This window comes from Nicotiana sylvestris, chromosome 11, assembly GCF_000393655.2.
Source record: "Nicotiana sylvestris chromosome 11, ASM39365v2, whole genome shotgun sequence".
Lineage (NCBI taxonomy): Eukaryota > Viridiplantae > Streptophyta > Magnoliopsida > Solanales > Solanaceae > Nicotiana > Nicotiana sylvestris.
The window spans coordinates 96,500,146-96,572,234 of record NC_091067.1 but is presented as its reverse complement, the minus strand read 5'-3'; the positions used below and the strand labels follow the sequence as shown (position 1 = coordinate 96,572,234).

Here is a 72,089-nt window from a genome sequence, read left to right as displayed (position 1 = left end):
CACCTCCACAGTGTTATGTTAAATTGCCGCTTACAATGTAGCACGATAAATTGGTATCGTTATTACGTAAAAAAATGAGTGTGAGGAAGGGTTCGATTAACCTTAAAGTAACCGATAGATTTTCGTATTTAGTGACTCCGCAGGGGTTTGCTTATTATTCTGAGTTTAACATCGAAGATGATGAAACTCTTAGAGATTTTTTGCGGATTCCGGATGAATACAGGGAATTAATTGTAATAAAATTGTTGGAAATATACGTCAAGGTTGAAGACGTTCCCAATAATGGGGGCGTGCATAGTAGGAATAACCCCCAGTCATCGGGTGGTTATTTTGGAGAAGTTTTTGCCAGACAGATGTAAGCACGTGATTTTTGCCCTATATGAGAATTACTCCCAAAAAATTCAAAAATAAAATAATTTTTCTTGGTGTGCCATTTTTGTGATATTTTGTGACATTTTGAATAATTATTTGTATTTGTTTATGCATGTTTATTTGCTAAATTAATAAAAAATACAAAAATATGTCACATTTGCATGTAGGATTTAATTCTATAATTGTTACTAATTAAATTTGTTTACAAAAAATTAAAAATTACAAAAATAAGCATCGTTTGCATTTTTAGCATTTAATGTCCAAATATACAATTTTATGCTAAACTATTACTTAATTGTGCGTTAATTGTTATTAGGAGTTAATTTGCGCTTTTTATAACTTAATTTAGTTCTTAATAATAGTTTAAGTATTTTTATAATTTAGTTTTAGAGAAATAAAAGAAGAAAAGAGAGCGAAAATATAAAGAAAGTCGGAATTGGGCCTCTTCTTCGATTTCAAGCCATAGGCCCAAAAAATGGCCCAATCTTCCCTACGACCCAGTCCATTTCGAACTGGGTCGACCCAGTCCATAACCCAAAAGACCCAATACCCCTATCTTGCATTTCAAAGACACAAAACAAAACAAAAAAAAAAAAAAACCCAAAAACCCTAAAAATGACCTAAGTCATCCGCCCCCCCCATTCTTCTTCTTCTTCTTTTCTTCTTCTTCTCCTTCTCCAAATAGTGAGCTGCCATGGCTACCCAGCAGCCACCCCCCTTCGTCGAACACCACCCAAGCACCGTCCAAACACCACCAAATGACACAACCTCCTTCGCGTTCAAACGACCCCAACCCTATCCGCCATTGATGAAGCTCGGCGAGCTCAAGCTCGTTGAGCTCGACGTCTATGTCGTTGTTGTTTCTGTCTCAACCAAACAACCAAACGAACACAGCCTCGATGAGTCAGCTGCTGTTCGAAGCTCCCATCGCCGCTGCTCGTCACGACCAAGCTCGCGCGCTGCCATCGGAAGCAATCCATTCCGCCATGGACGTCGTCGACAGTTGCTGCTGCTCGCTGCTTTGGACTGTTGCTGCTTCACGTCGTCTCCTTCACTGCTGTGTACTGCCATCGACGACCCCAGGAGTCTTCCGTTTGGTTGCTCACCATTGCACTGTTGTTGACGACGCAAGGCAGTCCGGTTAAAGTCCGGCAAAAGTTCGAGGGTTTTTCGTCAAGTGAAGATCCTATACGTCGTGAGTTCATCGTCAAGTTCGTTGTTTGTTTGGTCGTTGTTCGTCTTTCGATCCGGTTAGTAGTTTTTGAGTTTTATTTTGTCCGTATTTTGTTTTGATATTTTTCGAATTTAAAATCGGCAAATGTTTGTTTTATTCATGTCTATGGTTAGATATTTGATTTTTGGTTTTGTTCATGTTCATGTTGTTTGTTAAATTAATTTTCAGATTTCAAAATAGAAGTTTAATTAGTTGTTTTCATGTTTATTTCATGTTTGTATTATTGTTTAAGTATGTATTTGTTAGTTTGATGTTTGTTAGATTCAAATTGAAATTTAATCAACTATTTCTTCAATTTGTTTCATGTGTTTATGTATTGTTAGAAATTGTTAATATTGATAAGTTCAAGTTTAAGTTCATAATTGTTTCTTCGTCGATCTTGTTATTTGTTTAAAGAATTTAGTTGTATTAAAGGAATATATTGTTTTAATCGTTTAATCCGTCATGTTTGTTGTCTTAAAATAGATTCATTCATGTTCATACTTTGTTTGGATGATCTTGAATCCGAATTTTGTATAGTTTGATTTCTTGTTTACCATTTATGATTATTGCTTGAATTGTTCTCATAATCTTGTTTAAAGTTTAATATAAGAATTGTTTGTTGTAATGTTGTTAGAGTTGATGTTAAGTTCAATATTATTGAATTTAAGAATCTAAATATACTTGTTTGATTGTTGTTGTTGTTTAAATCCGAAAAATAGGTTTGTTGTTGCCAAAAATATTGTTCAATCAAATTTTGGTTTGTTCTTGGTTGTTCAATTTGTGTTCATGTGATTTGTTGTTGAAATGTTGTTAAAATCATGTTCATATGATATTGTTGTTATGATGTTCATCCGTGTTCATGTTGTTGTTTGAACATTGTTAGAAATTGATCATATTGTCTATATTTTGGTTAAGTTTGATTAATTAATGTGTTATAGCTGATGGTTAGTTTGGTAAATTTGTAATACGTTCAGGGGTAGTTTGGTAATTTCAGTAAGGTCGGAAGGGGTAGTTTAGGAATTGTACATTTTTGTAATTATTTATTTGAAGCATGGGGGACAAAATGAAATGGGGTGGGTTGTGATATGATTATTTAATATAAAGGGGGGACAAGATTTAAATTAAAGGGGAATCTTGCATTATTTTAAATAAAGCATGGGAGACAAAATATAATGGGGTGGTGTGATATATTTATTTAATGTAATGGGGATGAGTGGGAAGATAATGGGTTTGGTAGAGAAAGGGATTGATTTTAATTGATTTATGGGATGGGATATATATATGTGAAGTCTTGAACATAATAGAAGAGATAGAGACAGAAAAAAAGAGATTGAAAAAAAAAGCTGAACATTTATTCCGAAAAAAAAACATTGAAACTCTCAAGAAAAGAAAAAAACATACAAAGAAAAAAAAATTTGAAAATTAGAAGAGAAAGTAGTACACACCTGAGAAATATTCTGGTATACAGGTGTAGAAATTAAGGGTTGAAGATTAACTAGCCTTTCAGAAATCTGAAAATTTCCTTTGGTTTCTGTCCATTATTTTCGGCATTCCTGGATTTTATTTTGAATTTTTCAAAGCTGTCACTGGGATTTTCGTTGACTGGTTATTGCTGGTTATTGTTGCTGTTGCTGTGTTACGTATTACGTTGCTGACTTTCTTCTTCTTATATTGACAATATCAGGTACACAACTGTAATTTTGGCATTTTGTAAGCTGAAATGAAGAATGGAGTGTTAAATTTTTAATTTAGTTTAATTTAATTTTTGTATTGTATTTAGGTTATTCATGTATTATTATTCTGTAAATCACTGTCATCGGCATAACTAGGCATATTATAGCGACATATTAAATAACGCCTTTACCAGATTATTAGGAAATATATTTAAGCCTGATTATTAATTAAAACTGTTTAATAAAAAAAAATAGAAGAAATAACGTAAAAATGGCGTTATTGAATCAGTTTGGCAAAAATTAACTAAGTTCCTTATTCAGAAGGTTTTTCGTCAACGATAAGTTAATCCGAATCATGTAGTCAATTTCAGTTATAACATGAATTAGTTTGCAAACAAGTATTAGGACATGATGAATTAAAACAAAGTTAGTTAATGTTAAATTGTTTAAATTTTCAGAAATATGATTTAGTACTCAAGTTTTTATTTTTATTTCTTTCAATTTTCAGTATTTGTAAATAATTAGTTTCAATAAGCTTAAGTCTTACTAATAATTTGAATTTTAATCCAACTATGGGATAATTATTTTTTTTATTTTTTTTACTTTTCGATAATTCCATGTTGTATTTATGATTATAATTTTATTACTTTCTGTTAATATTTGTTTTTCTCTTCTATTTAATATGTCATTTTCAAGAATGTTGATATTGATTTTATATGTATAAAAACTTAGTAATAATAAAAATGTAGTCATTAAAGGATATTATTAAAGGATATCGCTAAAATAAATAGATGTAAATAATACAAATTTTATAGGATTCTCCAATCTCATTTATTTATTTAATTATTAAAAAAAATTTACTTAGAATTTGGGATGGATTGTTTAGTGAATTTCACTTCCTTCCCCAAAGATAATGACGCGTTAGACTCTTTAGGCGCGATTTAATTAATTTTACCTTCTTAAACTCGGATGCGCATTTCATGCGACCCAAATCTAAATCCTAAAACATCAAATAAAATATGTTTCGTATTGTGGGTGCATTTCATGTGACACAATCCAAAGATATGTTTTAAGCGATGTTCACATTCCTAAAAAAATAATAATTATAATAATAAAGCGGTAAAAGATAAAAATTGCACATGGTTCATAATTGTATTTAAAATCAGATAATCAAGCCGAATATAACAGTTGAGCGACCGTGCTAGAACCACGGAATTCGGGAATGCCTAACACCTTCTCCCGGGTTAACAGAATTCCTTATCCGGATTTCTGGTACGCAGACTGTAATATAGAGTCATTCTTTTCCTCGATTCGGGATTAAAATTGGTGACTTGGGACACCCTAAATCTCTCAAGTGGCGACTCTGAAATAATTAAACCAATCCCGTTTCGACTGTCCTTTAATTGGAAAAAACTCCCTTGTACCCTCGCGGGGGCGGAAAAAGGAGGTGTGACAGCTCTGGCGACTCTGCTGGGGACTTAACCCAGAACCAGTGGTTCAGGGTTAGAAATTCGAGCTCATATAAATTGTTATATTTGGTTTTATCTGATTTTTACATGATTGAGCCTAATGTGCTAAATGCTGCTTTTACCGCTTTGATATTACGTGAACTGTGTATAAACTGTGCCGAAACCCATCTCCTCTCTGAGTCTTCTAAATCATGAAGAAGGGTGTACTTCGTACGACTTCTTTTCTGTATAGTGTCAAATCCCAATTTAGAACGAGGTTCGGACAAGTTGCTAAGCCGGTGAAGCTTCTGTATTCCCGGTACGCTACCCCCCCTCGGCTCGAGCTGTCCGCTCGGGTAAGCCAGGTCTAGAACAAACACCCAGGTTCTGAACCTAGTATAACAAAACCACATGTCGGATCCCTAGTAGGAACGTTTGTTTGCATCACGTGCATCTGACTTTGGAGGCTCAACACAGGGGTTGGGTCTGTCTAGGACAGGTGCACCAAAAATGAAAATGACCATCCTGATGCATCTTATTTGTTTTATGTGCATTTATTTGCTCGGTCTTGCATGTTGACCGGCTTCTGAGTCTCGGGAGTGTAAAAAATAAAATAAAATAAAAATAGCAAGTGAAAAGTTATTTGATTAATTTAGAAAAAATCAGTGTCCAAATACTGTCGAAGTGCTGCCGAATTTTTTTTTTTTTTTTTTTTAAAAAAAAAACATATATATATTTTTACTTTTAGAATTGTTGGTTTGCCTAGAAAGCAGAAAGTGTGTAGGAATAAGTCTTTTATTTTAATTTGCTTTATTTAAAAAAAAATGAAAAATGAAAATAGTTTTTTTTATATAAAAGGAAGTGGAAAAATTTGTTTGTTTTCAAAAAAAAAAAAAAAAAAAAAATTAGTTAGTTTATAGCCTGAACTACGCGGGTATGATTCTCACCGGATGTGAGATCAGAGGCAAACCTCTTTGGTTTCGGCTCACCATATTCAAAAAAAAAATCCAAAAATATTTAACATTACTCACTTCTTTAGAAAGTTTTTCTTTTAGACCTCAATTTTTTTTTTAAAAAAAAAATATATTTCCTTTTAATCTCAAAATCCCAATTATTTGTTTAAAAGATATTCAAAATAAAATTCAAAAATATTTTTTCTGTAGTATTTCTTTCATAAATTCAGAATATTGGTTCAAAAATATTTCCTTTCTCCTTAAAAGTTTTTTTTCAAGAAAAAAAATTATTAAAATCCAAAAAATATTTCTTTAGAATATAGATAGTTTTTAAGTCAAATAAAAGTTTTTCCTTCTTTAATCACTATAATAAATGTGCAGGATGAGCACAAGTCAAAATGAACCATTCTCAGTGTGTAGCGAGGTCCCTTCACAACTCCACATGTGGTGGAATGATATGGGAAAGGATAGTATAAAGATAGTGGAAAGAGTTTTGGGAGGTTTTGTCGATCTGTTGAATATCAAGCCAAGGACAGATATCATCGAGGCTCTAATACCGTTCTGGGACCCAACCCGCAACGTGTTTCGTTTTGCTGACTTTGAACTTTCACCTACACTAGAGGAAGTCGCCGGATATGCGGGGTTGAATGGGAAACTAAGAGGGCAGTATTTACTTTCACCAAGACCAGTATCTCCGCACGCGTTCTTGGATTTGCTAAGCATTAGTCGGAAGGTACAGAATGATGATTTGTCGAAGGGATGTTGTACTCTCCAATTCTTGTATCAACGGTACGGAATTCCTCAGGGTTTGGAAGAACCAAACCTCGGATTAATTCACACTGGGAACAGAATCAAGTGGGAAGCAAGACGTACTTTGGCATTTATCACAGCATTTCTGGGAGTTGTGGTCTGTCCCCGCAAAGATAAAAAAATAGAGATAGGCCTTGTAGGGATGGCCGATGTTGCAATCAAAAGAACCGACAGTACTGTGGTTCCTTTGATTTTGTCTGAAATCTACCGAGCTTTAACTATATGCCGAGAAGGAGGCAAGTTCTTTCAGGGATGCAATCTGTTACTCCAGCTGTGGATGCAAGAACACCTCCATCACCGAGTGGGATACATGAACCACGGGTTGACTGAGAAAAACTGCATTAGCGGCTTTGAGAAACGAATGACAGGCGTCATATTTCCCGAAGGCGTCGAAGCATGGCTTGCACAATTGAGGTCAACAACAGCCGACCAAGTTGAATGGGCATTTGGGTGGTTGAATGATACTGAGGTAATATACATGGCGGCCGAGGAATGTCATGTTCTTTTAATGGGACTTCGTAGCATCCAACCATATGCTCCTCATCGGGTACTGCGCCAACTAGGAAGATTTCAGGTAATTCCCACTGATGAGGATCTAAGCAAGCACGCCATTGAGTTGAGTCCAGGAGTCGTGTTCCCCGAAGGAAAAATTAGAAAGTTGTGGCACGAATGTAGATTCCTTGAACCCAAGACTATGGTTCGAGAGCTGGCTAAGGGTGAGGTAGACCCAAAATACGATGTTTGGTTCGGGAAAAGGTTCCAGATTCGTCAGAGGCCTGCCAAAAGAGCTCACGTCCAACAATTTACGGATGATTCGCAGGAACAGTGGGGCTGGTTAGTGAGAGAGGAAGGCTACCGGGTTGAAATCGGGCAGCTGAAGCGACAAATTGAAAGGCTTATGTTTGAAAACAACGTTCAAGTAGCCTCAGAGCAGGGTGAGAAGAACAAATTAGCCAAAGAAAACCAGGCACTGAAAGCCCGAATTCGCCAAGTCAGTAAGAGTGATAGCGACCGACAGAAACGTCGCTCTGATGAAAGGTTGATAGCGGAATTGAGAAATCAAGTCAGCCAAAGCCGAGAAGACTTGGAGAGATCCCAGGCTTGTATAACAAGAATGCGGGTCAGGTGGGCTACAGTTACAACATCACGGAGAGAGCACCTATGGAAAGTAAAAAGGGACTATGAAATGAGTGTCGCGACATTGAGAGAGATAAACTCCATTCTCAATAATCGGGTCCTCAAACAAGCCCAGGATGCTAGAACATATAGAGAACACTACCATGAGTCGATAGCCCGGATGGAAGAACAAATGGAGAGGTTCCAAGAGCAGCTCATTGACAATACTCGAATATTGGGACTAAAGAATCAACGGATAGAACAGCTGTGCATAGAGAGGGATAGAATCAGGGGTAGGATCAATGATATAGGGCGCTATATCACCACAAAGTGCCTAACATGTGAAGAGATGCCTCGTGATGTCCTATTTGCCTCAATCATGGGTTATGTCCATCAGATCATGGAGGAACTAAAAAGCTTGCAAAGAAGCCTGGCCCCCAAGCCCGCGGAAAGGCCGAATGATGCCTCGCGGGCACCAAAATTCAAAGCTTTAATGTATCCCTAGTTCAATCTTGCACTTGTTTGTTTTTCGAGTCTGTTGTCTACCCATATGTTTTTTCCTTTTCTTCAAACATTCTCAAAAAAAAAAAAAAAAAAAAAAAAAAAAATATATATATATATATATATATATATATATATAAAGTCTGTATTTTTTGTTTTTTCTGTGATGGCTTGTAATAGCATTATTTTTGAGTAATATAAAAAAAAAAATATTTGGTCTTATGGCACGAACTACGCTTGGTCTGATTCGTGCGGGGTCACGATACGTAGGCAATCTCTATAGGATTCGACCGTAATTAAAAAGAAAAAAAAAAAGGAAGAATATATATTTGTCAGAGCAAAAATAAGTCGGGATGATGCATACGGTCGGAGCAAAAGCATGTTAGAAATGATTAACTGCCTAGGAGCATTGCATCCCCCTAACGTGCAATTACAATATCTGTTAAGACTCTAACACTGACAAGTTTGTTGTTTTTCCAATCAATATCAGTTAGTTGTTAGAGCATACTGGCAGCGTACCATTATCAGACAAGATCAAAAGGTCCTATACCAGAAAGCATGACTGGGTCAGACAACAGCGTTGAGTCAGAAAAAACGGCCAATCAGATGCTGAAGGAAGCCCTGGAGAAAATGGAAAAAATGAGGCTAGAAATGAATGAAATGCAGATAGCCTTAGCTAGAGCCCAGAAGGGGCAAGAACTACCCGTTACTCCTACCCTCCAACCAACACACACGCCGGAATACCCTTCTCCCGGTCCTTCAACAAGTTTCCCAAGCCATCACTATTATCAGGGAAGAGAGGCTTATGATTCCCAAGCTCCACCACCCACTCAAAACCCTCCTCCACCAAATGTTCCCGTCTTTGTGGCACCTCCCCCAGCCCCATTGCACAGATCATCTAGTGAGCCACTGTTTCAGGCTCACGATACACAATACTACCCCCCTGAACTCACATTCAAAGCACCCGAGCCACATACCTATAATCCCCACTTTGAGGTCCCGGCGGAGATTGAAAAGCCGGCTAAGAGCCCAGAGCAGGACGAGGTGATGCGGAAATTTAAAAGCCTGGAGCAATCCTTCAGGAACATACACGGGTTAGGTAACCAAGTCAGCGTGGCATACAAGGATCTATGCCCTTTCCCTGACGTTCAATTACCAGCAGGGTTCAAAATGCCCAAGTTCGATTTATACGAAGGGCATGGTGATCCTATGGCACATCTACGAGGTTTTTGTAGCAAAATGAGGGGAGCAGGGGGCAAAGATGAGCTATTAATAGCTTACTTTGGCCAGAGTTTGAGCGGGTCGGCGTTAGAGTGGTATACAAGACAAGATCCGAGCAGGTGGTACACCTGGGATGACTTAGCACAGGCTTTCGCAGGACATTTCCAATACAACCTTGAGATAGTCCCAGACCGTCTCACATTGCTAAAGCTCGAGAAGAAACCCGGAGAGAGCTTCCGGGAATTTGGGTTCCGATGGAGAGAACAGGCAGCCAGAGTTGATCCCCCAATGAGAGAAGGAGAAATGGTGGATTACTTCTTACAAACTCTCGAGCCAACTTACTTTGGTCACTTGGTGACGTCAGTTGGCAAATCATTTAATGAAGTTGTGAAAATGGGAGGTATGATAGAAGAGGGACTTAAGTCTAATAAGATCCTGAGTTATTCGGCAATTAAGGCAACAACTCAGGCCATTCAGAGCGGCACGGGAGGTGCGCTAGGGAAGAAAAGGAGAGAGGAGGTCACGACATTAGAGGCCGACAATTGGTCCAGATCTAGAGGTCCTTCCCCTCATTACCAACCCAGACCCCATCGTCTAAACTACCCACACATTCCAAATTACCCTCCACAACCCTACTACCAACCACAAGAACAACATTTCACCGTCCATCAAGCCCAGACATACACCCAACCTCCGGTTCGCCCACAATGGCGCACGCCGGTTCCCCACAATACATACCCACCTCCACATAACACATACCCACCACCACAAAACACCTATCCACCACCAAGAGCCTACAGGAACCCTCCAGGGATGGGTTTCAGGGGAAATCCGGCCGCCAGAAATGAAAGATTGCAGAGGCAAAGAACTTTTACTGAGTTGGGGGAAACTTATATTGCCTTGTTCCACAAATTGAGGCAGTTGGGTTTATTAAATCCTGTTGAGCCTAGATTACCAAATCCCTTACCCCAAAATATGGATCACTCGGTAAGATGTGAATATTGTTCGGGAGCTCCCGGACATGATACCGAGAAATGTTGGAGGCTGAAACATGCAATACAAGATCTTATTGATACCAACAAGATCGAGGTACAGGCACCGGAGGCACCTAACATTAACCAGAACCCATTGCCAAAGCACCCTGAAGCCCACATGATCGAGCTTGTGCACGAAGTAGGGGAGCCGAAGAAACCCCCACAGACAGTGATGATGATCCGTGCCACTCCAAAAGAAAAATCGATCAATGAGGAAGCAGGGGTACAAGTTGAAGGGGGAAGATGTCAAGCCAGTGGTGATATTGGGGAAGAATCCATCTGCCGCTACAAGGAAACCAGAACCAGCCAAGTTGGTAATAACGGGAGCATCATCTACACCCGTGGTTGTTGTGAAAGGGGTCTGCAGGGAACTGGTCATCATAAAACCAGTAGTCCAAACACCAATGATTGATAGCAAGGCTGTGCCTTGGAAGTATGAAAAGGCAGTGGTGATGTACAAGGGACAACAAGTGGAGGAGAATAGTTGTGAGGCGCAGGGACTGACTCGATCAGGACGGTGTTTTGCTCCGGCGGAGTTGAGAAGACCCAATCCAGCTGCAATAAAGAAACCTGTGTCAGAAGAAGAAGCTGAGGATTTCTTAAAGAAGATGAAAGTGCAGGATTACTCCGTGGTCGAACAGTTGAAGAAAACACCGGCCCAGATCTCACTGCTATCATTATTAATCCATTCGGATGAACATCGTCGGGCCCTGATGAAGATACTGAATGAAGCTCATGTGCCCAATGAAATTTCTGTAAATCACCTGGAAACGATTGCCAACAAAATTTTCGAGGTGAACAGGGTAACATTTTCAGATGATGATCTGCCAGTGGAGGGCACGGAGCATAATAAAGCTCTCTACCTAACTGTCAAATGTGAAGATTCGGCAGTTACTCGGGCATTAGTGGATAACGGCTCAAGTGCCAATATTTGTCCATTATCCACCCTGAACCAATTGAAGATCGACCACGGAAGAATCCAAAAGAATAGCATTTGCGTCCGAGGATTTGACGGAAATGGAACAGCCACCATGGGGGATATTATACTTGAGTTGACCATCGGTCCAGTCCAGTTTACCATGGAATTCCAGGTATTAGATGCTACGGTATCTTATAACTTTCTGTTGGGACGTCCGTGGATCCATGCAGCCAAAGCAGTGCCATCCACCTTGCATCAGATGGTCAAGTTCGAGTGGGATAGACAAGAGGTCGTATTGCACGGCGAGGACACTGCGTGCACCGTAGGAGGCGCCATTGTACCCTTCATAGAGACTAATGATGACAAAGGTCCCTGGGTCTACCAGATTTTTGATGCAGTGTCGGCAAACAAGATCCCCGAGGGTGAAATCATTCAGCATCCTAGGATAGCTTCCGCAACGGTTATGATGGTTTCAGAAATGCTAGGTAATGGGTTTATGCCAGGAAAAGGCTTGGGAGCTGAACTTCAGGGAATTGTTCAACCTGTTTCCTTGCCCAAGAATTTGGAGACCTTTGGGTTGGGGTTCAAACCGACTGCGGCAGATGTAAAACGAGCTCGGAAAATGAAGAAGAAAGTTTGGTTTCTTCCCAAACCTGTGCCACGTCTCTCAAGATCTTTTGTTAGAGCAAGCGCCAAGGGGTCACCAGTCCCGAAAGTTCTCGGGCGATTGATTGGGATTGACGGGGATCTGAATCAGAGTTTCGAAAGATTGTTCACTAATGTCAATATGGTAGAAGTCGGAGAGGGTTCCAGTGGAACAGACATACAGTTTATGGGGCCTGAAGCCAAAACCAACAATTGGACGGTTACTCCTCTTCCTACTCGGGGAGAGTCCTGGTAGTAGGCTTTGATTTTTGCTTTTTTATTTTTCGGATTATTCAGGGTGTAATCCAAATCTCATTTTATCTTGTAAAAGTGTGAACCCTGTTATCCCGCATTTTAATAAAATTCTTTTCTTGTCTCATTTTAATTTTGTTTTATTCTTTTCTCTTTCTGAACAGTTCTCTTTTTACTGGTTCTAATGACATGGCATGCACGACGGATCTTCGACCTAGTCTAATAAATCAATCTGACTTTGATTTAATGATACAAGAGATCGATTATGAGTCTGAATATGATGAGGATAAAGCCTTCGAGGAAATAAACCGAGAACTATGCCAATTTGAAGAGAAACCCAAGCCTAATCTGAATGACACCGAGGCTGTAAATCTAGGGGATGCGGATAATGTCCGAGAAACCAAAATCAGCATCCACATTGAGCCTGGCATCAGGGAAGAATTAATCAAAGCACTCATTGAGTTTAAAGATATTTTTGCATGGTCATATGACGACATGCCGGGTTTAAGCACCAAGCTAGTGGTTCACAAATTGCCCATTGACCCGGCCTGTCTTCCTGTCAAGCAGAAACTGAGGAAGTTCAAGACAGATATGAGTGTGAAGATTAAAGAAGAAGTAACCAAGCAGCTGCAAGCAAAGGTTATTCGGGTCTCTCGATATCCTGATTGGTTGGCTAATGTAGTGCCAGTACCAAAGAAAGATGGGAAGATCAGGGTATGCGTCGACTACCGTAATCTGAACAGGGCAAGCCCAAAGGATAACTTTCCATTGCCCAATATCCATATCTTGATCGACAATTGCGCCGGGAAAGAAATCGGCTCCTTTGTGGATTGCTACGCTGGGTATCATCAGATTTTGATGGATGAAGAAGATGCAGAGAAAACAGCTTTCATTACGCCATGGGGGACTTATTGTTATCGGGTAATGCCATTCGGTTTGAAGAACGCTGGGGCAACGTACATGAGAGCAATGACTACTGTGTTCCATGATATGATACATAAAGAGATCGAAGTGTACGTAGATGATGTGATCATCAAATCCAAGCGTCAGGAAGACCACGTAGCAGACCTTAGGAAGTTTTTCCAAAGACTTCGAAGGTACGACATTAAGCTCAACCCAGCCAAATGTGCATTTGGTGTTCCATCTGGAAAGCTGTTAGGATTTATCGTCAGTCGGCGAGGCATTGAGTTGGATCCGTCAAAGATCAAATCCATCCAGGAATTGCCGCCACCGAGGAACAAAACAGAAGTAATGAGTCTGTTGGGAAGGTTGAACTATATCAGCAGATTCATCGCTCAGCTCACAACAACTTGTGAACCCATCTTTCGATTGTTGAGGAAAGATGCCGCGATAGAATGGACGGCAGAATGTCAGGAGGCATTTGACCAGATCAAAGGTTATTTATCTAATCCACCTGTATTGGTTCCACCTGAGTCGGGGAGGCCATTAATCCTTTATCTAACGGTCCTGGATCATTCGTTTGGTTGCGTGTTGGGTCAACACGACATCACAGGAAGAAAAGAGCAAGCCATCTATTATCTCAGCAAGAAGTTTACAGTCTATGAGAATAAGTACACTCAACTTGAGAAAACATGTTGTGCTCTAACTTGGGTAGCACAGAAGTTTAAGCATTATCTGTCGTCACATACTACTTACCTTATTTCACGTCTGGATCCATTAAAGTATATTTTCCAGAAGCCTATGCCCACAGGAAGATTGGCAAAATGGCAGATATTACTCACAGAGTTCGACATTGTCTATGTGACGAGGACGGCCATGAAAGCTCAAGCATTGGCCGATCACTTGGCTGAGAATCCTATTGATGAAGAATACGAGCCTTTGAGGACGTATTTTCCAGATGAAGAAGTGATACATATAGAGGAGTTAGAACTGAATGAGAAACCAGGGTGGAAGCTTTTCTTTGACGGGGCTGCTAATGCAAAAGGAGTTGGAGTAGGAGCAGTACTTATTTCAGAAACAGGACATCACTATCCTGTTACAGCTCAGCTACGTTTCTATTGTACCAACAACATGGCTGAATATGAGGCATGTATTTTGGGCCTACGATTGGCTGCAGACATGGATGTTCAGGACGTCTTGGTCTTGGGAGACTCGGACCTCCTAGTACATCAGATCCAGGGTGAATGGGAAACACGGGATTTGAAGCTTATACCATACCGACAATGTTTGCACGATTTGAGCAAGCGATTTCGATCAGTGGAGTTCAGACACATCCCGAGAGTTCACAATGAGGTTGCCGATGCTTTGGCCACTTTAGCATCGATGTTGCACCATCCAGACAAAATCCATGTTGACCCATTGTATATTCAGGTTCGTGATCAGCATGCCTACTGCAACATAATAGAAGAAGAAATGGATGGCGAGCCATGGTTTTATGATATCAAGGAATACCTCAGGATGGGGATATACCCGGAGCAGGCAACCGGAGATCAAAAGAGAGCCATTCGACGACTGGCAAATGGATTTTTCCTCAGTGGAGGAATGTTGTACAAAAGAACCCCAGATCTGGGATTGCTGAGATGTATTGATGCAGGTCAAGCCACGATAGTGATGACAGAGGTACATGCTGGAGTCTGTGGGCCCCATATGAGCGGATATGTGTTGGCAAAGAAGATTCTGCGAGCGGGATATTATTGGCTCACTATGGAGCATGATTGTATCAGTTTCGTACGAAAATGCCATCAGTGTCAGATACACGGAGATCTGATTCATTCTCCACCAATGGAATTGCACACAATGTCCGCACCATGGCCATTTGTAGCATGGGGCATGGATGTCATTGGGCCTATCGAGCCGGCAGCTTCGAACGGTCACAGGTTCATTCTGGTAGCCATCGATTATTTCACTAAGTGGGTTGAAGCCAAAACTTTTAAGTCTGTAACCAAGAAGGCAGTGGTGGATTTCGTCCATTCCCATATCATTTGTAGATTTGGGATCCCAAATATAATAATCACGGACAATGGTGCTAATCTTAACAGCAACTTGATGAGAGAAGTATGTGAACAGTTTAAGATTACACACCGTAATTCCACTCCGTATCGGCCCAAGGCGAATGGAGCAGTTGAGGCAGCCAACAAAAATATAAAGAAGATATTGAGGAAAATGATTGAAGGATCCAGACAATGGCATGAAAAGCTACCATTTGCGTTGTTAGGATACCGCACTACTGTTCGTACTTCAATAGGTGCGACTCCTTATTTGTTGGTATACGGAACCGAAGCAGTAATACCAGCAGAAGTTGAAATTCCTTCCCTTCGAATTATCGCTGAGGCCGGGATTGACGATGATGAATGGGTCAAAACCCGACTAGAGCAGCTGAGTTTAATGGATGAAAAAAGATTGGCAGCAGTATGTCATGGCCAGTTGTATCAAAAGAGAATGGCAAGAGCATACAATAAGAAGGTGCGCCCCAGAAAATTTGAAGTAGGGCAACAAGTATTGAAACGGATCCTCCCACATCAGATTGAGGCAAAAGGCAAGTTCGCCCCGAATTGGCAAGGGCCGTATATTGTGACCAGAGTATTATCCAATGGCGCTTTACGTCTGACGGATGTTGAAGGAAGATGCGTCGACATGGCTATCAATTCTGATGCAGTCAAAAGATATTATGTGTAATTTCTTTTGTTGTTTATTTGTTTGTTTATACTTAGTGCTTATCGGATAATGAAATGACGGAGGCAATTCTTTCTTCTATCCAAACACTTTTAACCTTTGCTTTACCCCTTTGAGCCATACTTATCTTTTTATACCCCTCTCTTGGAATCATTAATGAAAAAATGTATGAAAAAAAAAACTTTTTGAAGGTCGCAAGAAAACAAAGGAGTCAGTGAACTACGTTCGACCTGATTCCTCAAAGAGGATACGTAGGCGCCTCACGGCTCGGTCATAAGGTAATAAAATAAAAAAAAAAAAAAAAAAAAGAAAAATCCCCAAGTAAGAAAACTGGGGCAGAAATTATGTTTCTAAATTTTGAAAAAAAAAAGAAAGAAAAAAAAAAGAATTTGATTCCAAGAGTTGTAATACTTTACCCATCAAAGTTATTTTGAATTTTATATCCTTTTCTTCTAAAAAACCTATATTGATATCCAAAAAAGACCTCCCGATCAGTATCCGAGAGGTGTTAAGATAGGCAAATGAAAACCAAGAATAAAACATCGGTCCCTGACTGAATGAGGATCATGAATTGAAAGAATTTATAGCCAAAAGAATTCCCGGCAGAGATAAATCTTATCGGCAACACTCCAATCCCAAGCTGAGAAAATAAGATGAGAGAGTCTTATCGGCGAAAACCTTCACAGGCGCCATAAGGCGACGTAAGCTGAGAAATACAAAATGAGAGAGTCTTATCGGTGAAAACCTTCACAGGCACCATAAGGCGACGGGAGTTGTGAGAAATGAGAGAGCCTTGTTAGTGAAAACCCCGCGAAGGGCACTATAAGGCGACAAGATAGATTGACGGAAAAGATCCGTATTTTGCGAAGAATTGGGCACCTATTTATCCCCAGCAAGTGAAGACATCAGAAAGTTTGATCGACACAAATAGACTGGGTTGATTAATCCGGAATGCACAACATGATCATTGGAATCGGTTGTATCACCCAGATAAGTTCATTTTTTTTGTTCAGAAAGATTTTCTCATTTTTCTATCTTTTCATTTCGTTGTTTAAAAGAATTTTTCTAGAAATTTATGTTTTAAGGAAGGTCTTTCAGAGCTTACTACCAGTTGCCAAAATGGTACAACATAAGAAGTGAAAAGGGCAGGCAAGAGACAAGGCAATAAGGCAAAAGACGTTGGTTGCTAGGCCGAATAATACTGTCCTAAAATGACAAGGGAAGTACGGAGAAGAGCCGAATATCGACTTTTGAGGAAATTGTAAATTTCCTCATGTAAGCCAATTGTAAGCCAAGTTCCAAGACGATCCCCAAAGTACTCCGACCGAATATCGACCAAGCTACGAGGTGGTCGGACAACACAGAAGGGGAAGAGAAGAAAGGAAAATTCATCTTCGGCAAAATAACCTCCAGAAATTTTTGAGATACAAAATGGGGAAGGGATAAATGGAAAAACCATCCCCAGCAGAATGTAATCCCCAGCAAATAACATCATCCCCAACAAGTTTTGAGAACGTCGAACAAGAATAAGGGAAAGGGAACAATCATCCCCATCAGGAGTGACATGACCATTCGCCATATTTCAAAAAAAAAAAAAAAAAAAACTAACTAAATTTTCTTTGATTTGAACAGGAAAATAAAGTGTTGATGATGGCCTAAAGATACGCCATAAGAAAGATCGCCAGAATTGGGGCATAAAATTTTCTACCACAAGTGGAAATTTTCTCGGAGAATCGAGGAAACAAATTCAAATTATTCTTTGCCAATTAGGCGCCCACCAGTATAATGCGGGCATACATTTCTGTCTTTTCATTTTTCCATTTCTAGGTCACCCACCAGTATAATGCGGGTATACATTTATGTTTTCATTTCATGTTCTAGGTCGCCCACAAGTATAATACGGGTATGCATTTATCTTTTCATTTCATGTTCTAGGTCGCCCACCAGTATAATGCGGGAATACATTTCAGTTCTAGGTCGCCCACCAGTATAATGCGGGAATACATTTCAGTTCTAGGTCGCCCACCAGTATAATGCGGGAATACATTTAGGTTCTAGGTCGCCCACCAGTATAATGCGGGAATACTTTTAAGTTCTAGGTCACCCACCAGTATAATGCGGGAATACTTTTCTGTTCTAGGTCGCCCACCAGTAAAATGCGGGAATACATTTCAGTTCTAGGTCGCCCACTAGTATAATGAGGGAATACATTTTGTCTGTTCATTCCATATTCTAGGTCGCCCACCAGTATAATGCGGGCATACATTTCAGTTTTCCATTTCTAGGTCACCCACCAGTATAATGCGGGTATACATTTATGTTTTCATTTCATGTTCTAGGTCACCCACCAGTATAATGCGGGAATACTTTTCTGTTCTAGGTCGCCCACCAGTAAAATGCGGGAATACATTTCAGTTCTAGGTCGTCCACCAGTATAATGCGGGCATACATTTCATAATTTTGCATTGAAGCAACTTTTTAGTCTTGTATTACAGAGTTTGGAATCAGTAACCCCACCAGAAGGCGGAAGGTTACAACAGGAATCCCCAGCAGTAAACAATAAAATCCCCAGCACCGGGAAGCAGAAGGTTGCAACAAGAGGTCCCAGCATAAACTCAAGTCCATGTGTCAAAAGGAAGAAAAGCATCGGAAGAAAAGCACCGAAAGAAATGCAAGCAGACAAGGAAGCAAGGCAACAAAAATAAATTGTACTCTAGCCTAGCTTCTTGTTTTTTTAAGCACGGTGTAACAAGGAGATCGGTAAGCAATAATAATAGCATGCAACAACAGTAACATTGCAGTCCAACGGTAGTCCCAGCTACCAAAATTTCTCGAACTACATTGACCTGATTCCTGTTTAGCCCAGGATATGTAGGAAACCTTTGAAGCAAAGGTTCGGTCAAATCTTTTTCAAAAAATGCTTCAACGGAGTACTCGGATGGGCAAAAATCGCTCGCTTTATCTTTGCACGAAAACCCTTCGTGTCTTCGGGCAAAGAGGGGCAGCTGTAAGCACGTGATTTTTGCCCTATATGAGAATTACTCCCAAAAAATTCAAAAATAAAATAATTTTTCTTGGTGTGCCATTTTTGTGATATTTTGTGACATTTTGAATAATTATTTGTATTTGTTTATGCATGTTTATTTGCTAAATTAATAAAAAATACAAAAATATGTCACATTTGCATGTAGGATTTAATTCTATAATTGTTACTAATTAAATTTGTTTACAAAAAATTAAAAATTACAAAAATAAGCATCGTTTGCATTTTTAGCATTTAATGTCCAAATATACAATTTTATGCTAAACTATTACTTAATTGTGCGTTAATTGTTATTAGGAGTTAATTTGCGCTTTTTATAACTTAATTTAGTTCTTAATAATAGTTTAAGTATTTTTATAATTTAGTTTTAGAGAAATAAAAGAAGAAAAGAGAGCGAAAATATAAAGAAAGTCGGAATTGGGCCTCTTCTTCGATTTCAAGCCATAGGCCCAAAAAATGGCCCAATCTTCCCTACGACCCAGTCCATTTCGAACTGGGTCGACCCAGTCCATAACCCAAAAGACCCAATACCCCTATCTTGCATTTCAAAGACACAAAACAAAACAAAAAAAAAAAAAAAACCAAAAACCCTAAAAATGACCTAAGTCATCCGCCCCCCCCCCCCCATTCTTCTTCTTCTTCTTTTCTTCTTCTTCTCCTTCTCCAAATAGTGAGCTGCCATGGCTACCCAGCAGCCACCCCCCTTCGTCGAACACCACCCAAGCACCGTCCAAACACCACCAAATGACACAACCTCCTTCGCGTTCAAACGACCCCAACCCTATCCGCCATTGATGAAGCTCGGCGAGCTCAAGCTCGTTGAGCTCGACGTCTATGTCGTTGTTGTTTCTGTCTCAACCAAACAACCAAACGAACACAGCCTCGATGAGTCAGCTGCTGTTCGAAGCTCCCATCGCCGCTGCTCGTCACGACCAAGCTCGCGCGCTGCCATCGGAAGCAATCCATTCCGCCATGGACGTCGTCGACAGTTGCTGCTGCTCGCTGCTTTGGACTGTTGCTGCTTCACGTCGTCTCCTTCACTGCTGTGTACTGCCATCGACGACCCCAGGAGTCTTCCGTTTGGTTGCTCACCATTGCACTATTGTTGACGACGCAAGGCAGTCCGGTTAAAGTCCGGCAAAAGTTCGAGGGTTTTTCGTCAAGTGAAGATCCTATACGTCGTGAGTTCATCGTCAAGTTCGTTGTTTGTTTGGTCGTTGTTCGTCTTTCGATCCGGTTAGTAGTTTTTGAGTTTTATTTTGTCCGTATTTTGTTTTGATATTTTTCGAATTTAAAATCGGCAAATGTTTGTTTTATTCATGTCTATGGTTAGATATTTGATTTTTGGTTTTGTTCATGTTCATGTTGTTTGTTAAATTAATTTTCAGATTTCAAAATAGAAGTTTAATTAGTTGTTTTCATGTTTATTTCATGTTTGTATTATTGTTTAAGTATGTATTTGTTAGTTTGATGTTTGTTAGATTCAAATTGAAATTTAATCAACTATTTCTTCAATTTGTTTCATGTGTTTATGTATTGTTAGAAATTGTTAATATTGATAAGTTCAAGTTTAAGTTCATAATTGTTTCTTCGTCGATCTTGTTATTTGTTTAAAGAATTTAGTTGTATTAAAGGAATATATTGTTTTAATCGTTTAATCCGTCATGTTTGTTGTCTTAAAATAGATTCATTCATGTTCATACTTTGTTTGGATGATCTTGAATCCGAATTTTGTATAGTTTGATTTCTTGTTTACCATTTATGATTATTGCTTGAATTGTTCTCATAATCTTGTTTAAAGTTTAATATAAGAATTGTTTGTTGTAATGTTGTTAGAGTTGATGTTAAGTTCAATATTATTGAATTTAAGAATCTAAATATACTTGTTTGATTGTTGTTGTTGTTTAAATCCGAAAAATAGGTTTGTTGTTGCCAAAAATATTGTTCAATCAAATTTTGGTTTGTTCTTGGTTGTTCAATTTGTGTTCATGTGATTTGTTGTTGAAATGTTGTTAAAATCATGTTCATATGATATTGTTGTTATGATGTTCATCCGTGTTCATGTTGTTGTTTGAACATTGTTAGAAATTGATCATATTGTCTATATTTTGGTTAAGTTTGATTAATTAATGTGTTATAGCTGATGGTTAGTTTGGTAAATTTGTAATACGTTCAGGGGTAGTTTGGTAATTTCAGTAAGGTCGGAAGGGGTAGTTTAGGAATTGTACATTTTTGTAATTATTTATTTGAAGCATGGGGGACAAAATGAAATGGGGTGGGTTGTGATATGATTATTTAATATAAAGGGGGGACAAGATTTAAATTAAAGGGGAATCTTGCATTATTTTAAATAAAGCATGGGAGACAAAATATAATGGGGTGGTGTGATATATTTATTTAATGTAATGGGGATGAGTGGGAAGATAATGGGTTTGGTAGAGAAAGGGATTGATTTTAATTGATTTATGGGATGGGATATATATATGTGAAGTCTTGAACATAATAGAAGAGATAGAGACAGAAAAAAAGAGATTGAAAAAAAAAGCTGAACATTTATTCCGAAAAAAAAAAAACATTGAAACTCTCAAGAAAAGAAAAAAACATACAAAGAAAAAAAATTTGAAAATTAGAAGAGAAAGTAGTACACACCTGAGAAATATTCTGGTATACAGGTGTAGAAATTAAGGGTTGAAGATTAACTAGCCTTTCAGAAATCTGAAAATTTCCTTTGGTTTCTGTCCATTATTTTCGGCATTCCTGGATTTTATTTTGAATTTTTCAAAGCTGTCACTGGGATTTTCGTTGACTGGTTATTGCTGGTTATTGTTGCTGTTGCTGTGTTACGTATTACGTTGCTGACTTTCTTCTTCTTATATTGACAATATCAGGTACACAACTGTAATTTTGGCATTTTGTAAGCTGAAATGAAGAATGGAGTGTTAAATTTTTAATTTAGTTTAATTTAATTTTTGTATTGTATTTAGGTTATTCATGTATTATTATTCTGTAAATCACTGTCATCGGCATAACTAGGCATATTATAGCGACATATTAAATAACGCCTTTACCAGATTATTAGGAAATATATTTAAGCCTGATTATTAATTAAAACTGTTTAATAAAAAAAAATAGAAGAAATAACGTAAAAATGGCGTTATTGAATCAGTTTGGCAAAAATTAACTAAGTTCCTTATTCAGAAGGTTTTTCGTCAACGATAAGTTAATCCGAATCATGTAGTCAATTTCAGTTATAACATGAATTAGTTTGCAAACAAGTATTAGGACATGATGAATTAAAACAAAGTTAGTTAATGTTAAATTGTTTAAATTTTCAGAAATATGATTTAGTACTCAAGTTTTTATTTTTATTTCTTTCAATTTTCAGTATTTGTAAATAATTAGTTTCAATAAGCTTAAGTCTTACTAATAATTTGAATTTTAATCCAACTATGGGATAATTATTTTTTTTTATTTTACTTTTCGATAATTCCATTTTGTATTTATGATTATAATTTTATTACTTTCTGTTAATATTTATTTTTCTCTTCTATTTAATATGTCATTTTCAAGAATGTTGATATTGATTTTATATGTATAAAAACTTAGTAATAATAAAAATGTAGTCATTAAAGGATATTATTAAAGGATATCGCTAAAATAAATAGATGTAAATAATACAAATTTTATAGGATTCTCCAATCTCATTTATTTATTTAATTATTAAAAAAAATTTACTTAGAATTTGGGATGGATTGTTTAGTGAATTTCACTTCCTTCCCCAAAGATAATGACGCGTTAGACTCTTTAGGCGCGATTTAATTAATTTTACCTTCTTAAACTCGGATGCGCATTTCATGCGACCCAAATCTAAATCCTAAAACATCAAATAAAATATGTTTCGTATTGTGGGTGCATTTCATGTGACACAATCCAAAGATATGTTTTAAGCGATGTTCACATTCCTAAAAAAATAATAATTATAATAATAAAGCGGTAAAAGATAAAAATTGCACATGGTTCATAATTGTATTTAAAATCAGATAATCAAGCCGAATATAACAGTTGAGCGACCGTGCTAGAACCACGGAATTCGGGAATGCCTAACACCTTCTCCCGGGTTAACAGAATTCCTTATCCGGATTTCTGGTACGCAGACTGTAATATAGAGTCATTCTTTTCCTCGATTCGGGATTAAAATTGGTGACTTGGGACACCCTAAATCTCTCAAGTGGCGACTCTGAAATAATTAAACCAATCCCGTTTCGACTGTCCTTTAATTGGAAAAAAACTCCCTTGTACCCTCGCGGGGGCGGAAAAAGGAGGAGAGACAACAGATTGCTGATGAAAGAGCTTGCCTTGATTTAAACTTGTCACCACCAGCGAATGAGCAGCCACAAAATACTTTCGACTTTATATAATCCACAAGACAACTGGTAAACTTCAATTTTTCTACGCTTTAGCATTGTTTATTTTATGTTTTAATTGAATTTGTATTAACACTCATATTTTTCATAAGGGGTACCGTCCGGATATGAATTTTACAAGTTATGACCCCGCCCCTAGTTGGAATATGCGTAATTCTAGCGTATTGGACAATGATGGTCCATCCGGGAGCCATCACCAACAAGAAAATATCCATCATAAAACGTCAAGACAGTACGACTTGTAAGTAAAGTGATATAGCTATATGTAAAGTATTTATCTAGTTGGGTAACTTATCATTTTGTTCTTTATATGCAGTGAAAATGAGCTTCTTGATGTTCCTGACCTCACACAGTTGCCCATAGATGACGTATTGACTCGTGATTTGGCAGATGCGCAGAGTCAGGAAGATGATAGTGATTATGACAACAATGCGGATGAGTCTGGAGATGACACACCCTTCCCTGATGAGGGTGATGATGAGGAGGAAGTGAATGTTGAACCTGAGCTGACGAGGGAGCATGTTCCTCCACCTCCCGCTAGATCAAGAGTGTACGAGTCCCACGTGCCATTTCATGAGCGGAATATTCCCTACCTTGATAATTTGCCAAGTATGCCGAACGTGAATGCCCTCACAAGGGATGATGACGAAATTCGGTTAGTGATGTGGGATGAGTCTAGACCAGCGGTTCTGACAAAGGGCATGTATTTCCCCGAAAAAGCTCGCCTAATTAGGGCTGTAAAAATTTACAGTGTAAGAGAGTGTCATGAGATGACGGTAAGAGAGTCAACTACGGAGGAATATAAGGTTGTATGCCGTAGAGACTTTATGGGTTGTCACTGGATGTTGCGTGCCAGCAAGAAGAAATCAGGTTTGTGGAAAGTGGGTAAATGTTTTAGCACCCACAGATGTGAAATAGACACATTCAATGAGAATCATTTCAACCTGGATGTAGACTTGATTTCTCTTGTCTTGATTCCATATTTGGAAGTGTCCATTAGGTTCAAGATTAAAGAGTGTATTACAGCCGTCCACCAGGAGTATGGTTGTACTATAACCGAAAGAAAGGCATATCTCGGTCGCAAACGTGCCTTTCAACTGATTTATGGCGACTGGGATAAGTCTTTTTCATCGCTGCCTAGGTACATGGCCGCACTGCAACACTTTAACCCCGGGACTGTTGTTGAATGGAGGCTTGAACAGAGTCCGGACAGACCGGAATATATTTTCAACTATGTGTTCTGGTCATTTAAACCAGCAATTGATAGTTTTGTGCATTGTCGTCCTGTAATTTTCATAGACGGTACTCATGTCTATGGAAAGTATGATATTAAGCTTTTGATTGCAATTGCAATAGATACCAACGGACAAATATTTCCACTAGCTTTTGCCATTTGTGCCAACGAAAGCGAAGAGACGTGGACGCTTTTCTTGAACCACTTGAAGTAGCACGTTGTCAAACAGCGTTTAGGTATTTGTCTAATATCTGATCGACATGGTGGCATTTTAAGTTCTGTACGGCACTTGCCTGAATGGCAGGAACCCTATGCATACCACCATTACTGTGTGAGGCACCTGAAGGCCAATTTCCAGAAGAAATATCCTGATAAGGCCTTGCATGACTTAATGTGGATGGCTGCAACTGAGCACCAGCAGTGCAAATTCATGAGGCACATGGAAGCGATCCGGCAGCTAGATCCACGAGCCTATACTTGGCTGATGGGACATGAGCTTCACATGTGGACATTACATGCTGATGGCGGCAGAAGATGGGGAGCCCTAACTACAAATGTGTCGGAGTCATTCAACGGCTTGTTGAAGTCTGCCCATGGATTGCCTGTCACTGCCATGATCCGCATGACATTCAAACAGAGTGCGACGAGGTTAGTTGAAAGGCATGGAGATGCATTGGCATTAATGGACATGGGTGTTCAATTTATGCCAATACTCATGAGAAGATTTGAAAGGTACAGGAGGCGAACACATTGACATTCATTTCTACAGTACGATCATGACCGGGGTGTTTTTGAAGTTAAGACCACTATCCGCGAACACCGTGGAAATAATCTACAGACGGTGAATGAAGCCAGAAGGTTGTGTTCATGTGGGAAATGGACCATCTACCACATGCCGTGTGCACATGCGTTGAAGTGCTTTCAACAAGTTGGTTTTTGGGGCAACCAACTATATTGATAGGCAATACATTGTTGCTGCATACGTAGACACGTATAGTGGGCAGTTGCAGCCATTAGGTGCTGAGCATTATTGGCCTCCGGAACCTTTTAAGATGGTATGTAACAAAGACTATTTGCGCAAGCTACAAGTGCAAAAGAGAACGCGTATACGGAACCAAATGGATGTTGGTGACACCGTTTATGCGCGTAAATGTGGCATATGCTCGCAAACAGGACACGGCCATTGTAAATGTCCTTCAGGTGGTGTGCGTGGCGGTGGTAATCCAGCTCCTGATGCAAGTTCGTCGAATGTACCCAACTATCAAGGATACCCTTAGTTTTTTGTTTTCGTATTGTTTTTTGTAATACGTGTCTGTACTTGTGTATGTTGCAATATCTATCAAATAAAATTATGTTCCATAATCTTGTTACATCTTATTTTTTAACATGACCTTTTGATATAGTTGTTCAAATATTAAACTTATTGGTGTTTGTAAAAATAGAAAAAAATTAATATTAAAAAATAAATTTAATATGTAAAGCGCGATATAATACTACATTTTTTTGAGTTGTCTTGTCATTCTGAAAAAGCTGAAAACCATGTGAAAAAGCAGTTTTCTTGCAGAAAAATTTAATATGTAAAGCGCGGTATAATACTACGTTTTATTGAGTTGTCTTGTCGTTCTGAAAAAGCTGAAAACCATGTGAAAAAGCAGTTTCGTTTCAGAGAAATTTAATATGTAAAGCGTGGTATAATACTACATTTTATGTGAAATCTTGCCTATAAATAACGGGCGCATTCTAGTTATTTTCTGTGCTTAACAATAACCAATAACAAATATTTTCATAAAACCAAAGTTTCTCTTTAAGAAATGTCGCAACAACCCCTTTATGTCCCAAGGTGCTATTGCGGAGAAAAATATTGTTTGTACAATTGGTGGGAGGCGTGTATGAAAGAAGGAATCCAAGGCTTGTGATGCGTGTGAGACCTACACTCTTCGCTTTTTGTGTATGGGTGGGGCTCAAAAAATTATTATTTTTTATATCGTGGGGGGGGGGAGACCAGCAGTGGTGGGAAACAATGGCTTTTTGTGAAGCCAAGAAAAAAGAAGGGTCCCTATAATTTATTATAGGAAAACACAGTACAATACTGTGTTTTCCTTAAACGCAGTATTGTAATGCGTTTTCCTATAATAAATTATAGGGATTTGCAGTCCTGCAGAAGTGGGCCCAAATAGTATAGGGAAACGCAGTACAATACTGTGTTTAAGTTAACCGCAGTATTGTACTGCGTTTTCCTAAAAAAAATATTTTTTTTAATAAAACGTGCGTTTAACTTATACTGCGTTTTATATATTTATGTATCTTTCTTTTTAGTAGTAGAAACCTATTTTGTGCCATTTTTGGCACTATTTAAGTTTCGGACTCGATAGCAGAGAGAGAATCCACTTCTCTTCTGATCTCTCTCCTATTTATGGAGAATTCTCCAATTATAGCATATTTTATATTTCCCAATACAAGTAAGTTTCATCACACTCTTAGCATATTAAACAGTCTATGGTTATTTATTTATTTATTTTTATTTTTTTGAATCTGCGAACTAAGATTGTCGGGTTTTTCTATTTTACGAAGGATTAAATCCAAATTGTCCTCTGAATTAACATTATATGCATCATTTTATCTGGAAATTGTATTTTGCATGCACGTAAGATAAAGAAATTTATGTAAGAATCCTGTGATTGATGCCGTACAATTGATTCCCTAAGTATGTGGGACTCAAGATTCATGGTTTTTAAAAAATTTCTTCTTTATATCTTTTTTGGTTTTCTGTTTATTTATTTGCTTTTATATGCTAATGATTAGAAGACAATGCAATTGTCCTGATATAATTAAGCTTATATACGGATATGATGTGTGAATTTGGATTTGAGTAGTGTGGAATGGATAGAGTGGATTCATATAGCTGAACCCAACTGGGTAGGGATTGATTGATTTGAATTACTGAGTTTGAAACAAAAAGTAAAAGAAAGCTTTGATCTTTTAGATAGTTAATTGATGCCAAATAACATCCTTTGTATATAAATCTTTTAGTCATGACTGATGAATGTATAACTAAGATATATCCATTGAATTACAAAGTGTCACTGATGGAGGAAAATTTTATAAATGGATAACTGTTCACTTTGAAAATGAAGCCTATGTGAATTTTGCAAATCGTATGCGTTTGAAGTCCTAAGGTTCTAACTATGATAAATCCTCTTAATACTGACCTGAATAATTGCAGAAAGGATAAAATGAATTCATATAGCCAGCCCAACTAATTTAGGGTTAATGTTCAGTTCATTGATAAATTGTTCATTTAGATGGCTGGCACACTTAAAGAAGTACTAGATTAGCATCGACTATTTTGTCATGATTATCCCTTTTGCGTATTATCAGTTTTGTTAGCCTATTTTGTGGTGGGGCTTATAACTATACAAAGTGAATTAGAATGTGAAAATTGTCAAAAGTTAGGCGCACATCACAAGTTTGAACCTTGCCATGGACCAAAGCCTATTATTTAAGTGGAGAAGGATAGAGGGGTAGGGCCTTTATCCACCGAGTTTCGAACCGTGCACCAGCTAATCCTCAGGTATTTCTTAGTTATTAAAAAAAAAGAATTTAACAAATGTCAAAACTTCTAACATTGAAATACTAAATAAATGCTGATCTATTTTGCTAGTTCTTTAGAGAATGAATCTTTCCTGTATTTGGCTGGTGGTTAATAAAAGGCAGTGGGACAATAAAGTGCAACAGTTTGTATTTGCCATTTATGTGAGAGGCCTTGATTAATGAGGAGGCGTAAACACAATCCAGCTCTTATTTTAATCTGTTATTGCTTGTGCTTTTTAAGTTTTCTATCATTTAGACATGATCGATTAATGACTAGTTCTCTTCAGTGTTATTCAGGTTCAAAACAGAAGCAAGAAGTGTTTAAGATTGAACCAAGAGGCGTGCTACTCTGAAGGTTGGGCTCATCTTTTAGTACCATATACAAGTATAAGCCAAGTTGCAAACTCGAGTAATTGTAAGCAATTTAAGTTGCTCCCTGATATGTGGAGATCTATTTCAAATGCCATCACAAGCTTTGGACAGAAGAAGGAATCTGGTGAGCCCAGTCAAGCTTGCCATGAATTCTCAGATGACGACGACGATGCCTGTTCTAATGCCAGCTCCGAGGAAGGGCTTGAATGCCCAATATGCTGGGAGTCTTTTAACATTGTAGAGAACATCCCCTATGTCTTGTGGTGTGGTCACACGCTTTGCAAGAACTGTCTGTTGGGCCTTAAGCCTGCTTCTATGAAGGTTTCCACTCAACAGGTCCATATTCCATTATTCATTTCCTGCCCATGGTGCAATTTGTTGACATTTCGATTGGCATTCAACGGGAATCTCAAATTTCCTAGCAAGAATTTCTTCCTCCTCTGGATGGTGGAAAGCCGAAATGGTGACAGGGTGAAGTCTCCATCTGCCATATGTAGGGATCATCAACAAGAGTGGTCTGCCCCGTGCACTTCAGTTGTGGGGAACAGCAGCTCTGTCATGAATTACAGGAGGGTTCATCGACCAGGATCTCTAGTCTCTAATGCTACTGGTTATAACCATACTGGTGGTACCCCTACATTGCAGAGGGCCCACTTTTCTCTTCATAAGTCCCTTGATTTCTTTATCCGCCTTACATCCAAGTTTCCATTAGTTATTGTGCTGCTTCTACTTGTTATGTTTGCAATACCCTCCTGTGCAGCTGTTCTAGCACTCTATTTAGTGATCACCATTCTCTTTGGACTTCCGTCTTTCCTAGTATTGTACTTTGCCTATCCTGCTTTAGAGTGGCTGGTCAGAGAGATCACGGCTTGAGATGTTCTCTACAATTTGTTTGAGAAATTCTCTTTCTAAAGCTTCCTTGACTTGGATTGTGAAGCTGTAATGCGCAGTACCTCTGGTTGCATTCGTAAGCATGCCTCACCAGTGTGATCTTAGTTCTCATATCAAGGTTGGTGTAAATTTCTTGTTTATTGAGGGATTTAACACTTGAGTTTTTCTAGTCTCAGTGTGGACTAATAATATATCAGTTCACAGATCCATTGACATTCTCCTTAGCTTAGTGGTTGCTGTTGCTGAACTAGCTTGGAGAAGTCAGCTTGGTGGTGACCTTTAGATTAGTTTCTCTCAGCGTTATCAAAGGCGGCGCTTAAAGCACGCTTAAATCCTGAATCGAGGCTCAAAACATGTTGAGCGCTTCGTCTCGCTTAGCGGGTTCTTCAGTATTGTCATCAAAGCTCTAAGACATACTTTTCCTCGCCAATGAGTGTAATCTTTAAGAGACGACACTAAACAATTGATATTTTACTTTATCATAAAAAAAATTCAATTTCTTTGTCCATATATTTGGTATTCATGTTTACAGATATTAGTCTTGGACTACACATATATATTTGTGGTGTTTCTCCATTTGCTCCTTTTTTCATTAAAGCTCATGCTTTATTTGCGTTTAAAGCCCCAACAGGCGTTAGAGGATTTTTGGCCTTTGATAACACTGGCTTCTCTTTATGAAAGCTCTTATACCTGAAGAATTTGCCTCAATAGGAAAACATGGTTTATCTATCATATTCTTTTATTCAGCAATATTCAATTGCATGATGTGGTTTGAGCTTCATTTTAACCGAACGGACAGTGCTAATGTTCTGATTGGAGTGGACAGCAGCTGTTGTAATCATTTCCTAGGAATTTAAACATAGTTTCTCAGATATCTATTAGATTGATACTCAAGTTTAGCTTCCATTTTCACATATTTTGTGCTCGACTACAGGAGATGTTAGAGTGGCACTGAACTCGAGACCATGGTATAGTACCATTTTAGAATGTAACACGTGTCCTGTAATAATTAGGGGTCTTTTGGTTTGCAAACAAGATATACCGAAATTGTAATATGAGAATTTTAATACAGGGATTAAATTATAATAGAATCATTTAGTGGATATATTGATTCATCGGGTTAAAAACGAAATACACATATAATATAAAATAGTACTATGTGTTTTAGTTTTAACAGATAAACATGGATAAATTTTTGTTTTCATTTTTAATCCAAACATTTTTTTGGCTTCATTTTTTCAAATTTCTTTTTTTTTTCCCTCACTTTATACCCATTAATTCCAAACTATTTACCTTTAATGCCCATGTCCAGACTATTTACTACTCCTACTCATGCTGTCTAAACTATTTACCCGATTATTTCCCAATAATCTTACATCTGTTTGCGACTGGTGGCTTTGGAAGTTCATCAACTCCTCGAACTGGCATGAGTGACTCATTCGGATTATGCTGATTGATTAACAAACTTGGTGGAGAATTCCGAATCTCTTCCTGTGGAGATTATTACTCTCAAACCCTATTTTGACTATTGAATACCCTATTAGCTAATAAAGGTAGACACTTGATATTTTGACTATTAAATACCTTCTTCTTTCTCTTCATTCAAACTGATTTTTGGAGATTTATTGTACAAAAATTCGAATTCACCGTTGAAGGACCTTAAAGCTTGAAACTCATAACTTGGTTTGTTTGAGTTTTTAATTATTTTGATCCGATCCTATGTGGGTTTGTTTGGAAAGTTGATTGAAGGTTGTAGCTAAAGTTTTAGTCAATTTGGTGGAGATTTTGTAGTAGATTTTAGAAGTTTGGGTTGAAATATAGTTGAACAAGAGAAGAAGACGAATTTGTATTATATACTCAAATAGTATACAAAAATACCATTTTGGTATACAATTCATTCCAATTATATACCCTATTAGTATAGCTATATACAATACTGGTATCATATGCTAGTTGAATCATTTTTTGATTGTATTAGCTGCATTTATTCGTACAATATTTGATTTTCTTTTAATAATAGTAATATAGTACAATATCTTGAAATACTTTATTATATTAATAAATGATACACTATTTTTTTTATTTTTCTCTTTATGCATGTGTGTTATGTAATAGTAGTATAGTCATATAGTTGTGGGGAATTAAACAATAAAACAGTATACCATATTGGTATAATTATATTCCATATTGGTATCATATGGTAGTTTGAACATTTTTTGGTTGTTTTAGCTGTATTTTAAAGTGAATTCTATTCTGAAATTATTTATATGAACGTGATTTGCATTGCTAGAATTTTTGCGTGTTGATGGATATATATTATGTGTATTTTGTAATAGTTTTTATAATTATAGGCAATTGTTGGAACAACCCATACAACTGTATACCCTTTTAGTATATGGAATGAGCAAGTTGTTTTTCGAATATTTAGCTTGCAATGCGAGCATGTAATTTTCTCATACTTTTATTGTATCCTTTAATATTTTGGTACGGTAGTATAGTCACAGATAGTTGTAGCAATATTCTAGAGCAATCATATACTCTGTTGGTATACATGTATACCATATTGGTATCACATGGTACTAGAAGTCTTTTTTGCTACTTATATTTTTATTGCATTTTTCAATATTTTATTATCATTTCTATTCTAACTAGTATATATGGAGATTTAGTGGCCGTAGATTATGTTTTCTTGCTCCATCATTGGTTGGTGTTACTGCTAATGGTAGAGTATGTACTGATATTTGTAGGGAAGGAAATCAAGGTTTGTATGGCAATCGCGTGGAATTAGAAAAGGAACAAGAAATAAAGAAAAAAATAAAAATAAAAAAAATAAAGAAGGAGTCAAATTTGAGTGTGAAATAAGTTATGGTAAAAATAACAATAATACGAATTCGGCAAAAATAAATGAATAAAAGAGAAAAAATAAAAAAATAGGAAGAAAATGAGAAAAAAGAAAAGGAGAAAAGAAAGAAAAAAAGGAAAAAAAAGAAAGAAAGAAAAGAAGCATAGAAATAAAAAAGAATTGGAGAATAAAGAAAAAATTCCCCACAAAAACTACTATAAGTAGGAAATGTAATTAGTTTATGGGTAGAAAAATAAATGGGTAGACAAGGATAAATAGTTTTGTTTTTGTGGGTAACTGTGTCAAACCCTCCCTTTTTTTTTTAAAAAAACATTGTTTGTTTATGAAATATGATCATATTTTGAGAAAAAAAATTCAAAAATTTTCAAGTTCCCAAAAAAAGTGAATTTTTTTCTTCCACTCACAAAGCTTCAATTTTTCTTCCAATAAAATGCATGTCCAAACATAACTTTAACTTTCAAAAATTATCTTTTAACACAACTTCAAAAACTCATTTTTTAAGTTTCAATCAAATCTATGTCCAAACGTTAGCAGTACTTTGGAAGCACTTTTGTCTTTTCGTTGTTTTATCTCGAAATCAGTTGTTCCCACCTTTTCGCTGTGATATAACCAATCTCGAATACTGCTTATACTGAAAATAAAAATACAACCAATTATAAAATTAAATAATTTTAAATTTTATCACAGAATTATTGCCCCTTATCTCATGAACCAAAGGACTCCTTATATTATTTGAAAAGGCATACTTTTATGTGCTTACTTATGTCTGTAGTGAGTAAATTAATGAGATCCACAGTCTTTTATTCTTTGCATTATAGGCATTGTTCTTTGCAAAAGTACACATAGGTTACAATGTGATCTTCCCCGTTTAATATTGCACATAACGGCGGTCGCGTTAGGTGATCCTGCGTTTAACTAAAAACTTTTGATACGGCGTCTCAAGAACGTTAGAAAAGAAAGCTCCTGGAGTTTACAGCCTCATCACTTCAGTAAAGAAACAGAGATCATTTAGTTTGATTAATAACTAATACTGGTACTAGCGATTTCATAGTTCACACAAAAAATGATTATTTAGAAGGAAAAATAAATAAATAAAACGCCTCTCCAAAATCATCTGTCCTATCAGCATTCTCTACCCTTTCACGTAACACGTCTGCTCTCTTGTACAGTAAAACCTCTTTATAACAACCCCATTTGTTCTGAATATTTTTGGATGTTATAGCGAAATACTGTTATATAGAACATATATTATAACATAACATGAAAATTGGTTCCGGAAAAGCTTAGCTTTTATAGTGAAATGTTGTTATATAGGGATGTTATAGAGAGATCTGACTGTAGTCAAAACCGAACGTAAGTATTTAAGGCAAGTGAGACAGCTGATTGAATAACTTATGGTGATTCATTACGTGGAACTATTAAACTACAGCAACAGCAACTAAGTTTGGTTGATTGCTTTGCACAAAATATGATCTTTTCTCATCTAGCAACTGAAGAATAGACACTGATAGGACAGGGGTCGGCTGCTTCTTTCGGCAACCTAGGTACACTTGCGGATGAATAAATAATAACAGTACGAGCTTCATTTTTTAAACAAGGAAATCTGCATCCGTGAGTTCTAGCACTTTGTGCAAGCCAATTGGTTTTACACCAGGCCTGAACGCGTTTTCTTCAATGTACCTATGCCAATAATTTAACATGTTAGTATTTGCACAAACCCAAAATTTGTTGCTCAGTAGCAAAGAACGAACACTCACATTTCTTTCAAGAAAGGGTGCTTGTAGAAGGCATCAGGGATTCTCCCAGAAAATTGATTGTGATCGAGATACCTGAAACCAGATTCAGCTTCAGACATGTTCGACAAGATGTCCAGTCATTCACATGCAGACAATATCAAATGCATGCAGAACTATGTTTTCTTTTACTTCTTTTGGACAAGATCTAACAGTATACAATCAAGAAGAGCAAAGAATGATCTATACCACCAGAATTGTCAAGGGAAGAACAAAAAAATAAATAAAAGGAAAAAAAACACGTGCACACACAACTGCAAGGACCATTTGGGCTTTAAGGCAAGGCATAATTCAAGTTCTCCCTTTACTGAATAGGTGCAAATAAGAAAAATATAATATAGATAATGCATGAAAAAAAGAACTATAAACACAAACAACAATTATATGGGTAGAGGAACAATTAATTAAAATAAATAAAGCAAAAACCATGCCATTGGTTAAGAACAATCTTAAATTTCAGATTAAAAATCAAACATCCAGCTTTAAAATTCTAATTCAGACTTACGTTAGCTCTCTTACATTAGATTTACAGTTTCGTATTCCTAATCACTAATATATTCATCAGTAATCCCTCGTAAAAAGTTAACATATCATTTTGCTATTTGTTGAATGTTTCTTGTTTAGTGCAACCCTATCCAGAGTACATACATGGGCCTCACAAATTAACCTAATATTTTCAGAAAAGCAGTTGGTTGGCTGGTTTTGCAAAAGCGCATCCTTTACCACCTTCATTGGAGCAACTTGTGTGGAGCCTTAGTTCATAGCTCAAGGATCAACTCGACAACACTAACAACCATTCAATGAAACAAGGCCCAAGTTTAAGTTTGTATGCTTTAGTTGGTTTATAAGAAAGGATCTTACACAGTATCAAACATTTCAGATCCAGAAGACTGGAAGATGAAACATTCAGTAGATTAGCCAACAAAAAAGAAACCTCTACCACCAACAGTTTGAAGGAAAACCTTGCGATAAAAGGCTTTCCATCCGGAACTATATGGGTTAAGCTTCAAAGACAAGTGTTTTCCCTTTCTGGTACACCCTTTCCCACTGGAGAGAGGAACTGGGGGAGAAGGAGAAAAAGAGAGTTAATCTTGGACATCTAACAGATAATTGCAGCAGCAATCACAATGTATTGCCCCAATAAAGGCCCAGAAACAGAAGGTGGTCAACAAATGTGTTGCAAGCTATAAATGTTGAGTCAAATTTACAAGTAACATGCCTAAGCAACCTGATGCATGGGCAAAAAGAGAAAGTCATAGTGTTGCATCTGACATTGTGTTATGACTTAATGGCAACAAAGAATATACAAGTGCGGCGATGCACGGGGATGTATAAGAAGTCAAAGTACCACGGCTGACGTTTTGTCAAAAGAAAATCAGAGCTGGACAACAGAAGTTCAGCTGTCCAAACATGACATATCTTAAACACCAAAGGATACCTATCTGACACAAGTACACTGTCTCTTAACATTCTTTGTTTTGTTTGACCACCTAAATGCAGGTCCTTCCCATATTCTCCCAGCCTCTCACTAGCTTAAAAACAATGAGTTCTAATTTGGGGGTTGAAGGGGAATGTAAGTACTGAAAGAACATGAATTTCTGAAGAAAGAAAAAAATGGGTAGGAAATGCAATAGTTATTGACAATCAGGTGCAAGGACGGCTATGCCTATACATTTGCATGTTTGAATGTTCATCTTTTTCTGAATTATATGCTAATCAAGTTTTTTTAACATGTTATACAAATCAGTAATTACTATTTTTAACAAACAATATATCTATAATTACAGTTTAACAAGTTACCAGTGCGTCTCTGTGTTGTGTGGTGCTGCTATATAGCTCAACTTGAGTATATGAGAAGTCTTACTATTAAATGGTTTGTCTTTTTGGTGCTAAAGTTAGAACCTACAAGGATGAGAACACTCTTACTGTCTTACATCCTATTTCTTCAGTCAGTTGCTATAAAATATTACTTGTCCGAGGAAATCATCAAGGATAAGGTCCAATAAGGTCACCCAACAAGCTCCAAGTGCATCTACTAATGTTTTTTTCCAATTGTCACAGCATCCATAAGTTGGACAATCTTCAAGATTTATCTCCTTAAGAAAGAAAGGAAGAAAGACCTTGCAAGACCACATTAACCAACTAATCCCAAGTGTATCAACTAATGCTTTTGTTAAAGCATCTTAAATTGAACAGTTCTCAAAATTCATCTCTTTAAGAAAGATAGATCCTTGAAAGACTGCAATCATTAGACAATCATTGGGACATCACATCCAATATGCTTAATAAGTAGATTAAAGCATAGAGGAAGACTTACAAGTAAGTTAACTTAGGAATATGAGCAATGCTATATGGTATAACTCCGGTCATCTTGTTGTAAGAAAGATATCTGTAATTACCAGAGGAATTAAATTAAGCATGACCATATTCATTAAATATTACAGGATAAAATTAGCTGTTATTTGTCCAGAGACAAGCACCAATCATGGAGAAACTTTCTTCTTGAAACTTACAAGATCTCCAAGTTCGTCAAATTCGCAAGTTGTGCTGGAATGCCTCCAGTAAGATAATTATTATTTAAGTAACTGCAAGTTACAGCACGTGTAAAGTCCTCGGATTAGCATATAATCAATAACATTAGCGGCAGGATATTTACAAGTGGTTTGACATTTAAACAAGAAGAATCAACTTACAGGTTGCGGAGAACCGGAAAGCATCCTTCAATGCGTATGAGTTCTCTTATAGTACCAACCAAACGATTGTTACCAACATCCCTGCAATTGCATTAGATCACAGTGACATCCATGTATAACACAGGTTCCATATGCAAAAGTACAGAAAGAAGTTAACATGGTGTCTTACAGGTGGCGAAGATGCTGTAAGGTACCCAATTCCGGTGGAATTCGCCCAGTAAAATGATTTTCATGCAGATGGAGATAACGAAGTTCAGGAAGATTAGCAAGCTCCTTAGGAATTTCGCCTTTGAAATTATTAAAACTTAGATAGCTGAAAAAGATGCATATTAGTTGTAAGTCTACAATAGCAAAATAGATCTGCAAATAAAGAGCACAGCTAGAGAAGCTCAAAAGCACTCACAGATGTGTTAGCTGCTTTAGTTCTCCTATTTCAGGTGGAATGACATCTTGCAGCTTATTCCACCTTACATTTCTGCGAAATAGAATCAAGAAAAGGAAAAAAATCAATGATACACCTACCCTATATATTCCTCAGTTGAGAATATATATCTTCTCCGATACAGATTATATCAGGCAGGGTCCCTCCCACCCCCTTTTTAGATTAATCAGGCAGACCTTTCCTTGCCAAGATAAAAGCATTTCATCTTGATGCAAATGCCATGTATATAATCACTTTGTAAAACACAGTTGAATTGTATTAACACCACCTAGCTCCAACGGATAAACATATGTTGATCCAGAGACTGGATCTATACATTAATATCAGTTCATAACAGCTATCAAATATAGATACTTCAATAGGAATATACGAGTAAGTAAAAGATCGTACAATATTTTAAGACGCTTCAAACGCCCAATTTGAGGAGGAAGAGGGCCGGTCAGCTTGTTATTATGCAGATCCCTGCCATATAACATAATATTACGATTAATAAATTTAGAATGAAAATTAAAATATCCAGCAGTACAGACGCAATGTCCACTAACTATTGCCTTAAATAGTATCAAATTGGAAAAACTGTCAATGCACATAATAGTTAGTAACCAAGCTAAACAATTTTGAAGCTGGTTTAATGAGCAATTGTAATTAGAGGGTATAAAAACATCCAAATTGGAACTTTAGGGCAATTTCTCAATTTGGATGAGGTTAAACCGTCTTTAAGAAATAGCTAAATCTTTGTAGAAGCTAGATTCTAGTACAGAGCCAAAGAGAAGTATCTTACAGTTTAGTGAGATCCAATAAGTTAGTGACAGCAGTAGGAAATGGGCCAACAATTGAAACAGCATAAACCTCCCTGCAAGTGGTAAAGCAGAAAAGAAAATTGTGAAAAAGTGGGGAGAAAAGGATATTTCAATTCTGTGAGTAAATTTATATAGATTTGAACCTCAGAAAAGAGAAAAAATTGTGAATATTCATACAAGAGCTACATAAAAACTACCAAAAATTGGTGAGGCAACACTTACAATTCGGTAACTACTCTATAATCACCCTGTGTGGAACATGTAACACCAGACCATGGAGGTAAATCACCATCTCCACAAGGATCATCTCCAACCCATGCATACACCACTCTCCATCCAAGAGATGCCTTAATTTCATTCAAAGCTTTCACTACAGTCATATTTCAGAAGTTTAAATTAGTCCACTGTAAAAATGTACATTCAGGTACTATGACAACTCCTTGGTTTTTTCATTGAATGCAATCAACGGCCTCACTCAAGCTGTTTAAATCTTTTTGATGAAAACATTAACAGAGAAAGAGTTATTACAGTTGAAACTCTGTGGAGTTCACAACAAGACTAAGAGCAGAGCACAAAGCTTTTAACTTTGTGGTCATGGGCTCAACCGCTCAAGCCCAGAGTAGGCGTTCTTATTTGATGGCAAGCATAAGAATATTCATGATTGATTATGCACTTATAGTACAATTTAAGTAATTAATACTATGTAATCATGGAGTTGTATTTAATTGGCATTTATCAAATTATTAATTGGTTTTAACTTTCCGAAGACAGCTATGCTTACCTGTAATAACTAGAAAATCAAAATTCTACGAGTAAATACGAAAAAAGAAGAAAAGATTATTGCTAGTGAAATTCCTTGAAACTCCAAGGAATTCATCTAGTTTATTAGAAATAATAGATAATACATTTTGTATATCATGATTATACACCAGATGAATAGCTATTTCTCAAAAAAATCAACTAACTGCAAAGCTTAAATTATTAAACCAATCATATAGACATTCAGAAAAAGGAAATTAAAGTAAGAAAAGATGAAAACACAGTAAGTTGCAATGAGAAACCGCAAACAATCTTTCACTGAAACTATATAAACTTACACTTGGAAACTGCATAAAATCTATACATCCAATTAATTTTACTCAAATTGTAAACATGCACTTAGAAACTGCAGCTAATGTATAGAATCCAACTGTTTTCGCTCAAACTATAAACTTGCACTTAGAATTTCATTTAATCTATAAAATCCAATCATCTCCACTGAGCTATACGCCCGCACATAGAAACTGCAAATTCTATATAATCCAATTATTTCGACTCAAACTATAAACTTGCACTTCGAAACTGGATAAAATCCAAACAATTCAATAACTTCAACTCGTACTATAAACTTGCTTTAGAAACTACACAAAATTCATTTACTTCCACTCAAAAGCTTGCACTTAGAAATTTCATAAAAGTACAACTACTTTCGTTGAAACTATAAGATTTCACTAGAAACTGCATATATTCTATATAAAATCCAACTATTTTCACTAAAAGTAACTTATTTTCTCACCTAAAAGCTAAGAATTAGGCGTAAAAGGAAATGGATAACTGAAACTGAAGTTGTAAGATCTCACTACAAACTGCATATAATCTACAAAATTCTAACTATATTTCACTCAAATTGACTGATTTTCTCACCTAAAAGCTAAGAAATTAGGCGTAAAAGGAAATGGATCGAAGTGAGGGGGGAAAAGTAGAGTACCGTCACGCTTGAGGGTTTTACACTGAACAACAACGCTTTGAATCAAGGATAACGAGAAGATCAGGAGAATTGCTGAAGGTAGATGACTAATGCGAGCCATTTTGAATAGGTAATCGATCACCTTCGGCCGAGTCGAATTTGAATCCTCAGAATTCGCTAGAGCTATACGTACATTATGTAGAGTATAGAGAGGTTGAGAGAGATCAATGAAGTGAGGAAGATCTGTGTGTGAAACGAGAGAGAGATAAAATGAATCTTCAGTTTGGGATTTTCCTCAAATAGTTTTTTTAGAACAACGCGCAAAATAGCCTGCGCTGCGCGTCGGTGGATTTCCGTCCTCCTTTTAACAAAAACTAGTATAGTGCGCGAAAAATATTAGAAGAAAAATTATAATCTTATTTTTAGATAAATGTAAAATTTACGGATATAGTTAAATAGAGACAGTTGGCACAATGACACACGTAAAGTTCTTACTTTTATATAGTACCCGCTTAATACAAGGATGTTGTAAAGTAAAGAAAACAAAAATTGAAAGTTGAAATTATTTTATAGTATTATTTATGCGTTCATCACAGTAAAGCATAATTAGCTTAACAGAACTATGACCGAAGAACTTATCTAAAGCATAATAGTTGTAACATGGATCCTTTATTTTGCTTGTTAATAATATCTAGCATGTGACACTCGTTATAATTTTCGTCATGCGTAAAACATTATGTAGTATAGCAACTCCACTCATATAGGCCCTTGGTATCCTAATCAATTATAAATAAACTAAAATTGCTTAGAAAATTTCCAAAAGAAAAGCAATGAACAATTTGTGTTTTAGTTTTTCAATGTTTATACTTTTGATATTTCTATGTCTTCCCATCAACTTTCAGCCACATATGTCATGGCAAACTCGCACGAGTTTTGATCATATATCTTTAGCATAGTTTTGCACCTCTTGATAAAGTTACAAACTGCTTAATAAACTTAATTAGACGCACACATAAAACACACACATAAATTTTGCCCATATGAATTTCTGTTATCATAGAATGATTGTAAAGTTTGGAGCATCCGATTAATGGGTGAAAAGGTGAATCGTGGCAGAATGATAATGTGAATAGAGGGGACATAAACCTGCATCTTCTCGAGCGAATCATCTTGTTGCACTCTATAATTGAACATTCGAACGTACACGCATACATATACCAACAAAGTAGTGATACCGGAAGATATGTCTTCATACCTTTGTTCGTACCATCCATATCACATAATATATAGTCCCTCTGTTCCAATTTGTATGAGGGTTGACCTACTTGGGGAGTCAAACATCTTTATCTTTGATTCAATTTCAAGCATAGATTATTCGAGTAATTTTTAATAGAATTTACATATTTAAAAATTACATAAAAAGTACTACAAGTCTACGTAATTAATCATTCACAATGTATGAAAGAGTTGAAGAAAATCACAGTCAAAGAAAGAGTTGTTTGCCTTTCCAAATAGGTCAAGCCTCATATAAACTTAACTGGGACGGAAGGAGTAGCTAAACATTAATTTTGTCTATTAAATCAAAGATTCACTTTCTCTCATTGCATGTTTTTAAAGTTGGCATTTAAGATTATTTCCCCAATAAATCAATCAGGAACATGAGCACACAATACTGAGTAACCCATATATTGAAAAGAGTAATTTATTATAGGTGCATGGCCTTTATTTATTTAGTCCTAAACTCCCTATAGGGGTCTTAGAGTTATTTGGTTAAATAATTGCTATTTAGAGTCAATAATTGTGTTGCAGATTCTTAATCAGCGTTCTGTTTTTTCTTCACCAAGTTATGCAAATCAATGAGTTTGGTTAACCAACTTTTTAAAATTTGTGTCAACAACATCTTTTGTGATACACTTCTTCTAGTTTTGATACAATTTTCTTTAAACTTTGAACTTTCGAGCTTTTTGAGAGAATACAAATCTTGGTGGTTAGCACGTAGAAATTCTTGTTTGTACCATCACGATATTTTTCTGCCATGAGTCATTCTCAAGTACCTTTTTTTATTTTTCTATCTCCTCCTGAATTTGAACATCTATATTAACAAATGAAGTTAGATAAAACATCGATGATGGCATGAAATGACCAACTCCAAGTCTACAACAAAGTTTTTAATCTCATGAGCAAAGTTCGCCTGAGCATCTGCATCAGATTTTGACTCATATTAAAAGATAGTTTGCAAAGTGTTAAATCCTCAAATAACAACAATTATCTCCTAGCCAAATTTTATGAAAATATAGATGTTACTGAATGTTTCTCTTTTCATAAGAGAATTTCTAAACATATTGATCATTTAGTTGTGAAGTTGGAAGTTTTTCAATTATTATTATTCTCGAGAAATGCTTATTCGTAAGAAGATAGTATGATGCTATAATTAAAAGTGATTATGTAATATTTCTTACAATTAGAGATTTGCAAATGAAGAATAAGCATAAGAACCAACACTTAATATGCAAGTTTGAAAATGTAGAAGAAAAATGCACAAATTGGTTAATTGAAGGATGCACAAAACCGACAGTAGAATGAACACAATCATTTTCTTTGTCATATGAAATAATTTTCTTTTTCCAGTTGTAACAAATCTTAATCTTCTTTATTAAATGGTTTGACTTTATCGATGGTGATAATCCCATATTGCGCCTAAAATTAAACAAAAGAAAAAAAAATTAGTTTATTTAGAGGAAAAACGAAGATAGATCCACAAAAGATGCAGTTAAAATAAGAGGAGATTTTAAGCCAAATAACGTTAGTAAACACATAAGAATCTGGGCAACATCTTGATGTAGAAACAAAAATATAAACACAAAATAAACAAAATTTAAAATGTAAAGGAGGTGGAGAAGTGTTATTTACAAAAAATAAAGCTCCCTTATCTATATGCTTACTTTTGATGTAGAAGAAAGTTCTCTTAGAACCTTGTTTGTTCGACGTTTCCTTACCCAAATCAACCCGCTCTTCTATCCTAGTCATAGCATAGAGTAATAATTTCTTCTCTATTACGACAGTTATCCTCTAAGAAACAGGTAGAAATAAAATGAAAGGATTCATTGTAAATGTGTTTACAAAGATGATAGTTATTTAATATGTGTTCTCGCTCCTTTTTTTTGCCGTGTAATGTCCTATATTTTAGTGTGCATGTATGCAGGTGGTTCTGTGCAAGTGAACGTGCAAGTGAAATGAGGGATGGGAAGTGAGAACGTGAGTTAGAGGATTAGATTAGTTTTCCTCTATTTTATCATTATTTGTTTCAGACTTTTTTATATATATAATATTTTCAAACTCCAAAATTTTTGGAGCTTTGTCCTGAAGTGCTACTTGGTTCAATATGGTGCTTTTTTCCTCTCCTTTTAATTAGATACTAGTAGTCGTACCCGCGCGATGCGCGGTCAATATTAAAAAAATATTAATTAAATTATGATCAGGCTTGTTTGATCCTATTAGATCGTATTGCTTTAATAAAATTCAATTGTCATCTTGTTTATCAATACGATATACCCAATAATGAAATCTCTATTAAATCAAACGTACTTATATAGTCAGTGAATAACTTTTTTGTTCTATTTTTCTTTATTATATTAAACAATATTTAGTATTCGCTTTCTTTTTGTAATATATGAGAAGATATATAATTTATTACTATTGATTTTTTTTTATTTTAAATTTTATATGTTGTTCTTAATAATATTATCTAAATTTTAGTGAATAAAATCTATGTTAAACTAACGGGACTTATACAGGCAGCGCATCGAATAACGTTTTTGTTATGTATTTTTCTTTATTATATCTTTCAATATTTAATACTATTACTTTGTTAATAGAAAGTTTCATTAGCATATTACGTTATTTAATATTTTTCTCTGAAGTTTTTTTATTACTTTATTTTTTGTTTTTTTATTTTTAAATAATTTTAAAACTCCAACGTAAAACTACTCCCCAATTTGAATTGGTAATTTATTATTTTTTTAATTTTGTTTTTTATATTAAAATTATATTAAAACTCCAACTTGAACTACTCCCCAATTTGAATGGGTAGTTTTTTTCTCTTTTTTTCGTTTTTTATAGCTTTTTTATTTTAAAATAATTTAAAAACTCCAACTTGAAACTACTCCCACCCAATTTGAACGGGTAGTTACTTTTTTATATATTTATATTTTCATTTTTTAATTATAGTTAATTATAAGATATCTATTTTTATTTTAAAATTGTTTTAAAACTCCAACTTGAAACTACTCCCCGATTTGAATGGGTAGTTTTTCTTCTCTTTTTTATTTTTTTTGTTTTTTATAATTTTTTTTTTTGCTTTTTTATTTTAAAATAATTTAAAAACTCCAACTTGAAACTAATCCCACCCAATTTGAATGGTTAGTTTTTTTTATATTTATATTTTTGTTTTTTATATAGTTAATTATAAGATAATCTATATTTATTAATTCAAATAAAGTAATCAATTAATATATATATATATATATATATATATATATATATATATATATATATTTTTTTATTATTTTCGTTTTTATATATATTTAAATTCAAAAAGAATAACCAATAATTAATTATTAACTAAATAATAAATTTAGTAACTAATTATGTCATGTGGCTTTTTTTTAAGCAGCCACTTGGCTTAACGAAAGGGCTTTTTCCTCTACTTTTAGTAATATATAGATATATAGATTTTGTTGTTCTTAATAATATTATCTAATTTTAGTGAATAAAATCTTTGTTAAACTAACGGGACTTATACAGGCAGCACATCGAATAACTTTTTTGTTATGTATTTTTCTTTATTATATTTTCAAATATTTAATGCTACTACATTGTTAATAGAAAGTTTCATTAGCATATTACGTTATTTAATATTTTTCTCTGAAGTTTTTTTATTTCTTTATTTTTGTTTTTTTATTTTCAAATAATTTTAAAATTCCAACTTAAAACTACTCCCCAATTTGAATTGACAATTTATTATTTTTTTAATTTCGTTTTTATTTTAAATCTCACATTTGAAACTACTCCCGATTTGGATGGGTAGTTTTTCTTCTCTTTTTTTCGTCTTTTATACCTTTTTTTTTCTTTTTAAAAAAATAATAATTTAAATGCTCCAACTTGAAAATACTCCCACCCAATTTGAATGGGTAGTTATATTTTTATATATTTATATTTTCGTTTTTATATTATAGTTAATTATAAGATATCTATATTTATTAATTTAAATAAAGTAACCAATATATACATATATATACACACACACACACACACACACATATATATATATGTCTTCTTCTTTTAATTTTAGATAGATGGTAGTTTTATATTTTTTTATTATTTTCGTTTTTATATATATTTAAATTCAAAAATAATAACCAATAACTAATTATTAATTAAAAATAATTACCAATTTGAATGGGTAGTTATTTTCTTATATATTTATAATTTCTATCTATTTTTATTTTAAAATTATTTTTAAACACCAACTTGAAACTACTCCCTGATTTGAACACCAATATATATATATATATATATATATATATATATATATATATATATATATATATATATATGTAGTTTTGTATTTTTTTATTTTTGTTTTTTATATATATTTAAATTCAAAAATAATAACCAATAACTAATTATTAATTAAAAATAACTACCAATTTGAATGGGTAATTATTTTCTTATATATTTATATTTTCTTTTTTGTATTATAGTCAATTATAAGATATATTTTTTTATTTTAATTATTTTAAAACTCCAACTTGAAACTATTCCCCGATTTGAATGGGTAGTTTTTCTTCTGTTTTTTTCCGTTTTTTATAGCTTTATTTTTTTTTTTTGCTTTTTGCTTTTAAAATAATTTAAAAATTCCAACTTGAAACTACTCCGACCCAATTTGAATGGGTAGTTATTTTTTTATATATTATATATATATATATATATATATATATATAACCAATTATATATATATATGGTAGTTTTTTTAATTATTTTTATTTTTTAGATATATTTAAATTAAAAAGAATAACCAATAACTAATTTAATAACTAATTATGCCATGTGTCATTCTATTGTTCTGCCATTTGGCTTCATGAGGTGCTTTTGTCTTCTGCTTTTAATTATAGATAGATTTAAATTCAAAAATAATAACCAATAACTAATTATTAATTAAAAATAAATATCAATTTGAATGGGTAGTTATTTTCTTATATATATTTTTTATTATAGTTAATTATAAGATATCTATTTTTATTTTAAAATTATTTTTAAACACCAACTTGAAACTACTCCTTGATTTGAACACCAATATATATATATATATATATATATATATATATATAGGTAGTTTTGTATTTTTTTTATTTTTGTTTTTATATATATTTAAATTCAAAAATAATAACCAATAACTAATTATTAATTAAAAATAACTACCAATTTGAATGGGTAGTTATTTTCTTATATATTTATATATTTTCATTTTTTATTATAGTTAATTATAAGATATCTTTTTTTTTATTTTAATTATTTTAAAACTCTAACTTGAAACTATTCCCCGATTTGAATGGGTAGTTTTTCTTCTATTTTTTTCTGTTTTTTATAGCTTTTTTTTTTTTGCTTTTTGATTTTAAAATAATTTAAAAATTCCAATTTGAAACTACTCCGACCCAATTTGAATGGGTAGTTATATATAACCAATTATATATATATATATATATATATATATATATATATATATATATATATATATATATATATATATATATATATATATATATATGGTTAGTTTTTTTAATTATTTTCATTTTTTAGATATATTTAAATTAAAAAGAATAACCAATAACTAATTTAATAACTAATTATGCCATGTGTCATTCTATTGTTCTGCCGTTTGGCTTCATGAGGTGCTTTTGTCTTCTGCTTTTAATTATAGATAGATTTTTTTTTTTGCTTTTTGATTTTAAAATAATTTAAAAATTCCAATTTGAAACTACTCCGACCCAATTTGAATGGGTAGTTATTTTTTTTATAACCAATTAATATATATATAACCAATTATATATATATATATGGTAGTTTTTTTTAATTATTTTCATTTTTTAGATATATTTAAATTAAAAAGAATAACCAATAACTAATTTAATAACTAATTATGCCATGTGTCATTCTATTGTTCTGTAATTTGGCTTCATGAGGTGCTTTTGTCTTCTGCTTTTAATTATAGATAGATTTTTAAACACCAACTTGAAACTACTCCCTGATTTGAACACCAATATATATATATATATGGTAGTTTTGTATTTTTTTATTTTTGTTTTTTTATATATATTTAAATTCAAAAATAATAACCAATAACTAATTATTAATTAAAAATAACTACCAATTTGAATGGGTAGTTATTTTCTTATATATTTATATTTTTGTTTTTTTATTATAGTTAATTATAAGATATATTTTCTTATTTTAATTATTTTAAACTCCAACTTGAAACTATTCCCCAATTTGAATGGGTAGTTTTTCTTCTGTTTTTATAGCTTTATTTTTTTTTGCTTTTTGATTTTAAAATAACTTAAAAATTTCAACTTGAAACTACTCCGACCCAATTTGAATGGGTAGTTATTTATAACCAATTAATATATATATATATATGGTAGTTTTTTTTAATTATTTTCATTTTTTAGATATATTTAAATTAAAAAAAATAATCAATAACTAATTTAATAACTAATTATACCATGTGTCATTCTATTGTTCTACCATTTGGTTTCATGAGGTGCTTTTGTCTTCTGCTTTTAATTATAGATAAAACGAATTAAACAAACGCTATTCTCTTTTAAAAAATATTTTCCTGAAAATTATTGCTTTCCTGTTTGGTGCTCTATCATTTGGGTAGCTGATATTCTAATAGTAGCCATTAGCATCATGGATTTCTGATAAAGGCTATTCAAAAAATGCTAAGTTGTATACGGTTAAAATCGACCCACCCGATTTCACTAATTGATCGTGACCAATAGGATGGATCGAAGATCGGCCCCGTAATATATCAGACTAAGGTATGAAGGTAAGACACCATGTTCGGGATTCGAAGTACCAGCTGAGGTCGAGACCGATGATGATCGAGGTCAAACAAGATAGGCATCGAGAAAAACCGAAGATAGCATAATAACTAAAAGGCGAGATAATCCGGTACTGGTCGAGGATAATGGCAGAAATCTCGGAACAGATCAAATCAAGGCCGGTTGTTTAGCTAATCATGAGATTTCCTTCTGTAATTAGAATTATACCGTAAATAGGATTCCTCTACTATATAAAGAGGGTCTTAACCATTTGTAAGGATCTTACATTGACATATATCAAAGCAATATACTAATCTTTTCTCTTATACTCTCTTGTTCATCAGCTTGCCTTATGTTTACTTGTTCTAGTATCAGTCAGCTCGAGGGTTAAATTCCGTTTCGACACTGGTTTGCTTCGCTTTGTTGTTAATTTCTATCACTAATCTTCACATTAATCAATTGGTATTAGATGAAATCACGTGTCCTTAAAACCACATTATAAGTTTAATTGTTATCCAATTTTAAGGGTAAACGGTTTGGCGGCCACCGTGGGACTAAGGATAATAATGATTGCTTGATATTAATTCTCATAACACATACTGATTTACGCTTGTTCTCGTAAGTATCTTTGATTTCAGGAATCAACATGTCAAACTCTCAAGTAGCATCCACTTACACAAACAACGACCTTGGTCTTCATGGAGAGAACGAAAATATAGCTGCCTCGGAAAACGGAGTACCTCCAGTCAACCCCGATGGACCGCTGGCCATAGATGTGATGACCCAAAAGGTCATCACTTGCTTTTAAATTGAATTTTGTGTTTCGAGGCATTGAAAACCTTATTTAGTATCACCTCGATTTGCGTGCGCAGTCCGGGCGCGTAGCTAGAAAGCCTAAATGTAAAAATTTGTGAAAAATAATAAGTTTTGACTGTAAAATAAATTGATTTGACTTCAGTCAACGTTTTGGATAAACAGACCCAAACCCGTGATTTGACGGTCCCGGAGGGTCCGTAGTAAATTATGGGACTTGGGCATATGCCCGGAATCGAATTCCGAAGTCCCAAGCCCGAGAAATGAATTTTTAAAGAAAGTTGTTTTCTCAAATTGTTTAAAGGATTTTGAAATGAATTTTGATTAGAACATGTTGGTATCGGGCCCGTATTTTGGTTTCGGCACCCGGTACAGGTCTTATATGTAGTTTAAGATAACTCTGTGAAGTTTGGTAAGAAACGGAATCCGTTTGACGTGATTCAGACCGTAAATGCAAAGTTTGATGCTTTAAGAAGTTTTGAAATATTTCATTGATTTTGAGGTTTAATTCGTTGTTATTGATGTTATTTTGGAGATTTGATCGAACGGATAAGTTCGTATGATGTTATTGAGTTAGTACGTATGTTTGGTTTTGAGCCCCGAGGGCTCGGGTGTGTTTCAGATGGGTTTCGGAAGGTTTTTGGAACTCAAAAGTTGCAGGTTTTTCCAGTTTCTGGTGTGCTGATACTTTTTTCTTCGCATTCGCGGGAGGACCCTCACGAACGCGATGTGTTATTTGTGCTGAAGGAAAATTCCTTCTATGCGAACGCATAACCCAGGTCGCGAACACGAAGCATTGGGGCTCTTCCCTTCGCGAACGCGAGCCTGGTATCGCGAACGTGAAGGCTTATAGCCTGGGCAGGGGGAGGGGTACTATACCCTACGTGAACGCGACCACCTGGATGGGAACGCGAAGGCTCGAGGAGTTACTTCTCCGCGAACGCGAGCCCACTTATGCGAATGCGAAGGTCTCTCAGGCCTGACTCATCGCGAACGCAATGAGCCTGTCGCGAACGCAAAGACCATTTTCGCCTAGTTATTTTAAGTTTCAAAAACAGAACACATTACGGGATTTCCACAATTTTTCATAAACTTCATCTTCTCCACACCTCTTGGGCGATTTTTGAAGAACTTCTTCACCATAACCTCTTGGGTAAGTAATCTTTGACTTGTTTTCTTCCATTTTTATCACCACCTACTAGATTTCTAGGCCTAAAACATGTGATTAAGGGTAGAAAATTAGGGATTTGGGTAGAGTTGGGGCTTTTTGATTATTTGGGAATTTGACCTTGTTTTGGGGTCAGATTTGAAAATAAATTATATATTCGGGCTCGTGGGTGAATGGGTGATCGGGTTTTGATCTGAATCTTGTGTTTTGACCAAGCGGGCCTGGGGTCAATTCTTGACTTTTTTGAGAATAATGATTAGAAAGCTATAATTAAGCATTGAATTGGATTGTTTAGCGTTTATTGATGTTATGAAGTCGATTATGTATAGATATAATTGATTTGGAGCCGAATTCGAAAGGAAAGGCAGTGTTTGAGGCTTGAGTTGGCCGCAGAAGTTCGAGGTAAGCATTCGGTCTAACCTTAGCTTGAGGGATTAGGAGTTGTGTCTTATTTACTATTTGCTTCTTGTCGAGTACGACGTATAGGCATGTTGACGAGTATCTATACGTTGGTGTCGAGCATGACCGTGAGTCTTAAATTGGATTTTGTTGTGTTCTTAAATGATATTATGGATGCTTTAGTTGATAATTCTCGATATTGAGCAGGGATTTAGTTTGATTTCATGGGAATTTACTTATGATTGAGTATTGATGTTAGCTGAGATGATTAGAAGTTGGGTTGAGATTGGTTATAGTTGTTTCTCCCTTGCCGGGACGTATTTATTTTTACTGTTGAATCCCTTGCCGGGATAGTGTAGTTTGTAGTTGATCCCTTGCCGGGACTCTTGGTGTGGTTGTTGCTAAAACAATATTAAATATATGGATCGGATTGCACGCTGCAACAATATTAAATATATAGATTGGGTTGTACGCAGTAACAATATTAAATATATGGATCGGGTTGCACGCCGCAACAATGTTATATTGGATCGGGTTGGACACCACAACAATGTTATATTAGATCCGGTTGCATGTCACAACAATGTTAAATTGGATCGGGTTGCAGCCGCAACAGTGATATAAATAGATCGGGTTGCACGCCACAATAGTATTACATGATAGGGATCGGGTTGCGCGCTGCAACAGTGTTATTATTATTTTGTTTTAGATTTTGAGTTGTTCTCTCATATTTCTCTTTATTTTCTGCTGGACTTGATATTTTCCCCGTAGCATATACCCCCTCCCATTTTAATTTTTTATTTCCATTTATTTTCCGATGTATATATATATATATATAACTGCATAGGTTTATCTGGAGTCTGGTACTAGCCTCGTCACTACCTCGCTGGGGTTAGACCAGGCACTTACCAGCATATGGGGTCGGTTGTGCTGATGCTACATTCTGCACTATGTGCAGATATCGGAGCAGCATTGGGACAGTATCACTTGGGGAGCCAGCTTTCAGTCCATCCAGAGATCTCGAGGTAGTCCTGCAGGCGTCCGCAGGCCCGACGTTCTCTTCTATCCATTTATATGTTCTATTTTCACTTGTTTCCGAGACAGACTGTATTCCCTTTTTCAGACATTTGTATGTAGTACTCATAGACAGTTCGTGAATATTGTGACACCAGATTCCGGGTAGAGGAGTATATTGGCACTGTAGTACTGATTTTGATCATTTTTAGCGGTTTAAGTCTTCCGCTTATTCTGTTATCATTAATCTTTAAATTGTTGATTACCTGTTGATTCAACTTGTTAAAAGGATTAAAATGAAAGAGTTAGAATTTCTATATTTCGTGGCTTGCCTAGCTTCTACGAGTAGGCGCCATCACGACCCCCGAGGGTGGAAAATCCGGGTCATGACAATAGACCTAGTCGATGTCAACTCCCATATTGCTATTAATGGGAATGTGGGCGTCGACCCTGAAAATAGCGTCCGCAGAGACGCTCGAACAACCGATCAGAACACATAGAGTGGTGAAGAAGGTAGAATTAGTATTCAAATGATATTCGAGATGTTGCAGACTCAACAAGCCGCAATAGCACAACTCCAAAATCAGAATCGTGTGCCAAGCAAGATCGAGCTCGAGCCATCACTAAAAGTTGTTCATAGAGCCGAACCGGTGCCAAAGAGATCGAATGAAGGGGAATCAGAGACTAATCCCGCTATCGTAAAAATGCTCGAGGAACTGACAAAGCGGATCAAGATAGGGGAAAATAAGATCGAGGAAAATGATAAGAAGGTGGAGACTTATAACTCCACGGTCGACCAAATCCCGGGGGCACCACCGGTATTGAAAGGACTTGATTCCAAAAAAATTATCCAAAAACCTTTCCCCCAAGTGCGGCTCCGAAGCCAATCCCAAAAAAGTTCCGTATGTCCGAGATTCCGAAGTATAACATGACAACAGATCCAAACGAACACGTCACCTCTTATACATGCGCCATTAAGGGAAATGACTTGGAAGATGATGAAATTGAATCTGTGTTGCTGAAGAAATTCGGAGAAACTCTATCAAAAGGGTGCTATGATATGGTATCATAATTTACCACCTAACTATATTGATTCATTTGCTATGCTTGCAGATTCCTTTGTAAAGGCGCACGCTAGAGCTATTAAGGTTGCAACTAGAAAGTCAGGCTTATTCAAGGTAAGGCAAAAGGAAAACGGGATGCTTAGGGAATTCGTATCTCGATTTCAAATGGAACGACTGGATTTGCCACCGGTCACCGGCGACTGGTCTGTTCAAGCCTTCACTCAACTCAACGAATGGAGTTTCATAGCTTCGCAACAATTGAAGCAGAATTTGATCAAATATCCAGCGATCACTTGATCCGATGTACATAATCAATATCAGTCGAAGATTAGGGTCGAAGACGACCAACTAGGGGCTCTAATCGGTTTGATTTATCCCAACAGGCCCGTGGACAAAGTTAAAAGAGATGTCGAGCGGGAACCACGATCGAACAGAGACCGATATCAGCCATAAGGTGGAGACCGAAGAAATAACGGGCCTGGGCGCAACCTCGTTCGGAATGATAGAAGGAAATGATCGGGGAAAGAGCTCCCGAGGAATCATGAGCAAGAGTGGTTTCGATAGGGATACCGGGTCTAAAGAAGCACCTTGATTGTCAGAATATAACTTCAGCGTAGATGCTTCTGCCATAGTATCGGCCATTGGGCATATCAAAGATACCAAATAGCCTCGACCTCTGCAGACCGATCCGACCCAGAGAAACCCAAACCAAATATGCAAGTATCATGGCACCCATGGCAATAAAACAGAATATTGCAGAAAGCTAATAGAGGAAGTAGCCCGACTATTCAACGAGGGGAACCTTCAAGAATTTTTAAGTGATTGAGACCAAAACCACTTCAAAAACAGGGATTCAAATAGACAGAACGAACAGGTTGAGCCACAACATGTGATTCACATGATCGTTGGAGGAGTCGATGTTCCTCAATGACCGGTATTTAAACGCACCAAGGTGACGATCACAAGGGAAAAACGAACTCGGGACTACTTATTGGAAGAAACCTTGTCTTTCAATAGCGAGGATGCATAAGGGATCGAACAACCTCACAACGACGCACTGGTAATATCTATCCTTATGAATAAAATTCAAGTTAAACGTGTGCTGATTGATCCAGGTAGCTCGGCAAATAATATTCAATCAAGGGTCGTAGAGCAACTCGGCCTCCAAGATCAAATTGTGACCGCAGCTCGAGTACTTAATGGCTTTAACATTGCGAGTGAAACCACCAAAGGGGAAATGATTTTGCTAGTAATTGTGGCAGGAACCATACAGGAAACGAAGTTCCATGTAATCGAGGGTGACATGAGGTACAACGCCCTGCTCGGGAGGCCTTAGATCCATAACATGAGGGTGTACCCTCAACCCTTCACCATGTTCTAAAATTCCCGACATCTGAGGGAATCAAAATGGTATACGGAGAGCAACTCACCGCCAAGGAGATGTTCACAATTGATGAGGTGATATCAGTGTCAATACTTTCATCAGTAAAGGGATCAATCTCAAAGGGAAAGCAGGAAGTCAAATAGCAACCACAGTCACCAGCTTCGGCCCGATCGGAGGAGCAGGAAACTTTCGAGGATAATGATTATATGATACCTTGAACCTTCATAATCCCCGATGATTCTGATGCAACAAAGTCGATGGTTGAAGAGCTCGAACAAATCATATTGATCGAGCATCTGTTCGATCGGAAAGTGTACCTGGGCACGGGGTTAACTCTTGAGCTCAAGAAAAAACTAGTTTAATTCCTTTTAGATAACATAGATTATTTTGCTTGGTCCCATCTCGATATGACAGGGATCCCACCAGAGATCACTACCCATCGATTAAGCTTGGACCCGAAGTTCTGTCCAGTAAAGTAAAAGAGAAGGCCCCAGTCTGAGGTTAAGCATGCATTCATCAAGGATGAGGTAACCAAACATCCCAAAATAGGGTCTATTCGGGAAGTAAAATATCCCGAATGGTTAGCAAACGTAGTGGTGGTCCCTAAGAAGGGAAATAATCTTAGAATGTGCATAGACTATAAGGACTTAAACAAGGCTTTCCCTAAGGATTCTTTTCCTTTGCCGAACATTGATTGCATGATCGATGCCACGGCCGGCCACGAGATTCTCAGTTTTCTCGATGCCTACTCCGGGTACAATCAAATACAGATGAACCCGGAGGATTAGGAAAAGACTTTATTCATCACTAAATACGACACCTATTGTTATAACATAATGCCGTTCGGACTACAAAATGCTGGTGCAACTTATCAACACCTAGTAAATCGAATGTTCGAAGAACAAATAGGGAAATCTATGGAAGTTTATATTGATGACATGCTAGTTAAGTCCCTGCGAGCATAGGATCATTTAAAACATTTGCAGGAGAGTTTCGATATACTAAGGAGGTATAACATGAAGCTCAACCCAAAAAGTGTGCATTCGGGGTCGGCTCGGGCAAGTTTCTCGGTTTCATGGTGTCCAATTGGGGGATCGAGATAAACCCCAATAAAATCAAAGCTATTGCGGATATCAAAGTCTTAGATAGTGTGAAGGTCGTGCAGAGGCTGACCGGGCGCATAACCTCCATAGGGTGATTCATGTCCTCAAATAGAAGTCACCGGTTCTTCTCACTGCTTAAGAAGAAGAGCAATTTTACATGGACCCCGAAATGCCAACAAGCCTTAGAAGAACTAAAATGATACCTGTAGAGTCCTCCACTACTTCACACCCCGAAAGCGGACAAACAACTCTACTTATACTTGACAGTCTCGGAAATAGCAGTAAGTGGGGTCTTAGTTCGAGAGGAACAAGGTACATAATTCCCTGTTTACTATGTTAGTCGGACCTTAGATGAGGCCGAGACCCGATATCCATACTTAAAGAAATTAGCGCTTGCTTTAATAAGTGCCTCTAGGAAATTAAAACCATATTTTCAATGTCACCTAATATGTGTTGTGACCACCTATCCCCTTCGTAATATTTTGCATAAACCCGAACTTTCGGGGCGATTGGCCAAATGGGCTGTGGAACTCAGTGGGTACGATATTGAGTATCAACCCCGAACAGCCATTAAGTCCCAAATCTTGGCAGACTTCATGGCTGACTTTACGCCAGCCCTCGTACCCGAGGTCGAAAAGGAACTACTATTAAAATTACATCATCGGGGGTGTGGACCCTCTTCAGAATGGTGCTTCGAACGTGAAAGGGTCCGGGCTGGGCATCATTTTGAAGCCACCAACGGGTAGCATAATTAGACAATCTATCAAAACTTCGAAGTTAACTAACAATGAGGCCCAATATGAGGCCATGATTGCATGTCTAGAAGTGGCTAAAAGTTAGGGAGTAGAGGTCATCGAGGACAAACGTGATTCCCTACTTGTGGTAAACCAAGTCAACAAAACTTTCGAAGTCCGGGAAGTTCGAATGCAGATATACTTGGACAAGCTACATGTAACTTTACATCGCTTTAAGGAGTGGGCCTTACAACATATACCTCAAGAACAAAATAGCGAGGATGATGCCCTTGCAAACTTGGGGTCATCGGTCGAAGATGACAAGCTTAACTCCGGGACTGTCATACAACTCTCGAGATTAGTAATCGTAGAAGGCCACGTCCAAATAAACTCTACAAGTTTGACTTAGGATTGGAGGAACAAGTACATCGAATACTTAAAGAACGAGAAACTCCCATCAGATTCGAAGGAGTTAAGGACTCTACGCACGAAGGCAACACGATTCACTTTGGCCAAGGATGGAACGCTATTCAGGAGGATGTTCAATGGACCATTGGCGATATGTTTAAGACTAGGAGACACAGACAACGTCTTACAAGAGATTCACGAAGGCACTTGTGGGAACCACTTCGGTGCCGAATCACTGGCTCACAAAGTTATCAGAGCGGGGTACTACTGGGTTGATATAGAAAGGATACACATGAGTTCATTCGGAAATGCGATAAATGTCAAAGGTATGCGCCGATGATTTATTAGCCTGGGGAGCAACTCCACTCGGTCTTATCCCCATGGATATTCATGAAATGGGGAATGAACATCGTTGGCCCTCTACCAAAGGCCCCAAGTAAAGCTTAGTTTATTTTATTTATGATTGATTATTTTTCTAAGTGGGTGGAAGCACAGGCTTTCGAGAAAGTCAGGGAAAAGGAAGTCATAGACTTCATTTGGGACCACATTATATGCCGATTTGGGATGCCCACCGAGATTGTGTGTGACAACAGAAAGCAATTCATCGATAGCAAAGTAACTAAATTTCTTGAGGATCACAAGATCAAAAGGATTCTATCAATGCCATACCATCCTAGTGGGAACGGACAAGCCGAATCGACCAACAAAACCATCATTCAAAATCTTAAGAAAAGATTGACTGATAAGGGAAAATGGAGAGAGATATTGCCCGAGGTTCTTTGGGCATACCGCACGCCATCGAAATTCAGTATGGGGGCAACACTGTTCTCTTTGGTCTATGGTGTCGAAGCTCTTATTTCGGTCGAGGTCGGGGAACCTAGCCTCAGGTTTCGATATGCAACAGAAGAATCAAATAATGAGGCCATGAACACGAGCCTAGAATTGTTGGATGAAAGACGCAAGGCCGCCCTCATTTGATTGGCCGTACAAAAATAGCGGATCGAAAGGTACTACAATCGAAGAACCAATCTTCGACACTTTAAAACAGGGGACTTGGTGCTAAGAAAAGTCATCCTCAACACTTGAAACCCGAATGAAAGAAAACTGGGTCCAAGCTAGGAGGGAACATATCAGGTCCTCGATATTATCGGAAAGGGATCCTACAAGCTCGGTATAATGAACGGTGAGAAACTACCAAACAATTAGAACGTATCACTCCTAAAGTGATACTACTGCTAAGGTACGACCTTCTCCATTTTCATTTATATTTTATGCTAACCAATTGCAGGTGTTCGATCAGGAACGACAATAGATCCTTCGGCACGAAGTCTTTAGGTCTGAAAGCACGTGTTGCACTCTTTTTCCCTTAGACCAGTTTTGTCCCAATTGGGTTTTTCGGTGAGGTTTTTAACGAGGGAACCATTGATTGTGCTAACTTAGAACAATTCAACAGTATCCGAGGCTTCTTTACAATCAACCTCGAATACTGGGGGGTTGGGGCATCACCCTTGAATGTCAACTTTGTTGCAAGGGAATTACTTCGTACTAGCGGGGTCTCGATAGGTGAATTTTGTAAGGGCCAAATGGTCGAATGAACTGTGCCCATATAGGTTACTCGATCCCTAACATCAAACATGTACGCATGTATAATCATCTTTTGAAAGAATTATTTTTCTTTGCCAATATCTCATTCCTTAGAAAAATTTTCTACTTTACAATTTCACACTCGATCTATTGTGTAAACAGGCTTAAGGGCCGATCGCAACCGAAGATTCGAACAATTAATTCCCCACTCGGGGACTGTTGTCCGAAAAATAGACGAGATCGAATTATTAAAGTCTCGAGATTATAAGACCTTAAAAGGAAACCCTCGATTTTTATAGGCCACGACCACCCCACTCGGGGACTGACACTTCGTACGAGTTCGAAGCGCAACGAGAAAACAAGCCCGGGGGCAAATCTCAAACTAAAGGCTATAACTAAAGGCTACAGACAAATTGACACGGTTCGGAGACGTCCGAATTCCGCAATAAAATAGGCCTTCGAATATTCTCATAAACCAGTTAAAAGGGCTACCCTCGGTAGAATTGCAAAGGACTTCGATAGTATTGAGCCTCGAAAACCCCAATGGGTAAAAAATTGTTCGAACCCTCGAACATGACTATTATTTCATGCTAAAGCATTATTAAATTTGTGAGCGCAAATGATAAACAAAGGGAAAACTTTAAAAGCCGAAAAAGGGTTGAAAGAGCCTTATATATATACCCGATCGTTTTACAAAGGCAAATCGGCTGAATACAAAACTCACAAAAGACCAAGGGCTACTTTCACTTCAAGTTCGAGAGATCCTTCTCACTTGGCTAGAAAGCCTAAGGGCGACCTAATTTTGAGTTCGAGCATGTCCTCATTCGATCAATAAGCCCAAAGTCTACTTCAACTCGAGTTCGAACAAATTCTCACTCGGGGACTGTTTTTAGGCCTAAGGGTTATTTTTTGCTCTCGAGCTCGAAAGATCGCCCTCATTCGAATAAAACCTTAGGATTCCCTTATTTCTAATCCAAGAAAGCGCTTATTCGATTGCGGAAACTGTGCCAATTCGGTCGAATTGCCTAAAACTTGAACCTATGTATAACAATTTCATAGGGCATAGATGCAACACAAATTTCATGAGTCAAAAATGAAATGAAAATGCACAAGACAAAAAGAGAGACCTTTATATATGTCAAAATTTATTTACAAGACATGTCCCGATCAGAATTCTATGAAAAAAATTCGAAAAGATCCTAAGTACTTAATCTTCTCCAAGAGAAACATCTTTGCCCTCGGGGCCTTCTCCACTCTCGAATCCACTCATGCTCCTTGAGTCATTATTATTAGAAGAGACCAATGCCTTGGCTTCAGCTTCAAGCTCTTTTGCATCTTTGATCTCCGCAGCAAGATCGAAGCCATGAGCGTGGATCTCCTCGAGAGTCTCTCTTCGATACTGGCACTTGGCAAGCTCGACCACCTACTATGCTCGAGTCTGAGCAGTATCAACAACTTCCTTTGCTCGAGTTTGAGCGGCTTTGGTGTCAGATTGATAAACGGCCACGATTGCCTCAGCATCGGCCTTAGCCATCTCAGCCTTAGATTCCGCCACTGTAAGCTCTGTAACCAATTGATCCTGGAGCTCCTCAATTTCCTTAGCTTGTGCCAAGTTCTTCTCTTTTACGCCTTGGAGTTGGTTTTCAACCGAGGATAACTGAGATCAAGCAGCCTATTTCTCTGAGGCAAGGCGGTCCATATTTTGCTTCCATACTAGGGTCTCCGCCCTTACCACATATACTTCTCTACGAAGTTGCCTGATCAACTCGAGCTTCTGTTGAACCTGTGAGATCGAATTGTTAGCCATCACTCCCAAACCGATGCCAGGAGTTTCTAAGACTTTTATTACCTGCTTGGTCAATTCGCTCTGTTCTTTCTAAGCTGTGGCTAGATCAACTCAGAGGCCCTTGATTTCTTTTTCTTTTTAATCACCGAGAAGCCTAAGGGAATTTCTCTCCTCCATAAGCCTTTGAATTTCAGCCTCATAATCGGCTCATCTCTTCTCGAGACTTAAAGAAAGCTTCATGATGAAGCACCGAGGCCTACATAAATAAAAGAAAAAGAATTAGTCAAGAAGAGAAAAACACAAGTGTGGAAGCTAGTTTTGACAAGAAAATTTAGGGCTTACCCGATTCAAAGCTTGCTGGTCCTCGTCAAAAAGACAAGGCACTCCCACCACGTCCATCTGGGCTCGATCCTCCTGTGTGACCAAACCTCGGAGGTAGCTGGCTGATACACTCAAATTACACTTTAATTAAATAGTGTAAGGGTCGATATCAAATATAATAACCCAATAAGGTTGGGGTCGAATCCCACAGGGAATAGGCGTGAAAAGGTACTCTAGTAGTGTGCTACTTGACTTAGGTCGTAATTCTATTCCGTTAATTGTAGCAAGAGTATGATATGATTGTGATTTGAAGAGATAACTAATTGTAACGTTGAGAATGTTAATAATTTGATTAGGGAAAGCAAGGTTGTGTCCCCTTCAATGAAATGTAATGCTATCGATATTAATATGATATATTTCCAATGGAAGGTTCTTTAGATATGCAAATGATTTCTAAATGACTATCCAAATATTTTCTAATAGTTGGGTAGTATTTTCTCTTTATAATTTTTTCAAATATAAAAGAGTTTCAATTAAGAGCAATCAACTTATGCCAAATAAAGCCCACTTATTCCTAAGCGATTCTATTAAACAAGGTTTAAAGCCTTGAGTCTTTGATATTTACTTCTACCAAACTCTAAGTCACTTTTCCAAGTAAAGAAAGAGTTTAATGGTACTTGTTAATGTTTGCAACCACCAACAATAAATGAAGAATGAGAAATAAATATTTATCAACCAACCATTATATATATATTCAATGTTAAACACCCATTAACATAACACCTATTTAGGGTCCGCAACCTTAGTATTTAAAGCTAGCTACTCATGCTAAAATACAAAAAGATGAGAATATTAAATGCCATAAAGCTTACAAAGTGCAAGATTCTTTACTCCTAAAGCTTCCAAAAGAGAGGAATATTTAAAGGTTGTAATGTAGCTCAAAAACAAGACAAGTTGCCCCCACAAAACCCCAATAAATCTATTTATAGTGGTCTAAAACTCGGGACCATTTTCGGATAAAAATGCCCCTCCAAGTCAATTATGTGACCGCATTTCTGTTGCATAACAGACATGCGGTCCGCACTCTCGTCATAGCCATCACATTTTCAAAACCCTAGTTCCCAGGTAATTGTCGCATTTTGGTTATGCGGTCTGCATTGTCGATTTGCGATCGCATTTGTCACTGCATTTCAGATATCAGCAACTCCTACAGAGGGTTAACGATCCATTATGTGGCCTATAAACCTGTTATGCGGTCGCATAATGGACCACATTTCTTGCGCTTGAATTTGGCCAGATGGACTGTTGGACTTTGTGGTCCCTGTGAGCATTATGCGGTCCGCATGTTGGATTTGCGATCGCATTTTTCTTTTTTCATGTCCTTTTGCGGCTTTTTGATTTCATTTCCATGTTTTTGGGTCCTTAAGCCTCATATACTGCAAAACATTAAAATTAAATAAGTATAATAGATAATTGCATTTAAAACGAGCTAAAATCTAAGCAATTGGTATTAAATGTGCCGAAATTCTCCGGCACATCAACACCCCCAACTTAAACTATTGCTTGTCCTCAAGAAACTAAAATGACACTATCCTATTCTAGACTCTAGCTAAACGATATGAAACAATAATGACCGTGGACGGTGTTAGTTGTCAGTACTACAAGCACGCACTTTCGTTTATTTACCCTTCCTGAACAATCATTGTTATTTACAAAGAAACTAATCAACTTGTGAACCTTGAGCCTCGACCAATTTGACAAAATGTTACTCTCAGCTGAGTGCACTAGCATTCAACTTCAAGAAGTCAACTTCTATTCAACCTAACAATTCATGTTCCCTCACTAGAAAGAAAGTCTCAAACTTACAATATTTACAATGACAACAAAAGAGACGGATTCACAAACACTCACTCTCACAAAGAGTTTCAAGTGTTACAACATGCCATACCATAAGCTTGCCCTTATTTTAATTCATCGCTTTACTCTAAGAACGTTCGGTTGGAGATCCCATAAGGACTTTTTAAGCTTGTAATGTAAGTTTAGGTAAGGGTCAGATAAACATTTGGGTACAAGTGACTGCATCCTCCTTGAACACTACTCACATTTTTCTTTCTTGTTGCTCTTTGCTTCTTTTCAAACCACATAGCCCTCATTGACCCCTAATTTCCAAAATTGAACCACCTTAAATACCTCTCTAATTTTCTTCAAGGCTCCATATATATATATATATATATATATATATATATATATATATATATATATATATATATATATATATATATATATATATACACACACACACACATCTCTTTTTCTTTTCTTTTTCTTCTTTTCTCTTGTATTTTTTTTTTCTTTTGGAGCTTGAATAGTTTAACAAGAATATTTTGAGGTATACTTTCCTACACTCAATGTACAACCTTGCCAATTTCCGGCTTGACACCACACCCCCAACTTAGGCTTTTAGCCTCATTCTCAATGTTCAAGGAGGGACGGGTTCAAAAGAGGGAATTATTTTACAAAAGGGGAAAGGTTTGTAATGAGGTGGCCAAAGAAAAGGTTAAAAGCTCAAATGGGGTAACTAGTGATAATATCTATATAATGGGTAGCTTGAAAGGCTAACTGGGTTTTCCAATATCACAAAGACTGCCTAAGATCATTTCTCCAACCAAATATAATTATCATTAGCATCGAAAGACCAACCGGGCAAGTGCTAGATGACAAAAGTAAACACAAGAATTATTTATACAAAGACTCACACACATGGCACACGAACTATTTGACTCAACATAGTTTTAGCCCTCGAGTCAACACTTGGCAACTCGAAGCTTTCATCATATTTACATATATAGCTCTAGGTAAACATAGAGTCAAAGAGCGATCCTCGCGTTCACACAGTTGATTTCCTATAAAAAAAGTTCTCTATTTTCTTTTTAATTTTTTTATATTAATGGAAGGGTATAGACTATTTACAGGCATACATGCTTGAAACTAGATAATTACACCAAACCGGTCAAAATGTTTCATCCTACTACCATGGTTCTACTATTACACCCTTGGAAAAGAACACGACGAAGAAAAACCAAGGGGAATTCATTGCTAATTACTAAAGATGAACATGCATCCAACTATCTACTTGTTTTTTTATATACAAAGATAACATATGTACAAAGACAACACAAGTATATACAAAGGTTACCGAGAAATTTGCTTATATAACACAAAAACATGTACAACAGTTCAAGGATTTCAAAAAGTTTGTACAAGGCTATCCCACCCCCAACTAAAAAGCATGCATTGTCCCCAATGCATAAAAATGTAATACAGAGTTTAGGGGTTCCCTGAGGCGCACTAAGCGCTATGGGAGTCGGAAGCCGGCTGAATGATGGTGGGATAACCCTCTGATGCTGGAGCTAGGACCAATGAGATCTCAGCTTAGGGAGTGACCTCCACTGATGGAGGAGGGATATCCAACTGCCCCGACACTGGAGCTGGGGCTTGTGAGCTTCTAGTCTCGCCTGCTGATAGCTGAGTGGTCGATGGATTGGCTTGGATGACCATGTCTGCTAGCGAATGTGCTATCACCATCTGAACAACTGCTTCTGTCTCCTCTGCAAGTGTACGGGCAATAACCTTCTTGTCTTTCTCTTGAGGGCCCTCATCTTTCTAGGACCATGACTCCTCATTAGTCTCCCCCTCGTCTATCTCCCCACCTTTGGACTCTGCAGAGTGTCCGGAATCTTCCCCAAAAGGAATGCCAATGTGTGTAGGGGAAGTTGGAGTCTGGGAAGCCCCGACAGTCTAAGGTGCAAGAGCTGTCATCAAGGTGGAAAAATCAAGATCTAATCCAGCCACGGACGCGCCCGCTCCCTGCTCTCCTTCCTTGGGCATGAAGGAGGATAGATTGAACTCCAGATTTTGCATTTTGTGGAGCTCAGTCTTCAGTGTGGCAACATCATCATGGAGCTTTAGCAAGTCTCCAACCTCATCCCACTCTATATTTTTAATCCGCACCTCAAGCTGCTTCAGGTGATCCCCATAAGATGTTTGATGCTATTGTAGGGCCGTCACTAAGGACTGGATAGGGGTCAATGCCTGCCTGAGGAGTGTGGGAGGTTCTTCAGAAGCTGGTCTACCTTAGCATTTGCATGTTGAGCTAAGAGACTGAGCCTCGAAATAGCTGGCAGTGCAGTAGAAGGCTGTGCAATGGTGGCCTAAGAGGTGGGCTGTGGACTGGAAGTGGAGGCCATTGTGGCCTGAGGAAAAACAAGAGATTAGGAGTCGGAAATCTCTATATCAGCAGGAATCTGAATCTGAACCTCTAGGGGAGCAACAACTACTTGTGACACCGCGTCATTAATACGAGTGATATCAATATCCTTCAGTGCTTTCCCCGTCTTGTTAGTGTGTGGCAGTGACGGGACTTCCACAGCCTTATAGAGGGTTGTGATCAAGCACGAGAATGGAAGTGACGTGGCTGTCTAGTTGGCCCGAACCCCTAACTCTTGGAAGATAATGTCACCCACATCAATTTTGATCCCAATCATAATGCATGTAATGAGAAGAGCTTTCTCAATGCTTATATTAGTCTCATTTCGGGACAGTATCACGCGATAAGTGACAAAGTTGAGCCAGAATCTACCCTCTCGTGTGAGATCTTCCTTGAATATTTTATGTAGAGGGTCAATCCAAGAGGGGGTCCCCTTGGCTATCACTGAGGCTATCCAACCACGCTCACTATCTCTGTTGGCCCATTTGGCGTCGTACTCCGCTGTGCCCGGTTCCCAGTTTGGAAAGTGAAACTTATTTATAGTGTCACTGCCATAAAGCACCTACTTACCCCGAACCAAGATAGTGTCGGAGAATACTTTGTTACACTTATGGTGAGGTGTTTTGGAGGCTCCATAAGATGCGTAAAATTCACGCACTAATGTTTCGTTGTAATCATCAGGCAGCTCAGTGAAGCACTCCCAGTTTCTAGCTTTGATGTTTTCCATTATGTGAGGGTACTGATCCTGTAGCCCATTCAGACTCAGTTGTTTCTCGTTAAGGATTTTCTGTTTCGTGAGCCTTTCTCAATACAAATCCCTAGAGCCTTCGACCCCAAACCTTAGTTGGAAATCATCTCCTTTTTTTCTTCTTGCCTCAGCTTGTAGGTTAACTGATGGCAAGGTCTCCTCCTCATCAGACTGGGAGGGATGTGCAACAGTAGGTTAGGATGATTCCAGTCAAGAACACTTGGCTTGTTGTTCTTTACGACTGGTGGAGGCCCTTTTCTTAGAAGATATATGTTTCTTGGGAGCCATATATGCAAAGAAATGAAGTGTGAGCAACATAGCAGACATCAGAAGAAAAAAGTACAAAGAAAGTCAAGTATGCGACAGGTTATGCGGTCGCATAACCACTATGTAGACCGTAATCCTGTCGCAAAACTTCTGTCTGTTGAAAGGAGATAGTTATGCAATGGGTTTTGCGGTCGCATATCCATTATGCGGTTCGAATAACCATCACAAAACTATTTTCTTGGAAAGTTCATCACACTATGCGATCGCAAAATCCACCGCAAAGATGGATTTGCGATCACAAATCAGTCGCAAACAACATGTTACAAAAAGCCAGAAACTGTTTAAGTATGCGGTGGCTTTGCGGTCCGCATATCACTTATGAGATCACAAAGCCTCCGCAATTTTGTCATCTTCCTCAAGTCACCTAGGGTTTCTTATGGTACAACAATGTGGACCGCAAATCGACTATGCGGTCTGCAAAAGTCTTCGTCCCCAACGCTTTGAACTCCACCATCTACAATAGTGACCCTAATTTCACTACCCAACACCCCAAGCCTAACTAATTATAAGAACCTCCCCCCCATTATGAGCAAATACCCAAATAACAAAAAGGGAGAAAGAACAACACTAAAGGAAACTAAAAATAGGAAAACACAACAAAATTTAAACTAAAATTTACATGGATGAAATCGGGAAGGGAGAACATACCAGGAATGGATGATTGAGAACACTTAGGAGATGAATTCAACAAGTTGGGATCGTTGTTGACTCTTTCAATTTCAACTAGTCGTTTTCCTTTCTCCTTTTTTTTGTTTTGTTTAAAAGGGGACTGAGTGTGTCTGAAGGCTGGTGGGTTTTGATATGCGAAGGAGTAGGAATACTTACCTGTGAACTTTGCGGTGGATAAGTCACCACATAACACCTTATGCGACCGTATAAGTGTTATGCGGTGGTTTCGACTCGAGTTGCTCATTGAGACAATGCGGTGCACTTGTGCGATCGCATAACTGATATGTGGTCCGCAAAGTGCACGTCCTCACTACACTTCTACCATCAAGATTTGTTGAACAAACTACCCAGGTTTGCGACCACTATGCGGTCCACATAGTTCAAAATGCGACCGCATATGTGTAGCAGATTTCCCATGGTGACTTTTCTTCCCTTTCAATCGCAATTTTACCTTGTGTTATGATCTTTTGAATCACCTGCACTCTAACACACACTTTAAATTGCTCAATAAAATCTATCTAACAAAAGTTAAAATTTAAAGGACAAAAAGGATGTTACCACACATGGGTTGCCTCCCATGAAGCGCTTGATTTAACGTCGTGGCACGACGAAGTTGGCCTTTCTTTGGGTTCACTCATTAGTTGGGCATGGACCATCTTTGAGAGCCAACTATTCCACCAAGTGTTTTTCTCTATCTATGCCCAAGTATTGCTTGACTTGCTGGCCATTTACTTTGAAGGTTCAGAGCCCATCCTCCGATTTTAATTCCACAGCTCCAAAAAGGGATACATCTACCACCTTGAATGGACCGGACCATTTCGATTTGAGCTTGCCCGAAAACAATTTGAGCCTTGAGTTGAAAAGCAAAATCAAGTCACCTGACTTGAACTCCCTTTTTAAGATCTTTTTGTCGTGGACGAACTTCATCCTTTCTTTGTCAACAGCTGCACTTTCATATGCATGGAAACAGAATTCCTCCATTTCATTGAGTTGTGTTTGTCACACCTCCTTTTTGCGCGCCCGCCCCGAAGGGTAAAATGCGCGAGGGAGTTTTTCCAATTTAAGTGACAATATTCGAAATGAGATTATTTATTTAATTCAGAGTCGCCACTTGGGAAAGGTTTGGCTTTTGGTGTCCCAAGTCACCGGTTTATCTTGAATCCCAAATCGAGGAAATTTTCGACTTTTCCAAATGAAGTCTGCGAACCAGAAATTCTAAGTAAGGAATTCTGTTGACCCGAGGGAAGGTGTTAGGCACCCTCGAATCCCGTGGTTCTAGCACGGTCGCTTAAATTGTTATAATGGCTAAATATCTGATTTAAATACATGTTGTGACTTATGTGCTTTTATTAAGTTTAAACCGCTTTTATTATTATCATTTATTTTTTATAGAATTGCAACGTCGTGAAAATGCATCTCGAACCACGTCACAATCAATGCACCCGTAGTTGTTAACACATTTCGACTCCGTTGAGATTTGAATTTGGGTCACATAAATGCGCACCCGAATTTAAGAATGTAATTTAATTGAGTCGCGCCTAACGAGTTTAACGCGTTATTATCTTTGGGGAAGGCAGCGAAATTCACTAAACAGTCCATCCCAAATTCTAAGTATTTATTATGGTTAATTATTGAGGGCCCCGCAATTTGCATTTTTATTTTACGAGGCTCATCTCATTATTTTAGAAAGGATATCCTAAAGTGACTATATTTCTATTATGTTTGTCTCTAAAAAATAGAAGAAAGAAAATGTATGCTAATTGAATTTCAGGCTTAGCTAATTATCTGATTGATTATTGCGAGGTGGAAAATTTTTATGCTTTATTGAACATGCTTTCAATTTGACAAAAGAAATTGCATACAAGACAAATATCATGCTGAACTCACCCTAGGCGTCTGTCTCATTTTATGTAAAATGACATTTTGAACAGATTAACAGCATTGTCTACTATAAATTAATACCAATGAGATTCAGACGTGGTCCTATAAATTGCCTAACGCGACCCAATTTGATAGAGTTAGTTTAAACGATTCAGAATTATGATGAGTCTTTCTGTTGAATTAAAAGCATCATGCCTTACATGTTAGGGAAACAAAAATAGAAACTGAGATTTGACTGCCGATATACTAAACACACACGCACTCCTCATCATACAAACATCTTAACAACTATAACCATGTAGTGTTACATAGACTAAACTTCTATTAAGTACATATTGCACAAAGGTATATTTTAATGAGCTATAAACTGATCTAACAAATATATCATCTCCCGACACATCTGATCTAACAATAATACTATCTAGTAATCCACCTCGGTTAGGATGTATATTAATTCATACAAAGTAATTGTAGATAAAATGAACTTAAACAAATACAAGCTAACTAACATTCAACTTATTGCTATGTTTTTAATACAAGTATTGTAAAGCAAACAACATTCATTTATGTATTTCTACTTCAAACTTCAAGCTTTCAGCAAACATGGTTTCAGAAGTGTGTACCTGGAAATGCTTACAATTGAAGAAGAAGAGAAGTCAATAGAGTGATAATGGCAACAAAACCAGCAGCAGTAACAGCAGATAACAACAGGACAAATCCCAGTGCAAGATGCAACTATAGCCGATGGAACAAACAGTAACAAAATAACAGCAGCAAACAGTGCAGTAGAAAAAATACTCCAAGACAGACCAAATCCAGGAGAACAACTAATGCAAACCAACCAATAAACTTAGTTGAGACTTGGAAGAAATCAGAATTGATTGAACAGGTTGAACAAATGAATCCCAAACAACCGTAGGAAGAAACAGTTTCTGGTTTTTCTGTATGTTTTTCTCTCTTGTGTATGTGTCTGTATATGCCTATTCTGTGGTATCTCTCTCTGTATCTATGCTTTCTCAAACCCCTCAAAATCCAGTCTAATTTTCAGTCTCAAAATCTGTCTGAGTCCCTCCTGAACTAATGGAAGTTCTCTTCCCTTTATAGCCTAACATCAGCCCCTTTTAGTCCGTTAAACACATCAGAACCCCCTCCTTTCTTGCTGTTTTTCCACTCAACATTTTAAAATATGAAACCCTCCCATGAGATTCCTGACAGCCCTTTTAATCAGCTTATTAAACTAAAAGCAGACATGAGCAGCAAGAATATAACCTGGCAGCATATGCTGTCAAGTCATTTTAATCTCTAAAAAGGGCCTTTATGCACATGTTGTGCACAAGTGCACATGCCACCAATTCAGACCAAAGTTTGAACTGCAACTATAAACAACATCCTCAAAGATTTCTGAATTGAACAACTGACAAACAACTACACTCAGTTCCTAATTGGATTCAAACACACTTCAACAGGAAATCCACAATATGAATCAGATTGATATCCTTCAAAGCCAAACTAATTGGCGACGTATATCGACTCGACTATACTAATTGTAGCATATACAATTGAAACCAATGATTGGAATCGAGCTGTATCGAACAAGGGGTTCAGATTGTACTGTCAATACAGAAATGACCCTGGGAACTAATTAAACGAACCATTTCAAATTCGTTTGATTGTACAACTTACACATACACACATTATCAGTAAATGAAAGAAAGATTCGATCAAACAGAGGGGTCCAGGCAAGGTGGACAACAACAATTGATAAAAATTCAAAGACATAAATTAAACAAAACATTTGGCCATACGAACAAACCTTTAACAACACATGTACTGAATAAAGAAAAAAGAAAAACACACTTACCTTAAAGCCCCTGAAAAATCAGAAAGCCTTAGCTCGGATTTGAATAGACCCTTCTTGGGGTTTAACGGACTTTAATCGAAGTGTTCTCAACTTAGAACACTTCGATTAAGGTCCATTAGACCCTAATCACTTGTCTCAAACGGACACAGACTAGGCCCGGGGTTTCTAGTGTTCCTAGATAGCAGATTTGGGATTTGGGTTTCCCTGGTTAGATTCGAACCAAACCAAGCATGGTTTGGTCACGAGGGAGGTCCAGGGACTGTCTGGTGTGAAGCTGGGGTAAATCGGTGTAAGTCGAGGTCCGACTCGAATCTTCAAATGAAGATTCGAGAAGGTGGGAGGGGATTCGAGCTAAGTGGTTGGTGGATTTGGGTTCAGGATGGTGAGGTGCATCTATGGTGTTAAGGTGGGGGTCACCGGCGTCCACGCCGCCGAGATTAATGGTGAGGGAAAAAGGGGCGGCTAGGGTTCCTAAGGTTTGGGGTCTGGGAAGGGGATGAGGACGAAGGCAGGGGGTCTTGGATAGGGGGGCAGGGTATGATAGGAAAGTTTATATATGGGATGGGTGGATTGATCTCAGCTGTTGGATTGCTGATGATCAATGGCTATGATCTATCTACTAAAGGGAAACGGTGTCGTTTCAAGTGCACGGGGTTGGGTTGGACCAAGGTTGAACGGGTCGGATCTATACGTGGGTACGGGGGATGTGATCTTGGCCGTTGATCATTCTGAGATCAACGGCCCAGATCAGACCAGATCAAAACTACGTCGTTTGGACACCCCTGAGGTCAGCTGGTCTGGACCAGGCCCAACACACGTTTTGGGCTCGATTTGGGCCTCAGATTTTAAATGGGAAACATGCCCAAACTTGATTTCAGGTCAATTTTGCACTCTTTTTCTTTTATTTTTAATTTTAAAACAAAAAACTAATTAAACAAAATTAAACCCCATTAATTAAACACTTAATACAATTATTACACACATATCAAAGCTATAAAAAAAAAGGTAAAATCACCAAGGCGACAAATAGGACAAAACACGCATATTTCGTGATTTTCCTTTTAATAACCGGACTATGATTCAACTACACATGACACACATTTTTTGTATTTTGTTTGATAAATAAAATAAAAAAAAATAAATAAAAAAATGGACAAAATTACCAATAACTAACGAAATGCCACGTAGAAAATCCAAAAAAAATTGTACAGCAAGACTATTTGCTATTATTTTTATTTCTTTTGGAGTATTGTTGCGTAGAACAAAAATCACGTGCTCACAGCTGCCCCTCTTTGTTCGGAAACACGAAGAGTTTTCATGCAAAGATAAAGTGAGCGGATATGAGCGATTTTTGCCTTTTAGGAAACTCCGTGTGAAGCACTTCTTTTTTTTTTGAAAGATTTGACCGAATCTTCGCTTCAAAGATTTCCTACATATCCTGGGCTAAACAGGAATCAGGTCAATGTAGTTCGGAAAATTTTGGCAGCTGGGACTACCATGGGATTGCAATGCTTGCTGTTACTGCTGTTGCTGTTGTCACTGTTGCTTTACTGACCGCCTTATTACAACCAAAGAAAAAATTGACACTGAACTAAATACTTATGCTTGTCACTTGCTAGTTACAAGATTCCTACCTATGATTCTTTTGCAACTTGATCTCGGGTCTTAGCTGATTTTGCTTGTAGACTTGTATCCGAATCTTGATGCTTGCAAGTTGTAGGTGCCTGTTTATTTCTGCGACGCTGAGTGAAACGGGAGAGGTAGAACTCGGGGCTTTGATCGAAACTTGGAGCGATACGCCCTTCATTTTTTCAAGCATCTCGGAACATCTTCTCCCCCTTTTTTATTCTAGGTTGAGGCTCATCTCGTGGATTTTCTCGATCCATGCGCCTCAAGGTCAGACCTGCGGGGAAAAACAAACGAACGAAATTTTCTGCCCCAGTTTCACTAGGGAAATTTCGTGAGTTATTTGCCAGGAAGTTCATAGAATTGATGAAGGAATTGGATCAACGATATTGCCACAAGGTAAGAATACTCAGTTTAGGGTTGGAGCCCTAAGGCTGGCGGAATGGAGATAGTTCAGTTCAGGGTGGGAGCCTTAATGCTGAATAGCTGGGGAGAGGCTCAGTTTAGAGTTGAAACTCTAATGTTGACCAACTGGGGAAAAGTTCAGTTTAGGGTTAGGCCCCTAATGCTGACTGAATGGACAGAAGCTCAGTTTTAGGGTTGACACCCTAATGCTGACTAAGGAAAAGTTCAGTTTAGGGTTTAAAACCCTAATCCTGATTAAAGGGAAAAGTTCAGTTTAGGGTTTAAAACCCTAATCCTGACTAAAAAGGAAGAGTTCAGTTTACGGTTTAAAACCCTAATCCTGATTAAAGGGAAAAGTTCAGTTTAGGGTTTAAAACCCTAATCCTGATTAAAGGAAAAAGTTCACTTTAGGGTTTAAAACCCTAATCCTGATTAAAGGAAAAAGTTCAGTTTAGGGTTTAAAACCCTAATGCTGACTAAAGGGAAGAGTTCAGTTTAGGGTTTAAAACCCTAATACTGACTAAAGGGAAAAGTTCAGTTTAAGGTTAAAAACCCTAATCCTGATTAAAGGGAAAAGTTCTGTTTAGGGTTTAAAACCCTAATGCTGACTGAAGAAAAAGTTCAGTTTAGGGTTTAAAACCCTAATGCTGACTGAAGGAAAAGAGTTCAGTTTAGGGTTTAAAACCCTAATTCTAACTAAAAGAAAAGAGTTTAGTTTAGGGTTTAAAACCCTAATGCTGACTAAGGAAAGAGTTCAGTT

At 37.0% G+C, this 72,089-nt stretch overlaps 2 protein-coding genes across 2 annotated transcripts; one reads left to right on the top strand and one right to left on the bottom strand.

Moving 5' to 3' along the window:
* The first annotated feature begins 26,868 nt into the window (after positions 1-26,868).
* On the top strand, positions 26,869-29,924 carry LOC104215731 (uncharacterized). Its single transcript, XM_009765599.2, has 2 exons — positions 26,869-26,953; positions 28,373-29,924. The coding sequence occupies exon 2, from the start codon at positions 28,527-28,529 to the stop codon at positions 29,328-29,330; it is 804 nt and encodes a 267-aa protein (XP_009763901.1). The 5' UTR covers positions 26,869-26,953; positions 28,373-28,526; the 3' UTR covers positions 29,331-29,924.
* A 3,670-nt stretch (positions 29,925-33,594) lies between these two features.
* LOC104215733 (probable leucine-rich repeat receptor-like protein kinase At1g35710) lies at positions 33,595-40,004 on the bottom strand. Its single transcript, XM_009765601.2, has 11 exons — positions 39,687-40,004; positions 38,162-38,309; positions 37,921-37,992; positions 37,530-37,601; positions 37,101-37,172; positions 36,867-37,010; positions 36,698-36,778; positions 36,518-36,589; positions 36,322-36,393; positions 33,969-34,040; positions 33,595-33,891 (listed from the first exon to the last, which is right to left on the bottom strand). Exons 1-11 carry the CDS (start codon positions 39,784-39,786, stop codon positions 33,801-33,803), a joined length of 996 nt encoding a protein of 331 aa, XP_009763903.1. The 5' UTR covers positions 39,787-40,004; the 3' UTR covers positions 33,595-33,800.
* Positions 40,005-72,089: the final 32,085 nt, after the last annotated feature.

Bases quoted from the DNA above. Each gene is read 5' to 3' on its own strand.
- LOC104215731 (XM_009765599.2), top strand. From the start codon at position 28,527: ATGTGGAGATCTATTTCAAATGCCATCACAAGCTTTGGACAGAAGAAG.
- LOC104215733 (XM_009765601.2), bottom strand. From the start codon at position 39,786: ATGGCTCGCATTAGTCATCTACCTTCAGCAATTCTCCTGATCTTCTCG. The intron at 37,993-38,161 runs GTAAGTGTTGCC...TACCACTTGCAG, and splicing joins TATAGAGTAGTTACCGAATT to GGAGGTTTATGCTGTTTCAA. The intron at 37,011-37,100 runs GTGAGTGCTTTT...CATCTTTTTCAG, and splicing joins CTAAAGCAGCTAACACATCT to CTATCTAAGTTTTAATAATT.